Below are 64,325 nucleotides of genomic sequence, written 5' to 3'. Positions count from 1 at the left end.
CACGAAGCAAGCACCAGTTAGCCGTGAGCCAGACACATCTCCCGGCTAGCAAACAAAATACTACAATACCTCTTTCGCCATCTGGCTTGGATTCTCTGTCGACACGGCGCCCCGCCGCACCACCACGTCTGGTCTGCCGACGAATACTCCATCCGCTGTGCCTTCAACCGGCCTCCGTCTGAGCAGACCCCCCTAACACCCCCGGGCTACTAACTTTAAACGCTGTATCGCCCGCGTGCTAACGTAGTGGCGGTTTCCCTACCATCTACTGCTGACCCCTCGGACACTATGATCACTTGGCTGCATAGCTGATTACTTTATGCCTCGCTGTATGTCTCTCTCAAATATCAATATGCCTTGTACACTGTTGTTCAGGTTAGTTATCATTGTTTTAGTTTACAATAGATCCCCTAGTTCCACTCCTCATACCTCTGATACCCCCTTTGTCCCACCTCCCACACATGCGGTGACCTCACCCATTATAACCAGCATGTCCAGAGATACAACCTCTCTTATCATCACCCAGTGCCTGGGCTTACCTCCGCTGTACCCGCACACCACCATACCCCTGTCTGCACATTATGCCCTGAATATATTCTACCACGCCCATAAATCTGCTCCTTTTATTCCTTGTCCCCAACGCTCTAGGCGACCAGTTTTAATAGCCTTTAGCCGCACCCTCATCCTACTGCTCCTCTGTTCCTCGGGCGATGTGGACTGGTAAACCCAGGCCCTGCATGTCCCCAGGCACCCTCATTTGTTGACTTCTGTGATTGAAAAAGCCTTGGTTTCATGCATGTCAACATCAGAAGCCTCCTCCCTAAGTTTGTTTTACTCACTGCTTTAGCACACTCTGCCAACCCTGATGTCCTTGCAGTGTCTGAATCCTGGCTTAGGAAGGCCACCAAAAATTCTGAGAATTCCATACCCAACTATAACATTTTCTGTCAAGATAGAACTGCCAAAGGGGGAGGAGTTGCAATCTACTGCAGAGATAGCCTGCAAAGTTCTGTCATACTTTCCATGTCTATGCCCAAACAGTTCGAACTTCTAATTTTAAAAATGAATCTCTCCAGAAATAAGTCTCTCACTGTTGCCGCCTGCTACCGACCCCCCTCAGCTCCTAGCTGTGCCCTGGACACCACCTCTGAATTGATCGCCCCCCATCTAGCTTCAGAGTTTGTTCTGTTAGGCGACCTAAACTGGGATATGCTTAACACCCCGGCAGTCCTACAATCTAAGCTAGATGCCCTCAATCTCACACAAATCATCAAGGACCCCACCAGGTACAACCCTAAATCTGTAAACATGGGCACCCTAATAGACATTATCCTGACCAACTTGCCCTCCAAATATACCTCTGCTGTCTTCAATCAGGATCTCCACGATCACTGCCTCATGCACTGAGGCTAGGTAACATGGTCACCCCCGATAAATCCATGATAATCGAAAACTTCAACAAGTATTTCTCAACGGCTGGCCATGCCTTCCTCCAGGCTACTCCAACCTCGGCCAACAGTCCCCCCCCCCCGCAGCTACTCGCCCAAGCCTCCCCAGCTTCTCCTTTACCCAAATCCAGATAGCAGATGTTCTGAAAGAGCTGCAAAACCTGGACCCATACAAATCAGCTGGGCTTGACAATCTGGACCCTCTATTTCGGAAACTGTCCGCCGCCATCGCAACCCCTATTACCAGCCTGTTCAACCTCTCCTTCATATCATCTGAGATCCCCAAGGATTGGCGAGCTGCCGCTCATCCGCCTCTTCAAAGGGGGAGACACCCTGGACCCAAACTGTTACAGACCTATATCCATCCTGCCCTGCCTATCTAAGGTCTTCGAAAGCCAAGTCAACAAATAGATCACTGACCATCTCGAATTCCACCATACCTTCTCCGCTGTGCAATCCGGTTTTCGAGGCGGTCACGGGTGCACCTCAGCCACGCTCAAGGTACTAAACGATATCATAACTGCCATCGATAAAAGACAGTACTGTGCAGCCGTCTTCATCGACCTGGCCAAGGATTTCGATTCTGTCAATCACCATATTCATATCGGCAGACTCAGCAGCCTCGGTTTTTCTAATAACTGCCTTGCCTGGTTCACCAACTACTTTGCAGACAGAGTTCAGTGTGTCAAATCGGAGAGCATGTTGTCCGGTCCTCTAGCAGTCTCTATGGGGATACCACAGGGTTCAATTCTCGGGCCGACTCTTTTCTCTGTATATATCAATGATGTTGCTCTTGCTGAGGGCGATTCCCTGATCCACCTCTACGCAGACGACACCATTCTGTATACTTGTGGCCCTTCCTTGGACACTGTGCTATCTAACCTCCAAACGAGCTTCAATGCCATACAACACTCCTTCCGTGGCCTCCAACTGCTCTTAAACACTAGTAAAACCAAATGCATGCTTTTCAACCGTTCGCTGCCTGCATCCGCACGCCCGACTAGCATCACCACCCTGGATGGTTCCAACCTAGAATATGTGGACATCTATAAGTACCTAGGTGTCTGGCTAGACTGCAAACTCTCCTGCCAGACTCATATCAAACATTTCCAATCCAAAATCAAATCTAGAGTTGGCTTTCTATTTCGCAACAGCCTCCTTCACTCACGCCACTAGCTTCCAATACTCTACTCAGCAACCTGGATGCAGTTTATCACAGTGCCATCCGTTTTGTTACTAAAGCACCTTATACCACCCACCACTGAGACCTGTATGTTCTAGTCGGCGGGCCCTCGCTACATATTCGTCGCCAGACCCACTGGCTCCAGGTCATCTACAAGTCAATGCTTTGTAAAGCTCCGCATTATCTCAGTTCACTGGTCAATGGCAACACCCACTCGTAGCATGCGCTCCAGCAGTTGTATCTCACTGATCATCCCTAAAGCCAAAACCTAATTTAGCCGCCTTTCCTTCCAGTTCTCTGCTGCCTGTGACTGGAACGAATTGCAAAAATCGCTGAAGTTGGAGACTTTTATTTCCCTCACCAACTTCAAACATCTGCTGTCTGAGCAGCTAACCGATCGCTGCAGCTGTACATAGTCCGTCGGTATATAGCCCACCTAATTTACCTACCTCACCCCCATACTGTTTTTATTTTATTTACCTTTCTGCTCTTTTGCACACATGTATCTCTCCCTGCACATGTTCATCTGATCATTTATCACTCCAGTGTTAATCTGCTAAATTGTAATTATTCACTCCTATGGCCTATTTATTGCCTACCTCCTCATGCCTTTTGCACACAATATATATATATTAAAAAAAATCTCTACTATGTTATTGACTTGTTAATTGTTTACTCCATGTGTAACTCTGTGTTGTCTGTTCACACTGATATGCTTTATCTTGGCCAGGTCGCAGTTGCAAATGAGAACTTTTCTCAACTAGCCTACCTGGTTAAATAAAGGTGAAATAAAATAAAAAATATATACAAGTGTATACAGTGCCTTGCGAAAGTATATTTTTCAGTTTTTGATTTGTTAAAAAAGTTTGAAATAACCAATAAATGTCGTTCCACTTCATGATTGTGTCCCACTTGTTGTTGATTCTTCACAAAAAAAATACAGTTTTATATCTTTATGTTTGAAGCCTGAAATGTGGCAAAAGGTTGCAAAGTTCAAGGGGGCCGAATACTTTCGCAAGGCACTGTATATATATATATATATACTTATAGATGAAGCGAGGGAATAACTTTAGAGTTAAAAAAAAAGTTGCATATTGTTAACCTACATCGCAGCCACTACCAGCTAGCCTACTCCAGCAGTACTGTACCATTTCAATCATTTTAGTCTATAAGATTCTTGCTACGTAGCTTAACTTTCTGAACATTCGAGACGTGTAGTCCACGTCATTCCAATCTCCTTTGCATTAGCGTAGCCTCTTCTGTACCCTGTCAACTATGGGACCATGGATCACCACAGATAACACTGCTACTCCTACTGCTCTCTCTTCTGTCCGCCCACGTGTTCTCGCACACCCCGAGAGCTTTGACAGGCACACAGACACAATTAGTGTCACAATATTGCAGGCAGATTGCTAGCTAGTTTACTCTATAAAAGTATGCTCAACTACCGTGGTCTTCCGTGCAATAAGAGCTAAAGATATGGGAAGTAGCCATAAACTGATCATAACCAAAATGTTATAACGTTTGTGTGTGACTCTAAACTCAATTCTGGGATTGGTTATTAGTATATTCAATGTGTAGCCAATGTGTACTGGTTTCAATGCATATGAGTTTTGTTAATTGAGTGTGCCCCACCAATATTTTAATGTAAAAGTTGCCACTGCATGGTCATAACCATATCCTGTCAAGTCCATCTCCCTTATATATTAAGATAGAATATGTAATGGTTCTGGTTTGGTTTAGTTTAGCAGATACATTATCAAAACATTACACATGATTATTATCATCATCAACATCATCATCATCATCATTATCATCAATAGACCTAGGAGAAGCAGCATGGGATTCACCACTTTTCAACACAGGTTTGTGACTGTTTATTTTGCCTACCTACAGGGCTCATATATATAAACTGTACCTTATCCACCGGGACAAAGATATCAGGGTGGGTGAATGACATCAATGACCAATGCCACTGTCAACTAACCGCTGGTGCTACCGGTAAGTCTGATAATAATTTTAACAGATTTGATTAATCTGCTGATTAGTTGTCCCTCACAGATGAAATTGGGGAGGGGACAGTGGACCGGTCTCAGTCCGTCCATTACATGATGACCAAACTGACTCCAATGGTGCCCATATTGATTTTGTCTATGCTCACCAGACACGCAGGTTAAAATACCAAAACCAACTGTGAACTCAACCAACTATACTGAACAAAAATATGAATGCAACATGTAAAGTGTTAGTCCCATGTTTCATGAGCTGAACTAAAATATCCCAGAAATGTTCCATTTTCACAAAAAGCGTATTTCTCTCAAATGTTGTGAACAAATTTGTTAACATCCCTGTTAGTAAGCATTTCTCCTTTGCCAAGGTTATCCATACATGTGACAGGTGTGGCATATCAACAAGCTGATTAAACGGCATGATAATTACACAGGTGCACCTTGTGCTTGGTACAATAAAAGGCCACTCTAAAATGTGCAGCTTTGTCACACAATACAATGCCACAGATGCCCTAAGTTTTGAGGGTGTGCAATTGGCATTCTGACCAGAGCTGTTGCCAGAGAATTGAATGTTAATTTCCCTACCATAAGCTGCCTCCAATGTCATTTTAGAGAATTTGGCAGTACTTCCAACCAGCAACACAACCACAGACCATGTGTTTGGCGTCGTATGGGCGAATAGTTTGCTGATGGCAATGTTGTGAACAGAGTGCTCGATGATGGCGGCGGGGTTATGGTAAGGGCAGGCATAAGCTATGGACAATGAGCACATTTGCATTTTATTGATGACAATTGGAATGCATATAGAAACCATGACAAGATCCCGAGGTTCATTGTCATGCCATTCAACCGCCGCTATCACCTGACGTTGCAGCATGATAATGCACGGCCCCATGTTGCAAGGATCTGTACACAATTCTTGGAAGCCTAAATGTCCCAGTTCATCCATGGCCTGCATACTTATCAGACATGTCACCCATTAAGCATGTTTGGGATGCTCTCGATTCATGTGTACGACAGCGTGTTCTAGTTCCTGCCAATATCCAGCAACTTAGCACAGCCATTGAAGAGGAGTGGGACAACCTTTCACAGGCCACAATCAACAGCCTGATCAACTCTATGTGAAGGAGATGTGTCGTGCTGCATGAGGTGGTCACACCCGATACTGACTGGTTTTCTGATCCATGCCCCTACAGATGCACATCTGTATTCCCAGTCATGTGAAATCTATAGTTTCGGTCCAAATGAATTTGTTTCAGTTGACTGATTTCCTCATATGAACTGTAACTCAGTAAAATCTTTGAAATTGTTGCATTTACATTCTTGTTCAGTGTAAATTAATTTTGGGAGAGGTCGAAACAAATATGAAACATTGGCAGATGAACATTGAGTTGTTATTTTACCTGAAATCCATATGGTTCTTTTTTAGCTGGGTCTTTGTAGAATGTTGACCCATTTTGAGACACACAAAGTTGTGTGTTCTCTACTCTGACAAATAATCCACAGATAAAGGGGGAAACCTACAGTAGTTATTTTTTTGTTCGTTTTCTTTGATTAATCTCTCGTCATTCATTCTTCTTCTTCTCTGGATTGTACTGTATATGGCGGTTGGCAACCAACTTTAAGGTGCATTACCGCCACCAGATGAACTGGAGTGCATGAGTTGGAACCGGTTCAGGGAACAGAACCGAAAACCACAAAATAACAATATTTTAAAAGGAACAGAACCAGAACCGAGAACACAAGTGATCTATATGGTTCCAGAACAGAACTGTTATTTTAAAAGCATGAGAAAATTGTTTTTCCAGTCCCACAAAAAACACAGCAAACCCTCACTTTGTCACTCAGAAACTTATTCCAGTGTCTGCCTGCCTGCCAGTTGAATATCTTGGCCAGTGTGTGCTTGTGTATACGCTTCCTGCCCCTCCCCTCCCTCCGAAGCATAGTCTACTCTAGCTACTGATGTTACGAGCTTCGTTCAGAAGTTAGGGAGAGAGATTTTTAATTAGAGAAGAATTGATTCACTTTTTCAATGTTAAGGATACTATAGTTATCACGTTTCATATTGGATTTATTAACTACAAAAAAGTAAGATGTAGTTGTATTTTAATTCTGGTGCCACCCTGCACACACGAGCTTGTTAGCTAGCTAACTTAGCAAGCTCTGGTCTAGATCTCAAACTCTAGGTGGCATTATGTGTACTTTAATGGAACTGAGAGTTATGATCAAGGCCTAGCTTTAGTCCAATGTTAGTTAAGCCAACTCTGAAGTTAAAAGACAATCAAAGTTCCTTCATAGAAGCCGCTCCTCCAAAGGTATACTTCTGAGGTCCTAATTCAGATAATGCATGTCATAACAACAAAATGCCCAACGCTTCATTCTCAGGGCTCTCATCATCCACAAAATTTCAGTCGCATCTCACACTCTACACTACACTTGTCTGTCCAATGAATGTATATGGCTTGCCCGCTTCATAGCAAGCTGCTCTATCCATTGGTGAAGTAATTTAATGTTGAGCAAAATGTTTAAAAATATTATTTCAGAGGTTTATAAAGGAACAGAGAGGAAAAATATAAACCGTTACTGTTTTTAGGTTCGAACCGGTTCAGAACTAAACTTTTTTTGGGTCGGAACAGCTGAAAGGAACTAAAAAAAATAATGGTACTGTTCTGAATTAAACTCTCTCTGTGTTTCATAATTTCCCTTAAATTCACAAGAAGCTGAAAGTATCTCACCAGAGTAAGCATCCACGCAAGCGTAACAATGCCCCTCTGTCTCTGTATGTGTCGGCCATCTATCTGATGCTGTCTGGTGAAACAGAGTGTGACAGTGTTGCCGCCCATTGTATTGAAAGCAAGGGAAGCCAGAGAGTATTTGGCCCCCCTTAGTAAAAAAAGTATAAAATAATAGCCAATCAGCGTTTGAGCTAAACTGAAACATTAGCTTGATTGACCATGCTGTATGCTTTGTGGACTTCACCAGACAGCTATTGCTGTCCGGTTTGTGATGAAACTAATGTGTTGTTGAATTTATTCTGCCACTGTGTCTTCTTATATATCATGGTAGCAAGGCATATGAAATAACAGGTTATAGAGCAAACACCAATTATCACAACACAAAGGTTGTAATAGGGCTTTTTTCCAGCTTGGCTTCCCCAGTGGTTTTACCCACGCACCACTACTGGGGACTTGCAGCGTGTCAAGTGTCTAAAATAGAACCAGGTTAGAACCAAGTTCTATTTTAACATCTGGCTATGCAGACGCCGTTGACGCACACGAGCAGATAAAATGATTTTATAACATGTACTGTATGTTTATTTTTCAATGCTCTTGCCCTCAACGCGTCTTGCCATAGAGATCCAGCATTTACAAATATATACCAATTTGCCCAAGGTGGGAGCTATAGTATTGAAATTAAATTTGTGATTCACACCTAGAGAGGAGGAGGTGAAGCGAGAGGGATAACTGGACCCAAAATCTGTCTTCTCCAGCAGGTGGCGATTTTTCTTTGGTGCATTACATGGAGTATAGGGTGTGGATTTGCTAAGAGACGGAATAATTTGTGGGGGATGACATGTTTACTGTTGCCTTCTTAATTTACGTGTTATTCTGTCTCTCTTTTCCACAGGACCTGGGTTCAATGTGTTTGTTTATTTCCAATTTGCTGAAGTCTTTATTCTGCTGGCAATCTGTCTGGGATCATACTGTTTCTACAAGAAGAAGACTTGTCCTCAAGAGCAAGGTCAGTAACCATATATTGAACCTTTCAATTAAGGCCTAGCTTTGAAAAAAAATGTGTCTAATTTTATTCTGCTTAATTCTCTCTCTCTCTCTCTCTCTCTCTCTCTCTCTCTCTCTCGGAATATGAAGTCTCTCAGGTGGGACTCAGAGGAGGTTGTTGATGTCCTAAGAGTTGCTATGGGGATCAACCAGGCTTTGAGATTACCTTATGAAATAATGACTAATGGTGATATAATAATGCTTATCACTCTTTTAATCTTGAAACTCAAAGCACAGTAATGTATTAAAAGCAAAGAAATACCATTCTATTGTTTTGACATTTATTTTCTTATTTTCATTATGTTCCTTCAGACCTGCCCTTAACAAAATGAATAGTGAATGATCTATGTGATGGTGTTTATTTAATCGATTTTAACTCTTGAATTGAAGTGTTTTAGTGCTGTTGCTGTTGCTTTTGTTCATACTGTTACATTTAAAAATATCATTTTTTTCATATTCTAATGTTACCTTCTTAAGCACAAACAAATAATTATTTTACCAATAGCATACATCACATGTATTTATTAGACTTTTAGAATGTTGACATCTGAAAGACTCATCATTGGCTTGCAGGGGATCCCTCTAGGCTTTTCTAGTGTTAAGTATCATTTAAAATGTTATAGGAGTGTATATTAAGGTGTATTGATTGCATAAATTTTTTTGATGCTTGTGGTATACAGTAACAGAAATGTTCCAGAGTTGAAAGGCTTTTTAATTGGGGAACTGTAAGACATATTTTCATTGTTATTTCATTGTTATCATGTTTGATGTATTGGTGTGATTTTAATGCATAAAAGTAAAACCAAAAAACTTTTAAAACATTGGAAATCTTGTCACGGTCGTCATGGGAAGTCAACCAAAGCACAGTGTGGTGAGCGTACATTTTATTTTTTATTTGAATAATGTCGCCAACAAAACAATAAACAATACAAAACGACCGTGAAGCTTAACAGGGCATTAGTGTCAGTAACAAAAATAACTACCCACAATCAAAGAAGGGAAAAATGCCTACATAAGTATGATTCCCAATCAGAGACAACGATAGACAGCTGTCCCTGATTGAGAACCATACCCGGCCAGAACATAGAAACAAAGAAACATAGAATGCCCACCCCACATCACACCCTGACCTAACCAAATAGAGAAATAAAACGGCTCGCTAAGGTCAGGGCGTGACAAATCTACTACTTTTGAAACATGCTGGACCTAATTTCTCATTATCAATTATTTTTGAAATATTCTGGACCTCATTTTCTCATTATCTACTACTTTTTGTTTGAAGCACAACAAACTAAGTGACAATGTGCAGGGTTTTCGGACTTTTTTTCTATCGGCCCACTGAAAAATGTTATCACACGTACTGTAACACTTTCCTTCATGAAGAGGCAATGCTGAGTTGTCGTCAGAATAACATCACAATGTCATAGACCACATCTCACATCACCAGGTCTGTGGTCTGATGTGATTAGTGCCTGGCAGAGAGTGATTATAGATAATAAACTGGAATGGAGAGAAAATGTAAGTACCTGCTATACTTGTGCTTTTCTATTTACCAATTTCTTTGTTCTATGTTTGTGCTTTTCTAGAACCCAATTTCTGTGTTCATGCAAGTGACTGATTGAATGAATCCTCACTTATCAGTATCTGCAATTTGGCAGTATGTCCGGACCTTGTTTTGAGAATGAAATATATCTCGGTTTCAAGGCCTCAGCTTCGAGAGATATAGCCGTTTATAAGACAACTGCTGGGACTATCCTAGCATAGCTCCTGACAGACATTCACTATGGTGCATTAAGTTTGTTGGAACCTCTCCAGCATGCTGACAATATTATCTAGCTTTTGTGACACAGGGACTATGGTGGTCTGATTGAATCATGATTTAAGATTGACTTTGAGTGCTCCTGCATAAGAGTTTCTACGAGATAACCTTTTCAAGAAAGCACAAAGCCCTTTGCTCTTTCATTGTATTAATTCATTTACTTCTAATACATATTTATATGGTATTGGCTTTCAAAAATTACAAATATATATAATTTAGCAAAGGCATTAATATATTTTCAAAGTATAACAAAACAAATTGCATTTGAATATTTTTACTCATGAAAAATAAATAGCATGAACCTGTAACCCTTTCTTAAAATGAAAGTCTCCCTCACAAATAAAATCAAATTGTATTCGTCACATGCTTCGTAAAAACAACAGGTGTAGAGTAATGGTGAAATGCATACGGACCCTTCCCAACAATGCAGAGAGAAACAAAATATAGAAATAGTAGAAAGTAAAGTAGCGAATACCACTTCCCTGGCACGACCTCGGGACCTTTTCCTCACCAACACACTTGACTGTACTCCCTCAAGCGTATTAGCCAATCGTGCCACCACAAAAGCTAGCTAATGAGCCTACGCAAGCAGGAAACTTAATGCTGAGGAGTATGTTCCACACATCCCCATGCGTTGCACTGGCACCACACTACCACATCTCTTACCTATAGGTCGTCTCATCGTTGTCGGTGATCAGGCCACCGTACCACAAACTTAATGATGGTGTTGGAGTTGTGGGCTCCCACGCACGGCCCTTGTGTTGAGGGTCAGCGTGGGGTATGTGTTGTTGCCTATCCTCACCACCTGGGAAGGCCCGTCAGGAAGTCCAGGATCCAGTTGCAGAGGGAGGTGTTCAGTGCAAGGGTCCTTAGTTTAGTGATGAGCTTGGAGGGCACTATGGTGTTGAATGCTGAGCTGTAGTCAATGAGTAACATTCTCACATAGGTGTTCCTTTTGTCCAAGTGGGAAAGGGCAGTGTGGAGTGCAATAGAGATTGCGTCATCTGTGGATCTGTTGTGGTGGTATGCGACTTGGAGTGCGTCCAGGGTGCCTGGGATAATGGTGTTGATGTTAACCATGGCCAGTGTTACAGGGTGATAATCATTTAGACAGGTTACCTTGGCGTTCTTGGACACAGGGACTATGGTGGTCTGATTGAATCATGTAGGTATTAAAGACTGGGTCAGGGAGAGGTTGAAAATGTCAGTGAAGACACTTGCGAGCTGTTCAGTGCATGCTCTTAGTATGCATCCTTGTATTCAGTCTGGCCCTGAATGTTAAACTTCTTAGGGATAGGGGGCATATTATTAGTAGATTTGGATAGAAAACACTCCGAAGTTTCTAAAACTCTTTGAATAATGTCTATGAGTATAACAGAACTGATTTGGCAGGCGAAACCCCCGAGCACAATCCACCCAGGGACATTTTTTTTAGGTCAATCTGTTTTTCATTAGTTTCTATGGTAATCCCTTTTTAACCTGTTACATCTATGGGGGCGCTATTTCATTTTTGGATAAAAAGACGTGCCCGTTTTAACCTCTTGAAACTCTAGGGGCGCAATTTCATTTTTGGATGAAAAACGTTCCCGTTTTAAACAAGATATTTTGTCACAAAAAGATGCTCGACTATGCATATAATTGATAGCTTTGGAAACACTCTGAATTTTCCAGAACTGCAAAGATATTCTCTGTGGGTGCCCTAGAACGGGAGCTACAGGCAAAACCAAGATGAAACGGCAACCAGGAAACCAGCAGGATTTTTGAGGCTCCGTTTTCCATTGTCTCCTTATATGGCTGTGAATGCGAGAGGAATGAGCCTGCCCTTTCTGTCGTTTCCCCAAGGTGTCTGCAGCATTGTGATGTATTTGTAGGCATATCATTGGAAGATTGACCATAAGAGACTACATTTTCCAGGTGTCCGCCCGGTTTCCTCTGTCGAAATGGATCTGTTGTGGTGGTATGCGAGCCTCAAAAATCCTGCTCATTTCCTGGATGCCATCTCATCTTGGTTTTGCCTGAAGCTCACGTTCTAGGGCACGCACAGAAAATATCTTTGCAGTTCTGGAAACGTCAGAGTGTTTTCTTTCCAAAGCTACCAATTATATGCCTAGTCGAGCATCTTTTTGTGAAAAAATATCTTGTTTAAAACGGGAACGTTTTTCATCCAAAAATGAAATTGCGCCCTAGAGTTTCAACAGGTTAAACGGCTGGAAAAACTGTCGGATGGAAACAATTGGTGGAATATAGGTGAATACAATATGTTGAGACACAGCACATGTGGCAACACTGAAAAATCCATGTTAATTTAGGTTTACAAGTGCCTAGAGAAGGTTACACCCCCTTGGATTTCTGCACATTTTATTACAAAGTGAGATTAAAATGGATTTGATTGAAATATTTTGTCAATGATCTAAACAAAAACGTAATGTCAAAGTGAAAGATTTAAAAACATTTCTTTAAGGAATCCACCCCCAGAAATAAAAAGCATGAAACTCCTGTCAATTTGGTGAAAGCCTCTGTTCTATCAGTGGGTAAAATACCAAATGTCCCCATGATTTAACTTCTAAGTGGTCCGTCTGTGAAAGTCAGGAAATTGTGTAGCACGTCATAGCTACAGTTGAAGTCAGAAGTTTACATAGACTTAGGTTGGACTCATTAAAACTTGTTTTTCAACCACTCCACACATTTCTTGTTAACAAACTATAGTTTTGGCAAGTCGGTTAGGACATTTCCTTTGTGTATGACACAAGTAATTTTTCCAACAATTGTTTACAGATCGATTATTTCACTTATAATTCACAGTATCACAATTCCAGTGGGTCAGAAGATGACATACCGTAAGTTGACTGTGCCTTTAAACAGCTTGGAAAATTCCAGAAAATTATGTCATGGCTTTAGAAGCTTCTAATTGACATCATTTGAGTCAATTGGATGTGTACCTGTGGATGTATTTCAAGGCCTACCTTCAACCTCAGTGCCTCTTTGCTTGACATCATGGGAAAATCAGAAGAAATCAGCCAAGACAAGAAAAAAATGTAGACCTCCACAAGTCTGGTTCATCCTTGGGAGCAATTTCCAAATGCCTGAAGGTACCACGTTCATCTGTACAAACAATAGTACGTAATTATAAACCTCATGGGACCACGCAGCCATCATACCACTCAGGAAGGAGACGGGTTCTGTCTCCTAGAGTGAGCTGGGTGCACAATTATGCAGGTACTTTCCCGAAATGGATGACACAAACAACTGGATTGCCCTGCCACCAGTCCACTCACCGATATCTGAACAAGCGAGCCTCATTGAAATTGCAAAAAGTAGTTCTTTGAAAATGGAATTTAATCAGAAACCCAGACTTCTGGATAGGGCTGCATTCTGCCTGTAACGGCTCTCATTTCAAGAATGGAGAGTGGACTAAGGTGCAGCGTGGTAGGCGTACATCGTAACTTTATTGATGACACCAAACAAAAATAACACAGTAAAAAAAGCAAAAGTGCTCTAGAGGAGATCTGCATGGAGGAATGGGCCAAAATACCAGCAACAGTGTGTGAAAACCTTGTGAAGACTTACAGAAAACGTTTGACTTCTGTCATTGCCAACAAAGGTTATATAACAAAGTATTCAGATAAACTTTTGTTATTGACCAAATACTTATTTTCCACCAAAATTTACAAATAAATTCATTAAAAATCCTATAATGTGATTTTCTGGATTTTTGTCTCTCATTTTGTCTGTCATAGTTGAAGTGTACCTATGATGAAAATTAATGGCCTCTCTCATCTTCTTATTTGGGAGAACTTGCACAATTGGTGGCTGACTAAATACTTTTTTTGCCCCACTGTAGTGTTTGTGTGGCAGGCTTACAATAATGGCAAAAAACAACATTTAAGAGTGCGCTGACCCTGGTGCTAGAGGGGGTACGCAGCTGGAGGTTGAATGTTTGAAGCGATACAGGACTATAAAAAGTTTGGGAACCACTGTTATAAACAATAACTACCTGACCACACAGTTGTGCAAAGTGCTGAACAAATGAGACAAGTAATGTGTTGGCTAGGTCATTCATTGTTATACAATATTCAGGACTCGCTAAAAGATATACACCAACAGAAAATAACATAAAGTTGTCATACACAGGAGACTGCAACCCATCCTTGAGAACAAGTGGACCTGTGTAGAGTATAAACAGCTCTGTCGCTTTCCATCTTATCCTTGTCCACATACTGACAGATTCCATAGGGATGTATCTCCTTAAAACGACAAGCTTTTCTAAAATAGAGGAAGCTACATGGGAATGCTATTCATTGACTACAGCTCAGCATTCAACACAATAGTGCCCTCAAAGCTCATCAATAAGCTGAGGACCCTGGGACTGAACACCTCCCTCTGCAACTGGATCCTAGACTTCCTGAATGGCTGCCCCCAGGTGGAAAGGGTAGGTAACAACACATCTGCCATGCTGATCCTCAACACAGGGGCCCCTCAGGGGTGCGTTCTCAGTCCCCTCCTGTACTCCCTGTTCACCCATGACTGCCTTGCCAAGCACGACTACAACACCATCATTGCGTTTGCCGATGACACAACAGTGGTAGGCCTGATCACTGACAACAATGGGACAGCCTTTAGGGAGGAGGTCAGAGACCTGACAGTGTGGTGCCAGGATAACAACCTCTCCAAGTCTAGGTCAAAAAGGCTTCTTAACAGCTTCCCCACCCCACATTTTTACACTGCTGCTACTCTCTGTGTATTATCCATGCACCGTCACTTTATCTCTACCTACATGTACATATTACCTCAATTACCTTGATGAACCGGTGCCCCCGCACATTGACTCTGTACCGGAACCCCCTGTATATAGCCTCGCACCTGTTAATTTATTGTTGCTACTTAATTATTTGTTATATTTCAACAACAAAAAATATTTCTTAAAACTGCATTGTTGGTTAAGGGCTTATAAGTAAACATTTCACTGTAAGGTCTACACTGGTTGTATTCGGTGCATTTGACAAATAACATGATTTAATTTGACAGGAAGAAATACGGACCACTACTGCCCATCCACAGATCCAACAGATCCAAAACAAACTAAATGCATTTAGTCATGAGGGAAGCATGTCACCACATCAATATTAGTATGCAAAAGAGGAGACTGGTTATGGTGGTGCTCTTCATCCACTAATTGATTAAAGTACTCTTTGGTTTTAGGCCTAAGATTAACCTCAGGAAAAGTCACACGGTTGCCTTTATCGACACCCTTTTGGTAGCACTTGTCACAGCCACTATATCCAGTGTGGGAATTCACACTTTAAAAAATGCTCTAGCTGGGGCATCACATATTACAGAAGTTACATTTAAGAAAAAATGTATTCCCCAGAAAAGAAAAACCCCTATTTACGCTTTTTATTCAGTGACCAGCTTGCTTTTACGTACTCATTCAAAGAAGTTAGTTTTGAGGACCCACAAAACAAAGCAATAATCACAGGCCTTTTGGCGTGTCCTTGGATAAACCCAGTGGTGGGCCCTCAGGGCCAGCAAGGCCTTCTCTGCTGGCCTAAACATCATCAGAATATCATTTTAAAAAATATATATTTTCCCACAAATATGTATTAAATTATTCCCCAGAGTAAGAGTTATACTCTTTATTTCATAGCTTTCCTCTTGGTTGCACTGCTTCCAACCCCAGGTTGAGATTTGGAGGGCTGGTCTTTATGTTATTCAGCCATCATGTGTTGCCAGGGGTCTAAAATCTGCCCTCGGGCCTTCAGAATCAACAGTGCGGGCGCTTGTAGCTTAAAGTGAATGGAAATGAAAATTTAGTGTCAACCAATCAGCTTTAGAGTTGGCTATTGTACGCCTGCTGGCTGGCTCCAGTGTTACACAGGAGTCAGCAAGCAGGCGTAGTGCGTGCACGTCTTTTGATTGGATTACCAATACTGATAGGCAGGTCCTATATGGGCAGGTCTATGCAGAACCTCAGAACTAGTAAACTGAAATTGATAAACAAATTAATTTGCGTACTACAAAGCTGTTTTTTCAACCCATAATGGCGGAAGGAGGAGAAGATATCGATTTGGATGCGGATATAATTATAACGCCATTCTCAAGACAAACTTTCAAGAAAAGTTAGACATTGTAAGGAGAGGTCGCCCGACGCCGACGCTACAAAGCCTGTCACAGGCGGGAAAGGGGTTTGTTCGCCACTTTCAAAGTTCCAACTACGAGCGCTATCAATGGCTCACAGGCTCCGAGAAGCACTGCAAACTGTACTGCTGGGAATGCCTATTATTTGCCAGTGATCGATTTGGTGTTTGGAGCCACACTGGCTTTGCAAACTTGAGTTGTCTAACCAAGGCAGCAACGAGACATCACAGTACGGCTGGGCACTTACAAGCAAGGGTGCTTTTAAAAACTTTTGAGGACACCCGAGTGGATCTACAGCTCAACGAACAAGCACGCAGGGCAACGGGAGCTGCACAATGAAAAGGTATTGTACTCTTCCCCTGCAAATCACTGAATGAGAATGTCAATTTCAATTTCTCACTTTTGTACCAAGTTTTTGTGCCCAGTAAATATTGTCCATCTTTGGGAAGAAAACGGTGGTAAATTTGAAAAATGATCAACATGGCAGACAAACCAGTAGAATGGTCTCCCTCACTTCTCTCACTGTCTGACAAATTGTCAATACCTGACCCTTCCCAATCCGCCACAACTACATCAGACATGTCCATATTTCCACGCTAGGGTCTTGACCTGGGCCATCAACTTCTGGAACACCTTCCAGAACCTCTCTCTGAACTGACAGAATGAATGGATTCACCCTCTTTGCTTCTTTTCATCTATAAGTATATATATGTATATATATATGTATATATATACAGTGCCTTGCGAAAGTATTCGGCCCCCTTGAACTTTGCAACCTTTTGCCACATTTCAGGCTTCAAACATAAAGATATAAAACTGTATTTTTTTTGTGAAGAATCAACAACAAGTGGGACACAATCATGAAGTGGAACGACATTTATTGGATATTTCAAACTTTTTTAACAAATCAAAAACTGAAAAATTGGGCGTGCAGCATTATTCAGCCCCTTTACTTTCAGTGCGGCAAACTCTCTCCAGAAGTTCAGTGAGGATCTCTGAATGATCCAATGTTGACCTAAATGACTAATGATGATAAATACAATTGGGCGAGTATCTGCGGGAGGGGGGGCGGGAGCTGTTGGCCGGGGTTGGAGGAACCAGGAGGAAGGCATGGCCAGCCGTTGGGAAATGCTTATTTTAATTTTCGATTTTCATGGATTTATCAGTGTTGACCGTGTTACCTAGCCTCAGTGCAGTGGGCAGCTGGGAGGAGGTGCTCTTGTTCTCCATGGACTTTACAGTGTCCCAAAACTTTTTGGAGTTAGAGCTAAAGGTTGTGAATTTCTGCTTGAAAAAGCTAGCCTTTGCTTTCCTAACTGTGTATATAGATTCCTAACTTCCCTGAAAAGTTGCATATCACGGAGGCTGTTTGATGCTAATGCAATACGCCACAGGATGTTTTTGTGCTGGTAAAGGGCAGACAGGTCTGGAGTGAACCAATGGCTATATCTGTTCCTAGTTCAACATTCTTTGAATGGGGCATGCTCATTTAAGATGGTGAGGAAAGCACTTTTTAAGAACAACCAGGCATCCTCTACTGACGGAATGCGGTCAATATCCTTCCAGGATACCCGGGCCAGGTCAATTAGAAAGGCCTGCTCGCTGAAGTGTTTTAGGGAGCGTTTGACAGTGATGAGGGGTGGTCACTTGACCACAGACCCATTACGGATGCAGGCAATGAGGCAGTGATCGCTGAGATCCTGGTTGAAGACAGCAGAGGTGTGTTTGGAGGGCAGGTTGGTTAGGATGATATCTATGAGGGTGCCTGTGTTTACGGATGTGTGGTTGTACCTGGTAGGTTCATTGATAATTTGTGTGAGATTTAAGGAATCTAGCTTAGATTGTAGGATGGTCGCGGTGAAAAGCATGTCCCAGTTTAGGTCACCTAACAGTACAAGCTCTGAAGATAGATGGGGGGCAATCAATTCAAATATGGTGTCCAGGGCACAACTGGGGGCAACTGACTTGTTTCTGGATAGCCTGAAGAGTTCTGTCATACTATCTCTGCTCCGTCCCCCTTGGCAGTTCTATCTTGTCAGAAAATGTTATATGGATGGAAATGTCAGGGTTTTTGGTGGCCTCCTAAGCCAAGATTCAGACACGGCTAGGACATCTGGGTTGGCAGAGTGTGCTAAAGCAGTGAATAAAACAAACTTAGGCTTCTAATGTTAACATGCATGAAACTAAGGCTTTTATGGTTACAGAAGTCAACAAATGAGAGCACCTGGGGAATGGGAGTGGAGCTAGGCACTGCAGGGCCTGGATTAACCGCTACGTCACCAGAGGAACAGAGGAGGAGTAGGATAGGGGTACGGCTAAAGACTATAAGAACTGGTCGTCTGGTGCGTTCGGAACAGAATTTTGGATGAAAAGCGTGCCCAAAATAAACAGCCTGCTACTCAGGCCAAGAAGCTAGGATATGCATATAATTAGTATACAGTGGGGCAAAAAAGTATTTAGTCAACCACCAATTGTGCAAGTTCTCCCACTGAAAAAGATGAGAGAGGCCTGTAATTTTCATCATAGGTACACTTCAACTACGACAGAAAAATGAGAAGAAAAAAATCCAGAAAAACACATTGTAGGATTGTTAATGAATTTATTTGCAAATTATGGTGGAAAATAAGTATTTGGTCAATAACAAAAGTTTATCTCAATACTTTGTTATATAACCTTTGTTGGCAATGACAGAGGTCAAACGTTTTCTGTAAGTGTTCACAAGGTTTTCACACACTGTTGCTGGTATTTTGGCCCATTCCTCCATGCAGATCCCCTCTAGAGCAGTGATGTTTTGGGGCTGTTGCTGGGCAACATGGACTTTCAACTCCCTCCAAAGATTTTCTATGGGTTGAGATCTGGAGACTAGCTAGGCCACTCCAGGACCTTGAAATGCTTCTTACGAAGCCACTCCTTCCTTGCCCGGGCGGTGTGTTTGGGATCATTGTCATGCTGAAAGACCCAGCCACGTTTCATCTTCAATGCCTTGCTGATGGAAGGAGGTTTTCACTCAAAATCTCACGATACATGGCCCCATTCATCATTTCCTTTACACGGATCAGTCGTCCTGGTCCCTTTGTAGAAAAACAGCCCCAAAGCATGATGTTTCCACCCCCATGCTTCACAGTAGGTATGGGGTTGTTTGGATGCAACTCTGCATTCTTTGTTCTCCAAACATGACGAGTTGAGATTTTAACAAAAAGTTCTATTTTGGTTTTATCTGACCATATGACATCCTCCCAATCTTCTTCTGGATCATCCAAATGCTCTCTAGCAAACTTCAGACGGGCCTGGACATGTACTGGCTTAAGCAGGGGGACACGTCTGGCACTGCAGGATTTGAGTCCCTGGCGGCGTAGTGTGTCACTGATGGTAGGCTTTGTTACTTTGGTCCCAGCTCTCTGCAGGTCATTCACTAGGTCCCCCTGTGTGGTTCTGGAATTTTTGCTCACCGTTCTTATGATCATTTTGACCCCACGGAGTGAGATCTTGCGTGGAGCCCCAGATCGAGGGAGATTATCAGTGGTCTTGTATGTCTTCCATTTCCTAATAATTGCTCCCACACTTGATTTCTTCAAACCAAGCTGCTTACCTATTGCAGATTCAGTCTTCCTTGCCTGGTGCAGGTCTACAATTTTGTTTCTGGTGTCCTTTGACAGCTCTTTGGTCTTGGCCATAGTGGAGTTTGGAGTGTGACTGTTTAAGGTTGTGGACAGGTGTCTTTTATACTGATAACAAGTTCAAACAGGTGCCATTAATACAGGTAACGAGTGGTGGACAAAGGAGCCTCTTAAAGAAGAAGTTACAGGTCTGTGAGAGCCAGAAATCTTGCTTGTTTGTAGGTGACCAAATACTTATTTTCCACCATAATTTGCAAATTAATTAATTAAAAATCCTACAATGTGATTTTCTGGATTTTTTTTCCAATTTTGTCTGTCATAGTTGAAGTGTACCTATGTTGAAAATTACAGGCCTCTCTCATCTTTTTAAGTGGGATAACTTGCACAATTGGTGGCTGACTTAATACTTTTTTTGCCCCACTGTATGTGGATAGACAACACTCTAAAGTTTCCAAAACCTTTAAAATAATGTCTGTGATTAAAACAGAACTGATATGGCAGGCGAAAACCTGAGGAAAATCCATCCAGGAAGTACTATTATTTTGAAAGGCTGTTTTTCCATTTAAAGCCGATCCACCATACAAAGACTTAGGACCCAGTTCACATTCTCTATGGCTTCTTCTACATGTGGCCAGTCTTTAGGCATTGTCTCAGGCTTTTATTCAGAAAAATTAGAGAGATACAGCACTTTCTATGAGAGGACAGATTAAATTTCCAGCCATGAGCCCAGCGCGTGATCGGGAGCGAGCATTTTTTGTTTACCTTTTCTATTGACGAAGCTTTTGTACGGTTGAAATATTATTGATTATTTATGACACAAAGAACCTGAGGATTGATTTTAAACATCGTTTGAAATGTTTCTACGGAACTTTTATTGTACTTTTTAAAACTTTTCGTCTGGATGTTGTGAGTGCGCATTGTGAAGCATTGAGGTTTTTGGACATAAAGTGGGACATTATCGAACAAAACAAAACAAACATTTATTGTCTACCATGGATGTCAGGATTTCGCCAGGGTTGTTCCGGTTTTTGGTCACTAGATGCCCCCATTGTGCTTTTTGACCTTTTGTTTTCCCTTGATCCCCATTATTATTTGCACCCGTGCCTCGTTTCCCCTGATTGTATTTAAACCCTTAGTTTTCCTCAGTTCTTTGCTCTCTGATTGTATGTTAGCACCCAGCCCTAGTATTCTGTGAACTCTTGTTGATCCCGATGGACTCTCTTGTGGAATTCTGTTTTTTGTTCTTGTTTATTTATTTTTGAGTATCTTTTGAGGCTTTTTATGCTATACCTACCACCTTGTGGATTTACCTTTTTGTCTTGGAGGATTACCTTTGTTCTTGTGGAATTCCTTTTGAGGTTGTGGAGTTACATGTTTTCCTGAAGGACTTTTTACTTTATTAAATACACTGTCTCAAGTACTGCTGTGTCTGCCTCATCTTCTGGGTTCTGCCGACTATTCGTGGCTCAGTTGGTTAAGTGACTGTTTCTCACCCTGGAGACCTGGGTTCGTAACCGGGTCCTGACAATGGAGACCTGGGAGTGCCACCAGATGAAGATCATCAAAGGTACGTGATTCATGTTAACGCTATTTCTGACTTTTGTCACACCTCTCCTTGGTTGGAAAATGGCTGCATGGTTTTCTGTGGCTAGGCATTGACCTAACATAATCGCATGGTGTGCTTTTGACATAAAGCCTTTTTGAAATCTGACAGAGGTTTCATTAAGGAGAAGTTTATCTTTAATCGTATGTTAAACACTTGTATCTTTCATCAATGTTTATGATTATTTCTGTAATTTGATGTGGCTCTCTACACTTTCACCGGGTGTTTGTTTGAGAAAATCATTACATACCTTAAGGGAACATTTTGACATTCGCCATATGGTTAGTGAGAAAGTCCACATTGTAAATGTACGGTCCCTTACTAGACGTCCGACAACTTTTCTCAAATTCGTGGACAGCGTCGGGCCGTGCAGCAGGGCCGGATCTTCCAGGAAGTCATCAAACAAACTCTCTCGGACATTCGGTATCCGTTTTATAAAATGTCACATTTTGGTCATTTTTCCAGTCTCCCGGTAAATCCCACAAGAGGGCGAATGGAATCATATTGCAAATGTACAAAACATCACCAATCACGACATGGCCTTATCTCCTAAACGGAAAAGATTTTGAAGACGAAACTTGGTGAGCATAGGTTTGGCATATTGGGCAGTTGGCCCTGAACAAGATGGCGTCTCGGCCTCAACGGTTTTTGAGTTATGGCCATTTTTCTGGGATTAAAGGTCAAATTAAAATAGAGCAATAATTTTCCGCTTCACGTCAAAGTAAATGAACCTACGGTGTCAATAAAAAAAGAACCAGCCATTTATCTATCGTCATTTAAGAGAAATCATACAATGTCAAATTGGTGATGTTTTTTTAAGTTACAGATCCAGTTGCAGCGTGTTCATATGAATCTTTTTAAAGTGTGCTTCGAAGCTCTGCGAGATTTCTGTGATTTTCTGCAATTTTCTGAAATAACACACACTCACTAAACAAGTCAGTTCTTAACCTGTTGCGGATCCGGGATTCTATTTATAGCCTCAAGCTCATTAGCATAACTCATAACTCATAGCTCATTAGCATAACGCAACGTTAACTATTCATGAAAATCGCAAATGAAATGAAATAAATATATTTGCTCTCAAGCTTAGACTTTTGTTAACACTGTCATTTCAGATTTTCAAAATATGCTTTTCAACCATAGCTAAACAAGCATTTGTGTAAGAGTATTGATTGCTAACATGGCTATAAGCCTAGAATTCAGCCAGCAACATTTTCACAAAAACAAGAAAATAATTCAAATAAAATCATTTACCTTTGAAGAACTTCAGATGTTTTCAATGAGGAGACTCTCAGTTAGATAGCAAATTTTCAGTTTTTCAAAAAAATATTATTTGTGTAGGACAAATCACTCCGTTTTGTTCACGTTTGGCTATGAAAAAAACCTGTATACAGTTATAGCCTCAAGCTCATTAGCATAATGTAACGTTAACGATTTCTGAAAATCGCAAATAAAATGAAAATGCGCCTACTCTCAAGCTTAGCCTTTTCTTAACAACACTGTCATCTCAGATTTTCAAAATATGCTTTTGAACCATAGCAATTCACTAATTTGTGTAAGAGTATGCTAAGCTAGCTTAGCATTTTGAGTAGCATTTAGCACGCAACATTTTCACAAAAACCAGATAACCAAATAAATTAAATCATTTACCTTTGAAGAGCTTTGGATGTTTTCAATGAGGAGACTCTCAGTTACATAGCAAATGTGCAGTTTTTCCTGAAAGCGTCTTTGTGTAGGAGAAATCGCTCCGTTTTGTACATCACATTTGGCTACCGAAACGAACCAAAAATTCAGTCACCTACAACGTCAAACTTTTTCCGAATTAACTCCATAATATCGACCGAAACATGGCAAACGTTGTTTGGAATCAATCCTCAAGGTGTTTTTTCACATATCTCTTCATTGATATATCGTTCGTGGAAGCCTGCTTTCTTCGCTGAATTCCATGGAAAAATACTTGCAGCTGAGTTTTGCGCAACAATTTCGGCGCAGGACACCGGGCGGACACCTGGTAAATGTGGTCTCTTATGGTCAATCTTCCAATGATATGCCTACAAATACGTCACAATGCTGCAGACACCTTGGGGAAACGACAGAAAGGGCTGACTCACTCCTCTCGCATTCACAGCCATATAAGGAGACAATGGAAAACGGAGCCTCAAAAATCCTGCTCATTTCCTGGATGCCGTCTCATCTTGGTTTTGCCTGTAGCTCACGTTCTAGGGCACGCACAGAGAATATCTTTGCAGTTCTGGACACGTCAGAGTGTTTTCTTTCCAAAGCTACCAATTATATGCATAGTCGAGCATCTTTTTGTGACAAAATATTGCGCTTAAAACGGGCACATCTTTTTATCCAAAAATGATATAGCGCCCCTAGAGTTTCAAGAGGTTAACGTAAAGACTTAACTCAAAATGCTATAAGTGCCTACCCCAAGGAGGATATTGGTTCACTTTCAGCTTCCTGTGTAAACCGGAAGTGCCTTAAAATGGTGTCATAGGTGATGTTTTGAAGGGTTAAAAAGGTCTGATCTTTTCAAAACTTCATATGTGTTATTAGGCAACCCTCATGAACTGTAAATCAGTAATTTCTCCCAACAGATGTCAAAGAAAAGCTCTCTCTCTCTCTCACACACACACACACACACACACAGCAAGGATGGAGTGACAAAGTGTGGTGCTTAAAGACACTCAGAGCCTGCAATAGCATTACTATAATCTCTAGGCTGTGCCGAGTTCAACGAGATGCCCCGCTTGACCGTAGCTCGCTCGGTCTAAGCGCAGCGACCATGAGAAAAAGTAAGCCCATAATAAAGCTTGGCCCTAATTTTCATTTGCTTTTGGGTGACAGTGGGAGAACCTTTAAGGTGAGAAGCACAATTTGACCTCAGGAACGTTCCTGTGGTCCTCCCTATCTGTGCAAGCCTAACCTTGTCTCTATGGCATTAACCCTTAACAGTTAAGAGAGGGTGTTTACATCAAACTGTTTTCAATGACTTCTCTCCCCATAGGAATACATTGCCTGCACCGCTAAATTCAACCTGAAGCCTATGTGGGTTATGAATGTCTTATGAACCTGTCTTCGATGACAATCCATCAGGCCACTATGAGGTCTACATGTGTTGATTCTAAGCTTCCTGGAGCAACCGGAAGTGGTTAACATCACCCTAAAAGTGTTTTTCCATACCTAACTTGATGTTTGATAGAAATAGTGAAATCAACCCTGTGTAAATCAGTCAGTTCTTAACATATAGACGTAAAACTCAGGATTCTGTAAAAGCATACCCCAATGAGGGTATGTGTTTACTTTTAGCTTCCTGTGCCAACCGGAAGTGCCATAATTGGTGTCTTAGGGGCTGTTTCGAAGGGTTAAAACAGTCAGATCTTTCCAAAACTTCATATGTGCTATTAGGCAACCCTCATGAACTGTAAATCAGTCATTTCTCACGTAAAATTTCAAAGAAACTCACACACACACACACACACACACACACACACACACACACACACACACACACACACACACACACACACACACACACACACACACACACACACACACACACACAGCTTGGACAGAGGGACATAGTGTGGTGTGTAGAGACGAACAGTGCCTGCAATAGTTACCTTTGTTCGAACAATTAAAGAACCGTCAGACCTAGAGTTCTGAAACTTTAAAAACCTGTTCTAGAGCTCAGGTTGGTAGTGTGTGGTGAGTTGTGTGGCTCTAGAAGGTTCTCAGACCGAGAAACCGCCTCATACATTTTCAATTACTTCAAATCATTTTGACCATTACGAAAATGACAACGTTTAGAAAAGTCCCAGAGTTGCAGGACTAGATGCATTGAAACCGGCTTGGCCCATAGACGGACCCCAACATTTCTGTCCAATAGCTCATTCAAGGACTACGTAGCAAGGCATGGAAAAAAGTGGATTTTCAGCACCAATTAAGGTCTTGCTCGGGCACCGAATGACCTATTTAGCCAAAACTTGGGATTCGGGGTCGCCTCAGCTAGGCCTACACATAATGTCAGAACTGGACCCGCAGCTAGAAGGTAACTGCGTGCTTTACATTTATATTATGGTTTGAACAGATGGCTCTGTGAATTTTGGGCATGCTCTGAAATATGTGATAGTTGGCTTCTAAACGTGTTGGAAAAAGTGGGTGTGGTGTCAGTTCAGATCAAATCAAGTCAAATTTTATTTGTCACATACACATGGTTAGCAGATGTTAATGTGAGTGTAGTGAAATGCTTGTGCTTCTAGTTCCGACAATGCAGTAATAACCAACAAGTAATCTAACTAACAATTCCTAATCTACTGTCTTAAACACAGTGTAAGGGGATAAAGAATATGTACATAAGGATATATGAATGAGTGATGGTACACAGCAGCATAGGCAAGATACAGTAGATGGTATCGAGTACAGTATATACATGTGAGATGAGTATGTAAACAAAGTGGCATAGTTAAAGTGGCTAGTGATACATGTATTACATAAGGATGCAGTCGATGATATAGAGTACAGTATATACGTATGCATATGAGATGAATAATGTAGGGTAAGTAACATTATATAAGGTAGCATTGTTTAAAGTGGCTAGTGATATATTTACATTTCCCATCAATTCCCATTATTAAAGTGGCTGGAGTTGAGTCAGTGTCAGTGTGTAGGCAGCAGCCACTCAATGTTAGTGGTAGCTGTTTAACAGTCTGATGGCCTTGAGATAGAAGCTGTTTTTCAGTCTCTCGGTCCCAGCTTTGATGCACCTGTACTGACCTCGCCTTCTGGATGATAGCGGGGTGAACAGGCAGTGGCTCGGGTGGTAGATGTCCTTGATGATCTTTATGGCCTTCCTGTAACATCGGGTGGTGTAGGTGTCCTGGAGGGCAGGTAGTTTGCCCCCGATGATGCGTTGTGCAGACCTCACTACCCTCTGGAGAGCCTTACGGTTGAGGGCGGAGCAGTTGCCGTACCAGGCGGTGATACAGCCCGCCAGGATGCTCTCGATTGTGCATCTGTAGAAGTTTGTGTGCTTTTGGTGACAAGCCGAATTTCTTCAGCCTCCTGAGGTTGAAGAGGCGCTGCTGTGCCTTCTTCACGATGCTGTCTGTGTGAGTGGACCAATTCAGTTTGTCTGTGATGTGTATGCCGAGGAACTTAAAACTTGCTACTCTCTCCACTACTGTTCCATCGATGTGGATAGGGGGGTGTTCCCTCTGCTGTTTCCTGAAGTCCACAATCATCTCCTTAGTTTTGTTGACGTTGAGTGTGAGGTTATTTTCCTGACACCACACTGAACTCAGTTTGTATCAGTTTGGTGTCAGAATGACATCTAATTGACTGATGGATGGTGACTTGCTGGCTGACTTTTGTCCATTTGCAATATGTTTAAACAGTGAGGTACCATCACCAAAATGACAATCTGAAATCAACACCAATGAGCAATGGAGAGGAACGAGAAACACTGCCTGGCCAGTGAATTTCGCATTCCTGCAGTATTTTTGAGCATGACAAATTCGTGATGGTAAATGCCCATTGAAACATATTGCAAATGCACAGCGCATTTGCAATATGATTCAACAGTGAAAAACATCAAATGGACATGATGAAATCAACACAACGAGTGATGGAGAGGAACCACTATCACTGCCCGGCCATCCGGAGTTCATCAGGCCAGTCAATTGAGCATTTCTGCAGTATTTTTGAGCATGTCAAATTCTTGATGATACATGGCAAATGGACATAAATCCTGATTTGGCACTTTCAAATCTTTCATATTGCATTTGATCATTTCTTATGGCATTTGGCCAAAAAACGTGACTTGACTTCCTATGAAATCATATTGGAAATGGACAAAACATATGTCTTATGCAGAGCTAAGAGTCTGAGTTCAGTCCAACTACACATACCTCACACAGCACCTGTGACAGTAGGTCTTGCTATATGTATTTTTCTGCTGATAAAATGAGGACTCAGTACCCTATAGACCTATGGATGATTTATCCATTGTCCATTATATTGTAGGATAGTTGTTGATATATAAAGATAACCTATTAAAACATGAATTATGTCTGATATTGGATACTTTTCTTTTAGTGTTGGAGAATCTCTTGAGAATGACCAAATTAAATATGAATGAATGTGAAGAACATCACACGTCCACTGTCTTCCTCAAATGACCTTTCTGTGGTAGATCCAAGAGGTCAGACCAATGGGCATTCATGTCATCACACTTTGTGGACCAGACACATCAATGTGATTACTGAGGGACATTGCACCATATCACCAAGTAAAACTAATTATGTTGTCTATCGCTAGCAGCACCATATCACCAAGTAAAACTGGGTATGTTGTCTATCGCTAGCAGCACCATATCACGAAGTAAAACGGATTATGTTATCTATCGCTAGCACCACCATATCACCAAGTACAACTCTGAGCATGTGTAAATATACTTGGTGAATGAAGGTGATTCTGATTCTGATCATAATGGTTTGTAACTGACACAGGCCACCTACAATGCTGAGCTCAAATAAACACAGCAAAATAAAGGACGCACAATAGTACTATAAAAACATATAACATCTGATCAAGTTGTTTCTATAGACTGTGTGCAAAATATGTTTTCCCCTTTCAGTTGTGTAGGTGCCTCTATTTTTCAGAGCAGTATGACATTGCATGCCAATCAATCACATTTATTTATAAAGCACTTTTTACATCAGCAGATGTCACAAAGTGCTATACAGAAACCCAGCCTAAAACCCCAAACAGCAAGCAATGCAGAGGCAGAAGCCAGACACCATGGGATGTAGAAGTGCGATGTGATCCATGTTAAGAACCTCCCCTCCTGACAGAGGCAACACCATCACTTGGTTTCCTGAATCAACAACCTCACTACTTGTTTGACAACTAGGTTAATCAAAAGGCAATGCATTTCTGGCTTTAAGGATCAGTTACTGTGACTATTTTATGTTTTAATATAACTGGACTTAGAAGATTGTTGTGTGAAGAGACATGGAGGCGGTGTTTGGACTAGTGTTGGTGATGTTAACAGGAGTGTCTCATGGTAAGATGCTTCTCATCCTCTTATTCTGCATCAGCTACATGGTTTCTATTGTCTACATTGTTTTGTAAAGATGTGAATGGTTTTTGAGTCAAATGCACATACAGCATCATGCATTAGATGAGTGCCACTATTGCCACAAATTATTTAAAGAGACGTCAATTTTGGGGGCATTATGTCTTTCATTGAGATCCCAATGACAAGATTGTGATTATCATTAGTTCTCTCTGTCTCTGTCTATCTGTCTCTGTCTCTGTCTCTGCCCTCTCTCTCTCTCTCTCTCTCTTCTCTCTCCTCAGCCACAGACATGGTGACCACCTGTAATGCTACTCATAACTCATCCCAGTGTTCCGTGGTTCTGAATGGAACTCTGAATCTCCAGCTGATGACCAATGCGAGTGGATGTGAATTGTTGTTTAAAAAGAACCTCATCGATGGTCCCACACTGATATTCTCACTGAAAAGAAACAAGGTGACCTTTAGGGGAACGAGTGAAAAAAGATCAAAGTTCTTTATCAACAATGGGACCTTAAGGTTAACCAATGTGGAGAGGACTGATTCTGGGCAATACCTTGCGGAGATCTACAATTCCAATGGGTTACTTCTGGGAACCAGACGAGTACAACTGGACATTGAAGGCAAGTAACATCATAACACAAGCTATTTTCATCTATATTTTATCCTCCCCTATCTACTAAAATGACCAAATACAAAACAAATGTAATAAGGTGCAGCAGATCAAAGTAGCCATGATACTGCCAGATAAACCATCAATAACTCCATTATGCAGAGGTCACAAGTACTACTTCTTAGACCTAGTAACAATTTCCTTAAACGGCTGGAAATTGCAACAAATTGAGTAACATAGTTGAATTACAACATGCTGAGACAGCACATGTGGCAACACTGAAAAATCCACATTCATGTTGGCTTACAAGTGCCTATAGAATGTCTAAACCCCCTTGGATTTCTGCACATTTTATTGTTTACAAAGTGGAATTAAAATGGATTGCATAGTATTTTTGTTTTGTTTACCAATGATCTAAACATAATACTCTAATGTCAAAGTGGACAACAAATTCAAACATTTTCTTTAATGAATCCACCCCCAGAAATAAAACTCATGAAACTCCTGTCAATTTGGTGAAAGCCTCTGTTTTATCAGTGGGTAAAATAACAAATGTCCCCATGATATAAATTCTAAGTGGTCCGTCTGTGAAAGTCAGGTAAGTGTTTAGAAACACGTCATAGCTACATCATTCTCGTCACTGGAGATTGGGGATAACAAACTATCACATTTCGTAACGCTTTTAAAACAATTACCAGAAAACCAGATCGCATGACAAAGTATATATTTTGTTTAGATGTGCCCAATCTAAACAGTGTCCCAAATGATTCAACTCGGTTTCTCCTTCAAGTATCATGTCGCAGTGAATCCTGTGTGTCTGGAAAACAGAGATATTACAGAAAGGAGGTGATAGGAAACCCATTGTGCAATGAATGGAGAAACGTCCCACCCAACTGACTGTCAACCCATCGCATTCACGTTGTCAAGCTGTGTCATGCGGATGCTAAACTAATCGTCACTCAATCCCTTCTCAAAGTTAGGGTATGAGTTGAGAACTGCCTATTTTCCTCGAAAGTATGTAATGTCCAAAACTATACGATATTACAGAGAACAAGTTAATTATCTCAAATGACTCCCATTCACTCCTTGGAGAAAGCTCTCAGAATCACCCAGAATGCACAGCACGGTCCATACACAATGAGCGTTAATACGAGTCTAATGGAGTTTCCCATCTCCTCAAAATTGGGACAGAAACATGCTCTGCTCTCACTCTGGGCAGAGATGAGCAGCAAGTTGAATTCAGTGAGAGAGTCCTAAATTGATAGTGCAGTTTGTTTGGCCGATGCTACAGTAGCTAGCTACTTCACATGCTGATATAGAGTAAGATGGTGCAGACAGACATGGCAGCTCTGCTTCTAAGGAACTTTGCAGTATTTCATTTTTTTGGTGTGTTATTTCTTTCATTATTTGCCCAGAATTTGTTTTTGTGTTATTACATACTGCCAGAAATAACTTTTGGATATCAGAGTTGCGGTAACTCAACAGCATTACAACCAGGAATACGACTTTCCCGAATTGGATCCTTTGTTCCCCCCAGGACAATTGAACTTATCCCCGAGGCTTCTCCAAAGACGCCGCCAGTGGAGAAGAGGTATTCAGAGTGGACTTATAATCCGATTCAGGAGGCGTGCACACCATCCACCACTTCTGAGTATATCACTTGCTAATGTTCTGTCTCTGGCTGAAGATCTCTTTCCAGAGAGACATCAGGGACTGTAACATAATATATTTCACGGAATCATGGCTCTCTCAGGATATACTGTCCCCATCCATAGAGCCAGCTGGGTTCTCAGTTCATCACGCAGACAGGAATAAAGAACTCCCCATGGTAGAAGAAAGGCAGTGGTGTATGTTTCATGATTATCTACTTGTGGTGTGATTGTGATAACAGACAGAAACTCAAGTCCTTTTGTTCACCCAACCTAGAATAGCTCACAATCAAATGCCGAACGTTTTACCTCCAATGAGAATATTCTTCGGTTAAGGTCACAGCCATTTATATTCCCCCTCAAGCTGATACCACGATGGCCCTCTAGGAACTACATTGGACCTTTTACAAACTGGTAACCACAACTCCTGTGGCTGCATTTATTGTAGTTGGGGATTTTAACAAAGCAAAGCAGATAGCTACTTTACATGCTGATATTGACTTTATTATTGTGTGCAACTATGTTTTTTTCTAGCCAGCCAGCCAAGAAATAGAGTGCATTGCATTGTGGGCTTTGTTGTAGATTTGAGTTGCAACAGATTTCCCAAATTATTTCCACATGTTTCTACCAACATTGACATAAGAATTTGTTCACCTACACAACATACAGTTGAAGTCTGAAGTTTACATACACTTAGGTTGGAGTCATTAAAACTCATTTTTCAACCACTCCACTAATTTCTTGTTAACAAACCATAGTTTTGGCAAGTCGGTTAGGACATCTACTTTGTGCATGACACAAGTAATTTTTCCAACAATTGTTAACATAAAGATTATTTCAGAAGTTTACATACACTAAGTTGACTGTGCCTTTAAACAACTTGGAAAATTCCAGAATTTATGTCATTGCTTCAGAAGCTTCTGATAATGTAATTGACATCATTTGAGTCTATTGGAGGTGCACCTGTGGATATATTTCAAGGCCTACCAAAATCAGTGCCTCTTTGCTTGACATCATGGGAAAATCAAAAGAAATCAGCCAAGACCTCAGAAAAATCAATTGAGACCTCCACAAGTCTGGTTCATCCTTGGGAGCAATTTCAAAATTGCCTGAAGGTACCACTTTCATCTGTACAAACAATAGTAATCAAGTATAAACACCATGGGACCACGCAGCCGTCATACCGCTCAGGAAGGAGACACATTCTGTCTCCTAGAGATGAACAAACTTTGGTGCGAAAAGTGCAAATCAATTCCAGAACAAAATCAAAGGACCTTGTGAAGATGTTGGAGGAAACAGGTACAAAAGTATCGATATCCACAGTAAAACGAGTCCTATGTCGACATAACATGAAAGGCCGCTCAGCATGGAAGAAGCCACTGCTCCAAAACCGCCATAAAAAAGCCAGACTACTGATTGTAACTGCATATGGGGATAAAGATCGTACTTTTTGGAGAAATGTCCGCTGGTCTGATGAAACAAAAATAGAACTGTTTGGCCATAATGAACACTGCTATGTTTGGAGGAAGAAGGGGGATGCTTGCAAGCCAAAGAGCACCATCCCAACCGTGAATCACTGGGTGGCAGCATCATGTTGTGGGGGTGCTTTGCTGCAGAAGGGACTGGTGCACTTCACAAAATGTATGTCATGATGAGGAAGTGAAATTATGTGGATATATTGAAACATCTCAAAACATCAGTCAGGAAGTTAAAGCTTGGTCGCAAATGCGTCTTCCAAATGGACGATGACCCCAAGCATACTTCTAAAGTTGTGGCAAAATGGCTTAAGGACAACAAAGTCAAGGTATTGGAGTGGCCATCACAAAGCCCTGACCTCAATCCTATAGAAAATGTGTGGGCAGAACTGAAAAAGCATGTGTGAGCAAGGATGCATACAAACCTGACTCAGTTACATCAGCTCTATCAAGAGGAATGAGCCAAAATTCACCCAACTTATTGTGGGAAGCTTGTGGAAGGCTTCCCGAAACATTTGACCCAAGTAAAACAATTTAAAGGCAACGTTACCAAATACTAATTGAGTGTATGTAAACTTCTGACCCACTGGGAATGTGATGAAAGAAATTAAAGCTGAAATAAATCATTATCTCTGCTGTTTTTCTGACATTTCACATTCTTAAAATAAAGTGGTGATCCTAACTGACCTAAGACAGGGAATTTTTTTATCAGGATAAAATGTCCGGAATTGTGAAACTGAGTTTAAATGTATTTGGCTAAGGTGTATGTAAACTTCCCACTTCAACTGAATATATTTATTAACACTATTTAACACGGTTAATCCCACAATTAGTGATTTGGGGTGGATGATTCCTTTAACAAAAAATAAACACCAATATACAGTACCTTGATTAGATATGTATTCACTCCCTGAGTCAATACATGTTATAAACATGCAGTGATGACAGCTGTGATTCTTCTTGAGTAAGTCTCTAAGAGCTTTGCACACCTGTATTGTGCAATATTTTCCCATTATTCTTTTCAAAAGGTGTCTGGGATCATAGCTGGAAAGCAATTTTCAAACAGATTTAAGTCACAAATTTAATAACTTGGCCACTCAGGAACATTCACTGTCTCCTTGGTAAGCAACTCCAGTGTAGATTTGGCTTGGTGTTGTATGTTATTGTCCCGCTGAAATGTGAATTCCTCCCCGAGTGTGTGGTGTAAAGCAGCCTGAAGCAGGTTTTCCTCAAGGATCTTACCTCTGCTTTGCTCCATCTCACTTCTTTTCACCCTGAAAAACTCCCCAGTCTTTGCCGAAAATAAGTAGGCAGTTACTCAGTGATATGTTGTGTTGGATCGGCACCAAACATAAAGGCTTTGCATTTAGGCTAAAAATGGTATTCCTTTGTCATGTCTTTTTCAGTATTACATTAGTGCCTTGTTGGAACATTTTAATTCTGAATATTTGTATTGTTCTTTTTACTCTGTCATTTAGGTCATTATTGTGGAGTCACTACAATATTGTTGATCTAGCCTCAGTTTTCTACCATAACAGCTTTTCAACTCAGTAGCTGTTTTCAAATCACCAATGACCTCATTGTGACATTCAAAAGGGGTAGTATTTCAAAAATCATGTCAAAACATATTGTTTCAGTCCATATAATTTATGTGATTTGTTAAGCCACATTTGACTTCTGAACTAACTTAGGCTTGTCTAAACAAAAGGGATGAACACTTATTCCATGACTATTGTAGTTACATTTTTATTAATATGAAAAACAATTATGTAAAATGTTCTTTCCACTTTGACATTATGGATCATTTTGTGTAGATCAATGTAAAACAAATTAAAATTAAATAATTTAAAATCCACTAACAAAATGTGGAAAAAAAGGGGCCTTAGACTTCTATAGACTCCGTATGTATAATGGGCTTAAAAGCCATGGAATCATTGAATGCAAACAGCCAGTAGGAGTTTAAGAAAAATTTAGACCTTCAGTTTAGGATGCTATACTTGTATTCTCAAAAAGGAAGTGGTCAGTATGCTATATGTGCTTCTGTGTTACCACCTTCTGTAGATGAGTGCTGTTGTTGTGCTCTGTGGGTGTTGTTGTCTGGTAACGGTGGCCTGAATTCAGTCAGGGGGTCCTCATCAGCTATAAACAGGGCTGCCCATATGGGCCTGTTTCAAAAATAGAAATGGAAACTGTACCAACTGTCTCTGTTTCCAAATGTCAATATGTATAGGCCAATTCATTATGGCCTCATCACAGATTGTAAGTTACATTAACTCCTAGTAACTGGTCAAGAGGACAACATTATTGACAGTAGGAAAAGAGTGGCTATCAGCTGATCATCGTGAATGATGATGTAATTCTGCTAGCTAGTGTCGTGTCTTTGGAATCATTAAAGTGAAGACTGTTATTTTATCAAATCAATTCTCTGTATTATTACGTGATTAAACTAATCATGTATATGTAATTAACCAGGAAGTCGGTGCACCAAGGAAAATCTTCAGATTACAAAATTATAATTTTCCTAATATAACACTTCAGATAATTTAATATCTGATCAATTAGTCTTGTCACGTTCTGATCTTAGTTCCTTTGTTTTGTCTTTGTTTTAGTATGGTCAGGGCGTGAGTTGGGGTGGGCAGTCTGTTTGTTTTCCTATGTTGTATTTTGCGTTTGGCCTGGTATGGTTCTCAATCAGAGGCAGGTGTCGTTAGTTGTCTCTGATTGAGAATCATACTTAGGTACTCTTTTCCCACCAGTATTTCATGGGTGATTGTTTTCTGTGTCTGTGTTCTACATGGAACTGTTTCGGTTTTCGTTTCTGTCTTTCTATTTGTTATTTTGTACTTTCGTGTTCAGTGATTTTGTTAATTAAAACATGACGAACACGTACCACGCTGCATATTGATCTGATCTCTCATACTCCTCGTCAGAGGAGGATGAATCCCGTTACACTTCTAATTAATTAATGATTCTTTACCACACATTAGTCTCATTCAAAACATTGTAAATTGTTGGTTATCTGCACGAACCCAGCCTTTACTTTTAATCCTCCAAACACCAACTGTCTTAATAATTGATTTACTAATTAACTTAATAATCACAGAAATTAATAAACAAACACAGTAGATATGGTTACAGAGAAATGATAGGGGAGGTTCCCTAGTGGGCTAAGCCGATATGACGGCTTGGTGGACAAAGGGAAGTGGGTGTGGACTGAAAACAGCCGGTACGTGGTATGGTTAGGAATTCAACAACAATTGCAACCTTAGCTTAAACTGAGGTTTTTGTGATCTGAAGAGGATATCCTCAGGGGTGGGGGTGGGGGGTTAGAAAAGGGCTGTTCCATGACACCAGATCATGTCTGTGCTCATGGGGCGGACCAATGACTTAGTTAAACTTTAAAGGGAATACAATTCTTTCACACTAAAGATTTAAGATCACATTACATAATTTCACAAATTACTTCATCTTTACTCATTCATTTAATACTAGACTTAGATGCAAACCCCATTATTGAGAAATGTACACTTTCAGAGATATAGCTATGTGTGTTTCCTGTCCTCTCTGAGGTCACCAAATGAAACACACTCATCATACCCGTCCCTTAAGTAGCCACAGACCATTCCCAACTTCTCACAAGTGGACATTTTGTATCAAATTCTAATTTTGGGGATGAAAGAGTTCGCCATGTGAAATCCTTTATTCTCTCTGTGTCTCTTCTGCATGGCCAGGGGGAGAGTCTACACCAGGAATTTACGACCTGAGATAACAGAACTTGGGTGTAGGAGAGAGAGAGGGGGATGCCACGATCTATACCCAGAAAGGGCCACGTCATGACACCAGCTAATTGGCTATGGTGTCTCATTTTTAGTTGATTTTAGTTTTTTCTGCTGCTGCTGCTGAAATCTGCCTCATACAAACAAGCAGTCCAATGGCCACCTTCGCTGCCCCTAACAGAACCTCCAACAAAGAGCTACACATTACCGGTCCAACTCAAACATAGCCTTCCAGTATGCACACTCTCCTCCCAGTGTCCGTAGTCAGAGTCCACTGCATGCAGAAGTCAGACAAGTGAAAATGTGGGGCTGGAGTGTGGGTGAGGGGCTGAAGTGCAGGGGAGGGGACCTTTTCCAAGATTCAAGTTTATGAAATGAGCCAGTTTGATGTGCACTTTGTTACATTTAAAAGTAAAACATTTGAAAAGAAAGAGTGTTATGTACTTGAGTGAAGACCCAAAAGCGGTTTTAACAGAAAACAGAGTTCTTTAATGAAAAACAGGAATGGCATAAATCCTCTTCCAACGTTGACAATGGAACAAAAAAAAGAACGTAGTATAGTGCAGGATGCACCTGCCAGGCAGACTCCGACAGGATAGGACAAGGTGGAAGCAAACGAGACGACAGCTTGCTTCTGGCATCAAAAACACAAACAAGAATCAGACACTGAAAGTAGCAGGAACAGAGAGAGAAATAGAGACCTAATCAGAGGGGGAAGAGAGAACAGGTGTGAAAGAGTGAATGAGCTAGTTAGGGGAGATGTAGAACAGCTGAAGAATGAGAGACAGAGAAGGTAACCTAAAAAGACCAGCAGAGAGAGACAGAGTGAAGAGAAAGGACAGGAACAGACATAACAAGACATGACAAAGAGACTGAAAATATTTCTTTCAATGACTATTACATTTGACAAAATGCCACTATGCTGCTAGGGCACTTTTTTTATAAGAGGGCACAGCCCTATTTGTTCACGTACCTGGATATACATCTACACTGAGAGTACAAACACTAGGAACACCTATTTCCATGACAAAGACTGACCAGGTGAATCCAGGTGAAGCTACAGTCCCTTATTGATGTCACTTGTTAAGCCCACTTCAATCAGTGTAGATGAAGGTGAGGAGACAGGTTAAAGAAGGATTGTCTTGAGACAATTGAGACATGGATTGTGTATGTGTGCCATTCAGAGGGTGAACAGACAAGACAAAACATTTAAGTGTCTTTGGTATGGTATTAGGTGCCAGGCGCACCAATTTGTGTCAAGAACTGCAATCCTGCTAGGTTTTTCAGGCTCAACAGTTTAGTGTTTATCAAGAATGGTCCACCACTCAAAGGATATCCAGCCAACTTTTCACAACTGTGGGAAACATTGGAGTCAACATGGGCCAGCATCCCTGTGGAACACTTTCGACACCGTATAGAGTCCATGCCCCGACAAATTGAGGCTCTTCTGAGGGCAGAAGGGGGGTTGCAACTCAATATTGGGAAGGTGTTCTTAATGTTTTGTACAGTCAGTATGTTGTGTTGTGTTTATTACTATTCATTAATATGCTCATCACCTCTCCACCATGTTAACGCTCCTCTATGTAGGACCAGGTTTACCCATGGTGCTCATCTTGGGGTCAGGTTCAGCTGTTGGTCTCCTCCTAGCAGTGACGCTGGTAGCCTGCTGTATTCAGAGGAGAAGGAGAAGTCCAGCACCACAGGTTAGAACACAGCAAGCACCCCACCTATAATGTTACCATAGTTACTATCAATGAGGCCACAGTAGAGCACATATGTGTGTCACCACTACTTAGGATCTGACTTACTGTGTCATCACACCACTGATTTACCTCATCTCACATTTCAGATGCAGAACTAAGGACCTCAGCCTTCAGAATGAGGAAAGCGGTGACCAAACCTGTGATTCTTGCTAACAGAGGGGAGATAGAGGTTTAGGACTCATTAGTAGGCTTCCAGAGAGTAGTTATTGATAAGTAACTAGAATGGAGACAAAATACTCATTCCTTTTTCAAAACAGCCTAAACAATTTCCTTCGTTTTCTGTGTGTGCATTAATTAACTTCTAATAAATATTTTTATGGTAGTAGCTTATTTTTTATTCATCGTTTTTCTGTTTTGTTGGCAGCTATGAATCAGCACTGGTATTAAATTACATTAATACTTTTTCTGAGGATATTGAAACAAGACTTTTTCTCATGACAGTTATTATAGCCTAAAAATCACCCTTGTTTTGCAGTTCTCTTTTCAGAGAAGCTAAATAATGTTAATGTTAATTTTAATTTTTTGATCAGCTTAACATTTGCACATACACTGCTGCCATCTAGTGGCCAAAACCTAATTTGCGCCTGGGCTGGAATAATACATGATGGCCTTTCTCTTGCATTTCAAAGATGATGGTACAAAAAAATACAGATTTTACCAGATATTTCACCAGATCTAATGTGTTATTCTCCTACATTAATTTAACATTTCCACAAACTTCCAAATGTTTCCTTTCAAATGGTATCAATAATATGCATGTCCTTGCGCCAGGTCCTGAGCCATAAGCAGTTAGATTTGGGTATAGGTTGTCAGGATTTGGCCAGGGTTGTTCCAGTTGTTTGTCAGTAGATGTCCCCATTGTGCTTTTTGTCCCTGTGTTTTTCCCTTGACCCCCATTATTGTTTGCAGTTTCCCCTGATTGTATTTAAACCCTTTGTTTCCCTCAGTTCTGTGCTCTGTGTTTGTATGTTAGCACCCTGCCCTAGTGTTCTGTGTGCTCTTGTCGACGGGTAACGTTCTTGTGGTATTCTGTTTTTTGTTTTAGTTTAGTTTTGGTGAGTTTCTTTTTAGATCTTTTTGTGTTTTTCCTTCCACCTTTTGGATTTGCCATTTTTATTTTTAGGATTTTTTCTTCATTAAATACACCGTCTTAAATACTGCTGTGTCTGCCTCATCTTCTGGGTTCTGCTGTCTATTCGTGGCTCAGTTGGGTAAGTGACTGTTTCTCACTCCGGAGACCCAGGTTCGAAACCGGGTCCTGACATAGGTGACATTTTAAATAAAGGGGCGGATCCTTAATTCAATGTCCATTTCTCATTTTTGCTTTATTTCTCTCTTCATACATTTAGAGGATTGTAATAGTTATAAATGTATGTTATTGTCATGTTCAAGCCTCAAAATCAGATAATTAGATTATAAACAATTGTACCATTGCATTGTTTAATACTCATTTTTGATTGGCTTGAATTGCATTCTAGAGCGTGCATTATTTCCCTATATCGCACGGTATAATTGCTTGGTGTAATTCAATGACTTTGAAGCTCATTCTTACATGTTTTATTTTTTAGCTGCTTTTGAAAGCAAACATAAAATTGAAAACATTTAATGGTATCGTTGAATTCGACTTTCATAATAGTAAGCAAGAATGATGGTTTGGTTAGCTGAGCTAGCAATTTTTTATATTTTTTATTACCAAGACAACTACTGTACTGTAGCTATTTAGCTAGCTATACTTGCTAGCTACTTCAGTGGCTTTTGGGACTTTTCTATTGGCAAATGAATACATTCTAGAGGCAAATATGTTAATTTATAGCCATGGTATGAAAGGAATAATCAATTCAGGGCTCTGTGCGTTCTCCGGAAAATAATGCAACTCCACGATGCGTTAGCAGACCTTCCACATCGTGCACTATATTCCAAAGAATACAATTCAGGCATGTTAACCTCCTCCGCTGATGCTAGAGAGAGTGGATGTCAGTGTTATGGAGCTCTGGGAGGTACTGTCTATCTCCAGCTGACTGATACCAGGGGATATACATTCTTATTATAAAATACCCCAATGATAAAGCTACAGACACAGTCAACATTTTAAATTATTTAGTGAGAATGCATGACTCCATTAAAGCTAGATCAGAGTTCTTCATGAACGAGACATTTAGGATGACTAACACAGGACGGATTCTGATGAATACCTCTTAGAAACATTTCATTCTAATGGAAGTTCATTGGCCACCAGAAGACTACACCTGTTCATTGAAGGTAAAGGGCTATCTCAACAACAACAAAAATACATATGACTATTAGCTTCCAAAGAAATATACAGTCATTTGATACATAATGTAGATATTTGTTTTGTCTGTTTGCTGAAGTTGCCTTATTCCCCACAGCTCCAGTGTTATTCCCATGGAGAGATGAGTGTGTCCTGCTCCTCTGCGGGGGACGGTAGTGTAACAGTACAGCTGAACTCTGGATGGACAGATACTGAGAGACACTGAGACCTCTCCTGGTGAAGAGACAAACACCGTCACTCTGAAGAAAGGCCTGTCAGGAGATCTCACCTGTACCGTCAGAAACAACATCAACAGGTGTCCAGGTAAGCTACTGTATGGTCACATTTTCATTCTTATATCTGTGCCATTATTTGTTTTGCTTTAGCAGACACATCATGCAAAAAAATTCATGATCATATTAATAATGATGATGATGACGATTGATGGCATCATAATCTTAATTGTCATCATGACCTCTAGGGTCATTCCACAAAATAAGTTCCTTTACGTCCCTTTGATATTTTTTTTATATAGACAACATGGAGAACTAAATATATCTGATTTTTGACAAATTTGATTAATTAGCTGAGCACTTCATTTAAGTTTTATTCTGTCTCTCGTCTGTCCCCCAGGACCAGGACCCACTCCAAAAGGCTTTCGGAGCCATCATCGACTCAGTGGGTTTTGTCCAACATGTCTCTGGACCTTCTCACTGTCACAGTCATAATCTGGACCTAGTTTTGTCCCATGGAATAAATGTTGTGGATCTTAATGTTTTTCCTCATAATCCTGGACTATCGGACCACCATTTTATTACGTTAGCAATTGCAACAAATAATCTGCTCAGACCCCAACCAAGGAACATCAAAAGTCGTGCTATAAATTCACAGACAACACAAAGATTCCTTGATGTCCTTCCAGACTCCCTCTGTTTAGCCAAGGACGCCAGAGGACAAAAATCAGTTAACCACCTAACTGAGGAACTGAATTTAACCTTGCGCAATACCCTAGATGCAGTTGCACCCCCTAAACACTAAAAACATTTCTCATAACAAACGAGCTTCCTGGTACACAGAAAATACCCGAGCTCTGAAGCAAGCTTCCAGAAAATTGGAATGGAAATGGCGCCACACCAAAATGGAAGTGTTCTGACTAGCTTGGAAAGACAGTACCGTGCAGTATCGAAGAGCCCTTAATGCTGCTCGATCATCCTATTTTTCCAACTTAATTGACGAAAATAAGAACAATCCGAAATTCCTTTTTGATACTGTCGCAAAGCTAACTAAAAAGCAGCATTCCCCAAGAGAGGATGACTTTCACTTTAGCAGTGATAAATTCATGAACTTCTTTGAGGAAAAAATCATGATTATTAGAAAGCAAATTACGAACTCCTCTTTAAATCTGCGTATCCCTTCAAAGCTCAGTTGTCCTGAGTCTGCACAACTCTGCCAGGACATAGGATCAAGAGAGACACTCTATATATCTATATATCTCTTGACACAATGATGAAAATGATCATGGCCTCTAAACCTTCAAGCTGCATACTGGACCCTATTCCAACTAAACTACTGAAAGAGCTGCTTCCTGAGCTTGGCCCTCCTATGTTGAACATAATAAACAACTATTTTTCCACCAGATGTGTACCAAACTCACTAAAAGTTGCAGTAATAAAGCCTCTCTTGAAAAAACCAAACCTTGACCCAGAAAATATAAAAAACAATCGGCCTATATCAAATCTTCCATTCCTCTCAAATTGTTTTAGAAAAGGCTTCCTGAAGACAAACAATGTATACAAAATCCTTCAGTCTGGTTTTAGACCCCATCATAGCACTGAGACTGCACTTGTGAAGGTGGTTAATGACCTTTTAATCGCATCAGACCGAGGCTCTGCATCTGACCTGGTGCTCCTAGATCTTAGTGCTGCTTTTGATACCATCGATCACCACATTCTTTTGGAGAGATTGGAAACCAAATTGGTCTACACGGACAAGTTCTGGCCTGGTTTAGATCTTATCTGTCAAAGATATCAGTTTGTCTCTGTGAATGGTTTGTCCTCTGACAAATCAACTGTACATTTCGGTGTTCCTCAAGGTTCCGTTTTAGGACCACTATTGTTTTCACTATATAATTTACCTCTTGGGGATGTCATTTGAAAACATAATGTTAACTTTCACTGCTATGTGGATGACACACAGCTGTACATTTCAATGACACACGTGAAGCCCCAAAATTGCCCTCGCTAGAAGCCTGTGTTTCAGACATAAGGAAGTGGATGGCTGCAAACTTTCTACTTTTAAACTGGGACAAAACAGATATGCTTATTCTAGGTCCCAAGAAACAAAGATCTTCTGTTGAATCTGACAATTAATCTTAATGGATGTACAGTCGTCTCAAATAACACTGTGAAGGACCTCGATGTTACTCTGGACCATGATCTCTCTTTTGACGAACATATCAAGACTGTTTCAAGGACAGCTTTTTTCCATCTACGTAACATTGCAAAAATCAGAAACCTTCTGTCCAAAAATGATGCAGAAAAATTAATCCATGCTTTTGTTACTTCTAGGTTAGACTACTGCAATGCTCTCCTTTCCGGCTACCCGGATAAAGCACTAAATGAACTTCAGTTAGTGCTAATAACGGCTGCTAGAATCCTGACTAGAACCAAAAATAAATCTTATTTTTCCAGTGCTAGCCTCCCTACACTGGCTTTCTTTCAAGGCAAGGGCTGATTTCAAGGTTTTACTGCTAACCTACAAAGTGTTACATGGGCTTGCTCCTACCTACCTCTCTGATTTGGTCCTGCCGTACATACCTACACGTACGCTACAGTCACAAGACGCAGGCCTCCTAATTGTCCCTAGAATTTCTAAGCAAACAGCTGGAGGCAGGGCTTTCTCCTATAGAGCTCCATTTTTATGGAATGGTCTGCCTACCCATGTGAGAGAGGTAAACTCGGTCTCAACCTTTAAGTCTTTACTGAAGACTCATCTCTTCAGTGGGTCATATGATTGAGTGTAGTCTGGCCCAGGAGTGTGAAGGTGAACGGAAAGGCTCTGGAGCTAAGAACCACCCTTGCTGTCTCTGCCTGGCCGGTTCCCCTCTTTCCACTTGGATTCTCTGCCTCTAACCCTATTACAGGGGCTGAGTCACTGGCTTGCTGGTGCTCTTTCATGTCGTTCCTGGGAGGGGTGCGTCACTTGAGTGGGTTGAGTCACTGATGTGATCTTTCTGTCTGGGTTGGCGCCCCCTTTGGGTTGTGCCCTGGTGGAGATCTTTGTGGGCTATACTCGGCCTTGTCTCAGGATGGTTAGTTGAAGATATCCCTCTAGTGGTGTGGGGGCTGTGCTTTGACAAAGTGGGTGGGGTTATATCCTTCCTGTTTGGCCCTGTCCGAGGGGTATCATCGGATGGGGCCACAGTGTCTCCTGACCCCTCCTGTCTCAGCCTCCAATATTTATGCTGCAGTAGTTTATGTGTTGGGGGCTAGGGTCAGTTTGTTATATCTGGAGTACTTCTCCTGTCCTATCTGGTGTCCTGTGTGAATTATTGGTATTATTTTTCTTTATTTTGAATTTTTCCCCGTTTTCTCCCCAATTTCGTGGTGTCCAATTGTTTAGTAGCTACTATCTTGTCTCATCGCTACAACTACCGTACGGGCTCGGGAGAGACGAAGGTTGAAAGTCAAGTGTCCTCCGATACACAACCAAGCCGCACTGCTTCTTAACACAGCGGTCATCCAACCCGGAAGTCAGCCGCACCAATGTGTCGGAGGAAACACCGTGCACCTGGCAACCTTCCCTAACCCGTACGACGCTAGGCCAATTGTGCTTCGCCCAACAGATCTCCTGGTCGCGGCCGGTTACGACAGAGCCTGGCCGCAAACCCAGAGTCTCTGGTGGCACAGCTGGCGCTGCAATACAGCGCCCTTAACCACTGCGTCACTCGGGAGGCCCATCCTGTGTGAATTTAAGTATGTTCTCTCTTTCTTTCTCTCTCTCAGAGGACCTGAGCCCTAGGACCATGCATCAGGACGACCTGGCATGATGACTCCATGCTGTACCCAGTCCACCTGGCCCTGCTGCTGCTCCAGTTTCAACTGTTCTGCCTGTGATTATTATTATTTGATCATGCTGGTCATTTATGAACATTTGAACATCTTGGCCATGTTACATTATAATCTCCACCCGGCTCAGCCAGAAGAGGACTGGACACCCCACATAGCCTGGTTCCTCTCTAGGTTTCTTCCTAGGTTTTGGCCTTTCTAGGGAGTTTTTCCTAGCCACCGTGCTTCTACACCTGCATAGCTTGCTGTTTGGGGTTTTAGGCTGGGTTTCTGTAAAGCACTTTGAGATATCAGCTGATGTACGAAGGGCTATATAAATACATTTGATTTGATATGTGTTGGCCACTGTGGATTCACTATACAGTACAATTCCAAAACTCAGATTCCAAACTAAATCAACCTGCCACATCGTGTGACTAGGATGTTTATTAAGAAAAACACGCTATAGATTGATTGTGTATTTCAGGAATGAAAAAGGAAGTGTTTGAACACAGTCTTGATCTCACTTCTTTATTTCACAGACAAATGCATGAATATGTTATAAACAATAAGGCATTAAATAAGACAGAACAAAGAAGTAAGATACACCACACACACGTGAACAAGAGATCTTGAGACTAGATTTGCATGAGGGCTAAAAGAGGAAATGTGATACAGAAGACATTTTCACACTACATTTAGTCTGTGAGAACTTTGTATTTCTGCAACAAAGACCGAGCCCTGTGGTAGGTCCATGTGAATTCTATACTGTATGTTATTGAGTAAATACTATGCCCTTTATACAGCTGTGTCTGTTAGTGTTTCTCTGACACTAACTCGATCTCATGTGCTAGTTTAACTGTTGCAAGAAAGGTTGAAAAACAATGTTACACCACACAGGCCATGTCTTTAATGTGAACCTCCTAATGGTGGCCTTGTGTGGGGAAATGTTTTACCATAGAAAATCAAGGTGAGAGTGTGTATTAATAGACCTTTTGTTTGTGAACTGAATTAACGTTGAGGGCCACAGAAAATGTTACGGCAGGTCCGATATGTTCCCCTGGATGCTATTGTTAATGAAGGGATGATGCCTCTATATGTTTGCCTTCCATTCTTTATATGCTCTGTAGACACCTCTTCTGTCATTTCACTGCTATCATTGTGGGGCCAGCGACCTTTCAGTTACTGGGCCAACGCTCTGACCTCAAGGCTACCTGGTGTCAGAGAAGGCTACTTTGTTTTAATGCATACATATGATGTAATGTATTATAACTGATTCCAATCATGCATAGATGATGTCATGAATCATAGATAACGCCAATGAAAATATTGTACCATGTTTGATTAGGATTGTTTTGCAGTATCTAAAAACTCTATTTGGTCCACAATGTGTTATTGTTTTGTATTGCAAATGATTGTATCATTGTGGAGTGACACTTTAATACATTTGTCTAACTCTTACTTTACATTAATGTGGCATGGCCATGGACAAACACAGAGAGGTGTTGATAATACACCACAAACAGACTGGACCATCTGTTTGCCACTTCAGAGCAATACCATAATGACTATCATAAATACTGTATCATAAAAAGTATGTATACCACCAGAAACAAGATAGTACTGTCAGCTGCATTTGTGATCTGAACATGTATTTATTTAGGTGATAAAGCAGTGAAAGTTAACATTATGTTTTCGAATGACATCCCCAAGAGGTAAAATATATAGTGAAAACAATAGTGGTCCTAAAACGGAACCTTGAGGAACACCGAAATTTACAGTTGATTTGTCAGAGGACAAACCATTCACAGAGACAAACTGATATCTTTCCGTCAGATAAGATCTTAACCAGGCCAGAACTTGTCCGTGTAGACCAATTTGGGTTTCCAACTCTACAAAAGAATGTGGTGATCGATGGTATCAAAAGCAGCACTAAGTTCTGGGAGCACGAGGACAGATGCAGAGCCTCGGTCTGATGCCATTAAAAGGTAATTTACCACATTCACAAGTGCAGTCTCTATGATGGGGTCTAAAACCAGACTGAAGCATTTCGTATACATTGTTTGTCTTCAGGAAGACAGTGAGTTGCTGCGCAACAGCCTTCTCTAAAAGTTTTGAGAGGAATGGAAGATTCGATATAGGCCGATAGTTTTTTATATTTTCTGGGTCAAGGTTTGGCTTTTTCAAGAGAGGCTTTATTACTGCCACTTTTAGTGAGTTTGGTACACATCCGGTGGATAGAGAGCCGTTTATTATGTTCAACATAGGAGGGCCAAGCGCAGGAAGCAGCTCTTTCAGTAGTTTAGTTGGAATAGGGTCCAGTATGCAGCTTGAAGGTTTAGAGGCCATGATTATTTTCATCATTGTGTCAAGAGATATAGTACTAAAACACATGAGCGTATCTCTTGATCCTAGGTCCTGGCAGAGTTGTGCAGACTCAGGACAACTGAGCTTAGAAGGAATACGCAGATTTAAAGAGGAGTCCGTAATTTGCTTTCTAATAATCATGATCTTTTCCTCAAAGAAGTTCATGAATTTATCACTGCTAAAGTGAAAGACATCCTCTCTTGGGGAATGCTGCTTTTTAGTTAGCTTTGCGACAGTATAAAAAAGGAATTTCGGATTGTTCTTATTTTCCTCAATTAAGTTAGAAAAATAGGATGATCGAGCAGCAGTAAGGGCTCTTCGGTACCAAGCTAGTCGGAAGACTACCAGTTTGGTGTGGCGCCATATCCGTTCCAATTTTTTGGAAGCTTGCTTCAGAGCTCGGGTATTTTCTGTGTACCAGGGAGCTAGTTTCTTATGAGAAATGTTTTTAGTTTTTAGGGGTGCAACTGCATCTAGGGTATTGCGCAAGGTTAAATTGAGTTCCTCAGTTAGGTGGTTAACTGATTTTTGTCCTCTGGCGTCCTTGCGTACACAGAGGGAATCTGTTGTCTGTGAATTTATAGCATGTCTTCTGATGTTCCTTGGTTGGGGTCTGAGCAGTTTATTTGTTGCAATTGCAAACGTAATAAAATGGTGGTCCGACAGTCCAGGATTGTGAGGAAAAACATTAAGATCCACATTTATTCCATGGGACAAAACTAGGTCCAGAGTATGACTGTGACAGTGAGTGGGTCCAGAGACATGTTGGACAAAACCCACTGAGTCGATGATGGCTCCGAAAGCCTTTTGGAGTGGGTCTGTGGACTTTTCCATGTGAATATTAAAGTCACCAAAGATTAGAATATGATCTGCTATGACTACAAGGTCCGATAGGAATTCAGGGAACTCAATGAGGAACGCTGTATATGGCCCAGGAGGCCTGTAAACAGTCCTTTTTTGTCCTTTTTTTGTAAATTGAAATTTGCTATCGTAAATGTTAGCAACACCTCTGCCTTTGCGGGATGCACACGGGATATGGTCACTAGTGTGGCCAGGAGGTGAGGCCTCATTTAACACAGTAAATACATCAGGCTTAAGCCATGTTTCAGTCAGGCCAATCACATCAAGATTATGATCAGTGATTAGTTCATTGGCTATAATTGCCTTTGAAGTAAGGGATCTAACATTAAGTTGCCCTATTTTGAGATGTGAGGTATCATGATCTCTTTCAATAATGGCAGGAATGGAGGAGGTCTTTATCCTAGTGAGATTGCTAAGGCGAACACCGCCATGTTTAGTTTTGCCCAACCTAGGTTGAGGCACAGACACGGTCTCAATGGTGATAGCTGAGCTGACTACACTGACTGTGCTCGTGGCAGACTCCACGATGCTGGCAGGCTTTTTCATTGTGGAGCTAGAGGAGGTAGAGCCCTGTCTATGTTGGTAGATAAGATGAGAGCACCCCTCCAGCTAGGATGGAGTCCGTCACTCCTCAGCAGGTCAGGCTTGGTCCTGTTTGTGGGTGAGTCCCAGAAAGAGGGCCAATTATCTACAAATTCTATCTTTTGGGAGGGGACGAAAACAGTTTTCAACCAGAAATTGAGTTTTGAGACTCTGCTGTAGAGCTCATCACTCCCACTAACTGGGTGGGGGCCAGAGACAATTACTTGATGCCGACACATCTTTCTAGCTGATTTACACGCAGAAGCTATGTTGCGCTTGGTGATCTCTGACTGTTTCATCCTAACATCATTGGTGCCGACGTGGATAACAATATCTCTATACTCTCTACACTCGCCAGTTTTAGCTTTAGCCAGCACCATCTTCAGATTAGCCTTAACGTCGGTAGCCCTGCCCCCTGGTAAACAGTGCATGATCGCTGGATGATTCGTTTTTAGTCTAATACTGCGGGTAATGGAGTCGCCAATGACTAGAGTTTTCAATTTGTCAGAGCTAATGGTGGGAAGCTTCGGCGTCTCAGACCCCGTAACGGGAGGAGTAGAGACAAGAGAAGGCTTGGCCTCTGACTCCCACTCGCTGCTTAATGGGGAAAACTGGTTGAAAGTTTCTGTCGGCTGAATGAGCGACACCGGTTGAGCATTCCTACAGCATTTCCTTCCAGAAACCGTGAGAAAGTTTTCCGTCTGCGGGGACTGTGCCAAGTGATTTATACTAACGTTACTATCTGTACTTACTGGTGGCACAGACGCTGTTTCATCCTTTCCTACACTGATATTACCCTTGCCTAACGATTGCGTATGAAGCTGGGCTTGTAGCACAGCTATCCTCGCCGTAAGGCGTATACAGTTCGTATACAGTATACAGTTCTCCTGTATATTATGAGTACAGCGACTGCAATTAGAAGGCATCATGTTAATGTTACTACTTAGCTTCGGCTGTTGGAGGTCCTGACGAACCGTGTCCAGATAAAGCGTCCAGAGTGAAAAAGTTGAGGGAAAAAAACAAAAATATAAACGGTAATTAAAAAGTAAAAACCGTAAAGTTGTCAGGTAGCAAAATAGGTTGGCAACAAAACGCACAGCAACACGTAAACAAGTCTGCAAGTTGTGACCGGAAATGACGTCAAAAGAACGTGAAAACAAGGGAGCGTGTTTATCCATATCAGTGGTTCGCCATTGTGAAGACAACATGCTTGAAGTGTTTGGGCTCCTGGTGATGTTAACTGGACTCTCGAATGGTAAGAGGCTACAGATGTTTGTCTATGGAGATCATGCATGTTCTAACAATAAGGCAGTGTTATAAAGGGTAAATGAATAATTACAGCAGAGTTCAATACCGCGTTATAATGAGGTGAAAAGAAACAGACACAAAGCAAGGTTAAATTATTTACTTGTCAAATTAGATATTTTTTTACCCCTTATTTTACCAGGTAAGTTGACTGAGAACACATGCTCATTTACAGCAACAGCCTGGGGAATAGTTACAGGGAAGAAGAGGGGGGATGAATGAGCCAATTGGAAACTGTGGATGATTTGGTGGCCATGATGGTATAAGGGCCAGATTTAGAATTTAGCCAGGACACCGGGGTTAACACCCCTACTCTTACGATGAGGGCCATGGGATCTTCAGTGATCACAAAGAGTCAGGACACTCGTTTAATGTCCCATCTGAAAGACAGCAATGTCCCCAATCACTGCCCTGGTGCACATAAAGAATTAGACCAGAGGAAAAGATGCCTCCTACTGGCCCTCCAACACCATTTCCAGCAGCATCTGGTCTCCCATCCAGGACTAACCTTGCTAAGCTTCAGAGGCAAGCCAACAGTGGGTTGCAGGGTGATATGTTGCTGGGACATTCATAATGTCACAAAATGAAAATATATTCAAGTTTCAGATGAAGAATAACAGTAATCACTATCAACAAAAGTGTGATGCTCGACAGAACATAGCTTGTCACAGAGCTCTGGGAGAAACTGTCTTTCTTCAGCTGATGAATAATGCCACAGCGTCTGAACTCAAATTCAGAAAAGATCCCACTGGTGCAAGTTAGGACATATTAAAAATGAAAAACAACACAGTGAGATTCCATGACTCCATTAAAGCTAGATCAGAGTTCTTTATCAACAACGGGACATTTAGGACATCTAACACAGAAAAGAGTGATTCTGGTGAATATCTCTTAGAAATCTACGACTCTTTTGAGCACCGGAGGAGTACAACTGAGCTAAAAAGTTAATATCTCTTTGCCAAGTAAGAATCTTCCAAAGAAGCTAAAGGCATCTTGAATGTTGACATGCACTTGTGATCAAATGTTTTTTGGGGTGCAAAATGCTCCTTTGACTGCTTACATACATTAAACTTAGGTATAGGCATTCCACTGGCGGGACATCTTCTGGTGAAACTGGAGGGCGCACAATTAAAATAAATAATCATTAATATTATGGATATTAAACATGTAGGTACATATAAGTGTCTTATATGGGCTGAATGCTTAAATTCTTGTTCATCTAACCGCACTGTCCGATTTACATTTATATGCTGAGATAGAATCTGAAAATCTACCCTTAAACTTTGTTTCAACAAGTCAAAATACATTTCTATATACTCCTCAGATATCCTAAAATGTAATCAAACTATAAAATTTCTTACGGAAAGAAGTTCAATAGGAATCCGATTTAAGCAGGTGCGTCCTGTCTTCATGGCGCGCGCAAACACGAATTTCCAAGACTGTGTCCCTGTACTAAAACTGATATTTCTTATTCGTTTTTGACGTTACAAGCCTGAAACCTTGTACATAGACTGCTGCTCCCGTGTGGAAGCCATCGGAATTGCATCCAGGGAGCTCATTTTCAATATGACCGTACTATTGCATTTCTAAGAGGATGGTCTCTCTCAAAAAAACAAAGTTCTGGTTGTTTTTTCTTTGGATTTTCTCCTACTATATATATTGTGTTATTCTCCTACATTATTTTAACATTTCAACAAACATCAAAGTAGTAACAGTTGTCATTCACTGCAGAGGTCTGTGATGGAGAAGATGTCCCTGTGGTGTACAATTCTGTGAAACACAATCCTTACTGTAATAGTCAATGGCAGAATGGGTCAAACAGTTTTATAAAGCAAATCTTTTTTGCATCCAATAGCAAACCCAATTTAGCAAGGTTTGAGCCCCCAGAAAGTGGTATATTAACCCAGTCAATTGTGAAGTCATGTTATTGTGTCGAGCCACCAGCTTCAACCTAAAAGGAATCAGTTGCAGCCGATTGAAGACACCAGAGTCACAAACCACTATTAGCGAAACATTGGACTTTGATCTGCTGGTCTTCTCTGTTTCACTTCTTATTTCTCTCACCTCTGTCAATGCCAGCGGAAAGAGGGGATTGAGCTGCAGCCTCTACAAGAAACGGTAAGTCTCTAGCACAAACATGGGGTCTATTCAAGATTCAAAATGGCACATTTTACTCTGTACAGTAGTGTCAATGAACTTTAGTGGGATTTATTAAAGTCCTTTGGGGTCATTTGGACCCCACACAAAAATACCTACTTCTACCTACAGTAATTTGATAAATAGGTATTTTATTTTTTATTATGTCTCCAGAGAAACCTACATACAAGTTATCCATACCACCAGAGGGTGGAGGGGGACCTGCATCAGTTATCTTGACCAGATAGAGAGATCACCTGCAGAGAACAGTCCCATAAACTCCCCATGTACTCCCCTATGATTGTACTTTTCTGTACCACATATCGTATAACTGTACAATACCAAAACTGCCACCGCCATTCTTGGTTTTAGGGATGGAGTCATGTGTCCTCCAGATGTGACGCCTGGCCTTCTGGCCAAATTGTTCATTCCTGGTTTCATCAGACCAGAGAAATGTCTGAGAGTCTTTAGATAGCTTTTGGCAAACTCCAAGCGGGCTGTCATTTGCCTTTTACTGAAGAGTGGCTTCCGTCTGGACACTATCATAAAGGTCTCCACAGAGGAACTCTAGAGCTGTCACAGTGACCATCGGGTTTCTTGGTCACCTCTCTGACCAAGGCCCTTCTCCCCCGATTTCTCAGTTTGGCCGGGTGGCCAGCTCTAGGAAGAGTCTTGGTTCCAAGCTTCTTCCATTTAAGAATCATGGAGGCCACTGTGTTCTTGGGGACCTTAAATGCTGAATTATGTTTCTGGTACCCTTCCACAGATCTGTGCCTCAACATAATCCTGTCTCTGAGTTCTATGGACAGTTCCTTGGACCTCATGGCTTGTTTTTGTCTCTGACATGCAGTGTCAACTGTGGGACCTTATATAGAGAGGTGTGTGCCTTTCCAAATCATGTCCAATCAATTGAATTTAACACAAGAAGACTCCAATCAGGTATACAAACATCTCAAGGATGATAAATGGAAACAGGATGCACCTGAGCTCAATTTCGAGTCTCATAGCAAAGGGTCTGAATACTTATGTAAATAAGGTATTTCAGTTTTTCATGTTTAATAAATCTTTAAACAATTCTAACAATCTGTTTTCGCTTTCTCATTATGGGAATTGTTTGTAGATTAGTGAGGCATTTTTGTTATTTAATCCATTTTAGAATAAGGCTGCAACAAAATGTGGAAGAAGTAAAGTGTTCTGAATACTTTCCGAAGGCAATATATATGTTAGTTGCAGTCAAAACAGCTCATAAAAGTCTGTCCATTTTTTTGAAGACCTTGTAGATCCGTAATCCAGAAACCAGCTACCCTCTGATTGTACAGATTGCTGTGTTGGTATATTTTCTGATTCTTTGAAATTATACCATGGGAAGTGTTCTATGAGTGAAATGTGTAAAGGTATTTGGTTTGAAGTGCCTTTGAGGGTTTGTTCATGCTTTATGAAGGGTTGCACTTCTCAGGCTCTGCACACTCCTGGATTGCATCCTACCTGGCGGGTTGCTCCTACCAGGTGGTGTGGGGAGGATCTGTGTCTGCACCACATGCTCTCACTGCTGGTGTCCCCCAGGGCTCGGTTCTAGGTCCACTCCTCTTTTCTATATACACCAAGTCACTCAGATCTGTCATCACTGCTATGCGGATAACCCTCAACTACTCTTCTCCACTTCCCCTTCTGACACCGAGATGGCGACACTTATCTCTGCATGCCTGGAAGACATCTCAGCTTGTATGTCGGCCCACCATCTTAAGCTCAACCTGGTCAAAACAGAGCTGCTCTTCCCACTCCAAGACCTCTCCATCACGGTTGACAACTCCAAGGTGTCCCCCTCCCAGAATGCAATGAACCTTTCAGGATCAATGGATGAAGTCAAGGGGTGTGAATACTTTTCTGAATGCACTGTATGTTAACTGCACCATCCAACATGAGTGGGTGAATGAGGCGATTAACACCCTGTGTTTTCAGTAGTGGTGCATGTGTAAAATCACTGAGGAAGCCAAGCCAGTAAAACAGCCATATTACAACCTACAGTATGTTGTGATAATTGCGTTGTTTGCTCTATAACCCATTCGCACATACTCCACTGTCATACATAAAAAGGCTGGGAGCAAGACAGGTTGAATAATGTAGCAATATTTCTCTATTCCAACCAGTTGTAGTGGTCCATGGACACTTAAGGAACAGTCATATCGAGATTGCTTCATTTGGTCATCTCATGAAGGACAGGAAACACACATTACTGTGTCTTTGGTTGCATACACTTCTCAATTATGGGGTTTGCATCTGAATGTTGTATAACATATATGACTAAATAGGAAACTATTTGTGTCAAGATGTTATGTGATGTTAGCCTTGATCACGACTCGTGACAGTACCCCCCTCCTGACGCGCGGCTCCCGCAGCGCGCCAACACCGGCCTCGTTGTCACCACGGAGGACGAGGTGCAGGGCGATCCGGATGGAGGCGATGGAAATCCCTCAACATGGATGGATCCAAGATGTCCTCCACCGGTACCCAGCACCTCTCCTCCGGACCATACCCCTCTCAGTCCACGAGGTACTGCAGGCCCCTCACCCGGCGTCTTGAGTCCAGAATGGCTTGGATCGTGTACGCCGGGGACCCCTCGATGTCCAGAGGGTGGGGAGGGACCTCCGGCACCTCACTGTCCTGCAGGGGACCAGCTACCACCGGCCTGAGGAGAGACACATGAAACGAGGGGTTAATACGATAATAGGAAGGGAGTTGTAATCGATAACACACCTCGTTTATTCTCCTCAGGACTTTAAAGGGCCCTACACACTGCGGACCCAGCTTCCGGCAGGGCAAGAGGAGAGGTAGGTTTCGGGTCGAGAGCCAGACCCTGTCACCCGGTACAAACACGGGGGCCTCACTGCGGTGGCGGTCAGCACTCCTCTTCTGCCGTCCACTCGCTTGTCGTAGAGATTCCTGGACGGCCCTCCAGGTCTCCTTGGGGTGATAACCGGAGGTCAGGCTGACAGAGACCCCCAAACGTTCCATGAACGCTCTCCATACCCGAGACGTGAATTGGGGGCCCCGATCAGAAACGATGTCCTCCGGCACCCCGTAGTGCCGAAAGACATGGGTGAATAATGCCTCCGCAGTCTGTAGGGCTGTAGGTATACCGGGCAACGGGAGGAGACGGCAGGACTTAGAGAACCGGTCCACAATCAATAGAACCGTGGTGTTCCCCTGAGACGGCGGAAGATCGGTCAGGAAATCTATGGACAGATGTGACCATGGCCGCTGTGGAACGGGGAGGGGTTGTAACTTCCCTCTAGGAAGGTGCCTAGGAGCCTTACTCTGAGCGCACACTGAACAGGAGGAGACATAACCCTTAACGTCCTTAGCCAACGTAGGCCACCAATACCTCCCCTGAAGGCTCCCCACTGTCCTCGTCACCCCAGGGTGACCCGAGGAGGGTAGGACGTGAGCCCACCGAATCAGTTTGTCCCGAACACCAAGCGGCACGTACCTTCGCCCCGCTGGACACTGAGGAGGCGTGGGTTCAGCCCGTAACGCCCGCTCGATGTCCGAGTCCACCTCCCATACCACTGGTGCTACCAGCTTTGAGGCGGGAAGGATGGGAGTAGGTTCGGTGGACCCCTCCTCCGTGTCGTAGAGGCGGGACAGTGCGTCAGCCTTTACGTTCTGGGAGCCCGGTCTATAAGACAAAGTAAACCGGAACCGGGTGAAGAATATGGCCCACCTTGCCTGACGTGGGTTAAGGCTCCTAGCTGCCCGAATGTACTCCAGATTCTGGTGGTCGGTCCAGATGAGAAAGGGGTGCTTAGCCCCCTCAAGCCAGTGTCTCCACACCTTCAGAGCTCTAACCACCGCTAGTAACTCCCGGTCCCCCACATCATAGTTACGCTCCGCTGGGCTGGAGAAGAAAGCGCAGGGGCGGAGTTTTGGTGGCGTACCCGAGCGCTGTGATAGCACGGCACCCACCCCAGCCTCGGACGCGTCCACCTCCACTATGAATGCTAGAGAGGGGTCCGGATGTGCCAACACGGGCGCATCAGTGAACAGCGCCTTCAACTTGTTGAATGCTCCGTCCGCCTCTGCTGACCACTGCAACCGCACCGGGCCCCCCTTCAGCAGTGAGGTGATGGGAGCCGCTATCTGGCCAAAACCCCGGATAAACCTCCGGTAGTAGTTGGCAAAACCCAAAAACTGCTGCACCTCCTTTACCGTGGTCGGAGTCAGCCAATTACGCATGGCCCTAATGCGGTCGCCCTCCATCACTACCCCCGAGGTGGAAATGCGATATCCCAGAAAAGAGACGGCTCGTTTAGAGAACACGCATTTCTCAGCCTTGACGTATAGGTCATGCTCCAGCAGTCTACCAAGCACCTTGCGCACCAGAGACACATGCGCGGTGTGAGTGGCCGAGTAGATGAGAATGTCATCGATGTAAACAACCACTCTCTGCCCGCACAGGTCCCTGAGAATCTCGTCTACAAAGGATTGGAAAACGGCTGGAGCATTCTTTAACCCATACGGCATGACGAGGTACTCATAGTGGCCTGATGTGGTACTAAATGCGGTTTTCCACTCGTCTCCCTTCCGAATACGCACCAGACTATACGCGCTCCTGAGATCCAGTTTTGTGAAGAACTGCGCTCCGTGGAACGATTCCACCGCCGTAGCGATGAGAGGTAGCGGGTAACTATACCCCACTGTGATGGCGTTTAGACCTCCATAATCGATACACGGACGCAAGCCTCCCTCCTTTTTCCTCACAAAAAACAAACTCGAGGAGACGGGTGAAATGGAGGGCCGAATGTACCCCTGTCCCAGCAACTCCGTGACATATGTCTCCATTGCCAACGTCTCCTCCTGGGACAGCGGGTACACGTGACTCTTGGGAAGCGCAGCGTCTACCTGGAGATCTATCCTACAATCCCTTCCCGGTCGATAAGGTGGTAATTTAGTCGCTTTCACTTTACTGAAAGCGATTGCCAAATCGGCATACTCGGGGGGAATGCACACCGTGGAACCCTGGTCTGAACTCTCCACCCACGTGGCACCGATGGAAACTCCCAAACACCTTCCAGAACACTCCTCTGACCACCCCTGGAGAACCCCTTGTCTCCACGAAATTTTAGGATTGTGCCGGGCCAGCCAGGGAGTCCCCAGCACCACTGGAAACGCAGGCGAATCAATAATAAAGAAACTGATACGCTCCCTATGATTCCCCTGCGTCACCATGTCCAGCGGGACCGTTGTCTCCCTGACCATCCCTGACCCTAATGGCCGGCTATCTAGGGAGTGCACGGGGAAAGGAGAATCTATCGGCACCAGCGGAACCCCTAACTTAAGGGCGAGTCCGCGATCCATAAAGTTCCCAGCTGCGCCTGAATCGACTAGCGCCCTATGCTGGGAAGAGGGAAAAAAGTGAAGGAAAAAAGTTAAGACAAACATGTGGCCAACAAGGGGTTCTGGGTGAGTTTGATGCTGATTCACCTGGGGTGACCGAGAAGCGTTCCGCCTGCCATCTCTACTCCCAGACGGACCCCCCCAGCACCGATCAGACGTGTGTCCTCTCCGACCACAGCTGGTGCAGAGGGAGCCTCCTCCTCCGGTACCCCTTGGCGCAGCCCCTCCCAACTCCATCGGAATGGGAGCGGAGGGGCTGGGTGGTGGAGCGCACAGGACCCTCTCTGAACGCCCGCGAGCAGCCAGCAGATTATCCAGTCGAATGGACATGTCAATCAGCTGATCCAGTGACAGAGTGGTGTCCCGACACGCTAACTCCCGGCGGACGTCCTCTCGGAGACTACACCGGTAGTGGTTGATAAGGGCCCTGTCGTTCCACCCGGATCCTGCTGCCAAGGTCCGGAACTCCAGCGCGTAATCCCGGGCGCTCCTCTTCTCCTGCCTGAGATGAAATAGTCGTTCTCCCACCGCTCGGCCGTCTAGAGGGTGATCAAACACGGCACGGAAACGGTGGGAAAACTCTGGGTAGTGCTCCCGCGCTGAGTCTGGGCCATTCCAGACTGCGTTCGCCCACTCCAGAGCACGACCCGTGAGGCAGGAGATGAGGACACTCACCCTCTCCGTTCCCGAGGGAGTGGGTCTGATGGTGGCCAGGTATAGCTCCAGCTGAAGCAGAAACCCCTGGCAACCCGCCGCCACTCCATCATAAGCCCTCGGTAGCGTCAGACGGAGGGTGTTGGAGTCGGGAGATGGGGAGTCCGGAACAGTGGGTGCCGAAGGTGGAGAGAGGAGACCACTCCTCTCCCATCGGTCCATTCTCTCCATCACTTGATCCATCGCGGATCCGATCCGATGGAGAACGGTGGTGTGGTGGAGAACCCGTTCCTCCATCGATGGGAGAGGGTTGGCTGCTGCTCCTGCTGACTCCATTCAATTTTTAGGTGCGGGATTCTGTAATGCTCCGGGTGTCGTGGGTGTGGAGTCAAAAGCAGGAGACAGAGAGTTCAATGCTGTGCGTCTTTAATAGCACCAACGCACCACAGGGTGCTCACAATAGGTACGTTCCCAAACACAGGGAATCAAAATGTACAACGAAAAAACACGACCAAGTACTAACACGTACCTCTACAACAGAGCCGAAGTTTACATTGAAATAATCCCGCACAACAACCAGGCGGGCCGGCTGTCTAATAAAGACAAACTAATTAAACATAAACAGGTGCTACCACTAAACATACAAGGAGGGGGAGGAAAGACAATCAGTGGCAGCTAATAGGCCGGTGACGACGACTGCCGAGCGCCACCCGCCCGGGAAAGGGAACCACCCTCTGTCGGACTCGTGACAGATTTGATAATACAACCGTCTTCACATTTAATGATAGTCAATGCTACATCAAATCAACAATGCTATATATGCTTAGTGTAATACACTGTAAACAAACTTGAAGATACCAAAAACCATTTAGTCAAATCAATGTTGCAAAATATCAAATCAAATTGTATTTGTCACATGCGCCAAGGTGTAGACCTTACAGTGAAATGCTGACTTACAAGTCCTTAACCAACAATACTTTCAGAAGTTAAGAAAAAAAATTAAGTGTGAAGTAAAAAATAAATAAGTAAAAAAATAGAAAATAGAAAATTAAAGTAACAAATAATTAAACAGCAACAGTAAAATAATATACAGGCGGTAGCGGTACAGAGTCAATGTGCAGGGACACTGGTTTGTTGAGGTAATTAAGGTAATATGTACAAGTAGGTTGACGCTACCCATCCCAATAGCGGGATAATTGTCATCAGCAACCGCTGAATAGCATAGCACCACAGTCAAATATCAAATAATATTACGAAAAATATTAATATTCATTAAATCACAAGTGCAGTATTAATCCACCTGTCGTCTCAGATTTAGAAATTATGCTTTACAGCAAAAGCAATCCAAGCGTTTGTGTAAGTTTATCGATAGCATAACATAACATTATGTACACTAAGCATTAAGTAGCTAGGTCAGGAAAATCAGCAAAGCAATCAAAAAAATTATTTACCTTTGATGATCTTCGGATGTTTTCACTCACGAGACTCCCAGTTACACAACAAATGTTCCTTTTCTTTCCATAAAGATTATTTTTATATCCAAAATACCTCATTTTGTTTGTCGCATTATGTTCAGAAGTCCACAGGAAAGAGCGGTCATGACAACGCAGACGTATATTCCAAATAATATCCATAATGTCCACAGAAACATGCCAAATTTATTTTATAATCAGTCCTCAGTTTGTTTTTAAAATATAAATTCGATAATATATCAACCAGGTCTGTAGCTTTGTCAATTGGACCGGGAGGAAAAATGGCCGCTTTACTCTGTAGCACAAAACTCACTCTGTGAACCCCCACCTATCCACTTACGCAATGTGATCTTTCATGCTAATTTTCAAAATAAAAGCCTGAAACTATGTCTAAAGACTGTTGACACCTCAGGGAAGCCATAGAAAAAGGAATCTAGTTGATATCCCTTTAAATGGAGGAAAGGCATGCATAGGAACAGAGAGGTTTCAAAGTAAGAGGCACTTCCTGATTGGATTTTCCTCAGGCTTTCGCCTGCAATATCAGTTCTGTTATACTCACAGACAATATTTTTACAGTTTTGGATTTAGCGTGTTTTCTATTCTAATCTGACAATTATATGCATATTCTAGTTTCTGGGGCTGAGAAATAGGCAGTTTCAAATGCATATGTTTTTTAGCCAAAAAAAGAAAATACTGCCCCCTAGACGCAAAAGGTTAAAGTGACTATGCATAGATAATTAACAGAGAGTAGCAGCAACGTAAAAGAGGGGTCTGGGTAGCCTTTTGATTAGATGTTCAGGAGTCTTATGGTTTGGGGTAGAAGCTGTTAAGAAGCCTTTTGGACCTCAACTTGGCGCTCCGGTACCGCTTGCCCTGCGGTAGCAGAGAGAAATGTCCGTGACTAGGGTGGCTGGAGTCTTTGACAATTTTTAGGGTCTTCCTCTGACACCGCCTGGTATATAGGTCCTGCATGGCAGGAAGCTTGGCCCCAGTGATATACTGGGCCATACGTACTACCCTCTGTAGTGCCTTGTGGTAGGAGGCTGAGCAGTTGCCATACCAGGCAATGATGCAACCTGCCAGGATGCTCTTGATGGCGCAGATGTAGAACCTTTTGAAGATCTGAGGACCAATGCCAAATCTTTTCAGTCTCCTGAGGGAGAATAGGTTTTGTCGTGCCCTCTTCATGACTGTCTTGGTGTGTTTGGACCATGATAGTTTTTTGGTGATGTAGACACCAAGGAACTTGAAGCTCTCAACCTGTTCCACTACAGCCCCGTCGATGAGAATGGGGGCGTGCTCGGTCCTCCTTCTTCTGTAGTACACAATCATCTCCTTTGTCTTGATCACGTTGAGGGAGAGATTGTTGTCCTGGCATCACCGACCAGGTCTCTGACTTCCTCCCTATATGTTGTCTCGTCGTTGTCGGGGATGAGGCTGATTTGTGTGTGTGTGTGTGTGTGTGTGTGTGTGTGTGTGTGTGTGTGTGTGTGTGTGTGTGTGTGTGTGTGTGTGTGTGTGTGTGTGTGTGTGTGTGTGTGTGTGTGTGTGTGTGTGCTTGTGTGTGCGTGTGTGTGCGTGTGTGTGTGTGTGTGTATGTGTGTGTATGTGTGTGTGTGTGTGTATGTGTGTGTGTGTGTGTGTGTGTGTGTGTGTGTGTGTGTGTGTGTGTGTGTGTGTGTGTGTGTGTGTGCGCGCGCTCGTGCAAGTAAAAACATTTGTTTTACTCACTACTTGTAGACTAGTTGAATGCCAATGCCAACCTCCTCTCTTTCATGTTGGCAAAACAGTTTATGGCTCTGGCATACAGTACAACTTTCGTTTTTTTTGTCATATGCTACCTAGCTAAAATGCTTGTTAGCCTAACTTCCTCACATGGGAGACAATAAACCAGCTAAGTTAGCTAGCTAGTTAACTTGCGCCTACTAGACTCAAAGTAGAGTCGAAATTCAACGGCTCAGGCACAAGACGTGTGTGGCAGAGTCTACAGTCAATCACGGATTTCAAAAAGAAAACCAGTTCCATCGTGGACTCCCATGTCTTGCTCCCAGACAAACTAAACAACTTCTTTGCTCGCTTTGAGGACAATACAGTGCCACTGACACGGCCCGCTACCAAAACCTGTGGGCTCTCCATCACCGCAGCCAACGTGAGCAAAACATTTAAACGTGTTAACCTTCTCAATGCTGCCGGCCCAGACGGCATTCCTATCTGCGTCCTCAGAGCACGCGCAGACCAGCTGGCTGGTGTGTTTACAGACATATTCAATCAATCCCTATCCCAGTCTGCTGTTCCCACATGCTTCAAGAGGGACACCATTGTTCCTGTTCCCAAGAACGCTAAGGTGACTGAGCTAAATGACCCCTTAGCACTCACTTCAGTCATCATGAAGTGCTTTGAGAGACTAGTCAAGGATCATATCACCTCCACCCTACCTGACACCATAGACCCACTCCAATTTGCTTACCGCCCAAATAGGTCCACAGACGACGCAATCGCAATCACACTGCAAACTACGCTAACCCATCCGGACAAGAGGAATACCTATGTAAGAATTCTGTTCATAGATTTCATCTCAGCATTTAACACCATAGTACCCTCCAAACTCGTCATTAAGCTCGAGACCCTGGGTCTCGAACCCGCCCTGTGCAACTGGGTACTGGACTTTTTGACGGGCTGCCCCCAGGTGGCGAGGGTAGGAAACAACATCTCCACCCCGCTGATCCTCAACACTGGGGCCCCACAAGGATGTGTTCTCAGCCCTCTCCTGTACTCCCTGTTCACCCATGGCTGCGTGGCCATGCACGCCTCCAACTCAATCGTCAAGTTTGAAGACGACACTACAGTGGTAGGCTTGATTACCAACAACAACGAGACGGCCTGCATGGAGGAGGTGAGGACCCTTGGAGTGTGGTGTCAGGAAAATAACTTCACACTCAACGTCAGCAAAACAAAGGAGATGATCATGGACTTCAGGAAACAGCAGAGGGAGCACCTCCCTATCCACATCGATGGGACAGTAGTGGAGAAGATGGAAAGTTTTAAGTTCCTCTGCGTACACATCAACAACAATCTGAAATGGTCCACCCTACAGACAGCGTGGTGAAGAAGACGCAATAGAAATTTGGCTTGTCACCAAAAACACTCACAAACTTTTACAGACGCACAATTGAAAGCATCCTGTCGGGCTGTATCAATGCCTGGTACGGCAACTGCTACACCCACAACCGTAGGGCTCTCCAAAGGGTAGTGAGTTCTGCACAACGCCTTCCCCGGTGTTAAACTACCTGCCCTCCAGGATACCTACACCACCCGATGTCACAGGAAGGCCATAAAGATCATCAAGGACAACAACCACCCGAGCCACTGCCTGTTCACCCCGCTATCATCCAGAAGGCGAGGTCAGTACAGGTGCATCAAAGCTGGGACCGAGAGACTGAAAGCAGTTTCTATCTCAAGGCCATCAGACTGTTAAAACCTGTTATGGCTGCGATCCCCGTACAGGGATCAACATCAGGGGACATTTCAGAGTGACAACTAAAAATACAACTTCGTAACATTAAACATTCTTGAAATTGCAAGTGTCTTACACCCTTCAAAAGATTAGAATCTTGGTAATCAAACTACGTTTTCCAATTTAAAATAGCTATTACCAGAGAACAAATCCCATGCTTTTGTTTGAGAAGAGCAATCAACAACAGAAACATTTTCCGCCATGACAGTTATTACACATTCACATCTGAAGGTAAAATTATGACTTACATTCTGATATCTTGCTCTTATTTCTCTTCCTGAGGATCCCAGTGATCAAATGAAGTGCCGTTTTCTTTGATAAAATTCATTTTTATTGCCTAAATCGAAACATTTCGTAAACCGTGAATTCCATCTCTATCATTTTTTACGGAGCATTCGACGTGATTACCCCCGTAAACAATTGTTTATCTAGTCATGGTTGGTTTCAGTACATTGATCTGGATGTTTGCATCACAGCCAAACGTCATTGTTTTTTTTTTGCGGGGAGTATTGACCGAAGTGAACTGATTTGAAGACAAAGAGCAATGACTGCCTTACGCACCAATAATTTTAGCGAAGCTTCATTGATTGACTATATTTCTGCCCAATGACCACTGATCTTCTTGAAATCTAGCTGGGTAGATAACCAATGAGCTGAGGTAAACGCCAGTATGTAATGGTTTTGGGTTGGACCACAATTCCTTGTTTGTAATCGCACGCGCAGGGAACTCCATTCTCGCCTTGATGATCAGAGGAGTTGCTGTAAGGCATTTTACGCGCAGCTGTATTTCGGAAAGTTGTAGTTTCAATGATTTCATTGAAAATATCATGGCGAATAAATCAGGTAAAGCGAAGTCAAAGTCTAAAGTGAAAGTGAAAAAGTGAAAGTGAGACCGATTTTTTTGTTTGAGGAATCTTGGAGTGTTATGATTCAAACGAACTGAGGAGCTGCAGGATGTACTTCTGGACGGGTAAGTGCTAATGCCGTTTTATGAAATATATATTTTTTTATATATTATATATAAAAAAGTATGTAAAAAATTTTTGCAATGAAATGTGTGGTTTGTTTGTGTGTGTGTGTGTTGGTTTGTTTGGGTGTATGTGTGTGTGTGTGTGTGTGTGTGTGTATATATATATACAACAATGGTTGAATGGAACAGCACTTCACTTTAGTGACTGTTCCCTCTGCTCTATACAATACATATCTGTTTATTTTATGTGATGATAAAAGGCTCATACAATACACATATTACACATGTTTTCTTTCACAGTGATAGCGACTCCGACTGGGAGCCCCTGGTGCCAAGCTGCCCGCTCTACCTGTGCCCCCAGTGGTGTTCATATGCCACAGTTCATTACTGCAGGCATGACTGTGCCTCAGGGCCAAAAGGGCACAGCATGGAGGCGTCGTTGTGTTCTGTGTTGCATGAAATGGACCACTTGTTCAGTTTGCCTCTGCTTTACATCAGAAAGAGACTGCTATGGGACATGGCACAGGCAGCAAAATATTATGATGAGGACTTCCAAGGGGTGTACTGTTTTTAAAAAAATATTTATTTTCTAATATTTTTTTAAACAATTTTGTGTGTGTGTTAGAATTGCTTTTTGATATGTTGTATATAGTTATTTGCACTGCTGTATATAGTTATAGGTCATTTCACCAATTCGGCCACTTGGGTACATTTGGGCAACTTGTGTGGGACACCTGGGTGACTTCATGCTAAATGTCATGAAGCTCACCCATTCCTGAAGTTATCAGTCTGAAACACACCTACA

General features: G+C 42.5%; 1 protein-coding gene and 2 long non-coding RNA genes across 4 annotated transcripts in view; all 3 read left to right on the top strand.

The window, feature by feature from the left end:
• The window catches only part of LOC135545747 (uncharacterized), a 19,419-nt gene extending 10,181 nt beyond the window's left edge, over positions 1-9,238 (top strand). The window contains exons 3-5 of one of the 2 annotated variants that reach the window (XR_010456505.1): positions 4,528-4,623; positions 8,268-8,381; positions 8,510-9,238. This is a non-coding gene — a long non-coding RNA (uncharacterized LOC135545747). The remainder of the gene's footprint in view (positions 1-4,527; positions 4,624-8,267; positions 8,382-8,509) is intronic. The other variant, XR_010456506.1, reaches the window with a different exon arrangement.
• A 19,207-nt stretch (positions 9,239-28,445) lies between these two features.
• On the top strand, positions 28,446-38,272 carry si:zfos-741a10.3 (uncharacterized protein LOC796591 homolog). Its single transcript, XM_064973577.1, has 4 exons — positions 28,446-28,662; positions 28,959-29,297; positions 37,775-37,890; positions 38,037-38,272. Exons 1-4 carry the CDS (start codon positions 28,611-28,613, stop codon positions 38,046-38,048), a joined length of 519 nt encoding a protein of 172 aa, XP_064829649.1. The 5' UTR covers positions 28,446-28,610; the 3' UTR covers positions 38,049-38,272.
• Positions 38,273-38,864: 592 nt separating this feature from the next.
• LOC135545745 (uncharacterized) lies at positions 38,865-45,361 on the top strand. The gene is made up of 2 exons (XR_010456504.1): positions 38,865-40,543; positions 40,853-45,361. It is a non-coding gene; the product is annotated as an uncharacterized LOC135545745 (long non-coding RNA).
• Positions 45,362-64,325: the final 18,964 nt, after the last annotated feature.

The sequence above is a fragment of the Oncorhynchus masou genome, chromosome 9 (assembly GCF_036934945.1).
Source record: "Oncorhynchus masou masou isolate Uvic2021 chromosome 9, UVic_Omas_1.1, whole genome shotgun sequence".
Taxonomy (NCBI): Eukaryota; Metazoa; Chordata; class Actinopteri; order Salmoniformes; family Salmonidae; genus Oncorhynchus; species Oncorhynchus masou.
The sequence above is the reverse complement of the archived record's forward strand: the minus strand, read 5'-3'. Positions and strand labels throughout refer to the sequence as shown.

Coding starts and splice junctions, on each gene's coding strand:
- si:zfos-741a10.3 (XM_064973577.1), top strand. CDS start 28,611: ATGGAGGCGGTGTTTGGACTAGTGTTGGTGATGTTAACAGGAGTGTCT. Junction 28,663..28,958: donor GTTAACAGGAGTGTCTCATG/GTAAGATGCTTC, acceptor CTCTCTCCTCAG/CCACAGACATGGTGACCACC. Junction 29,298..37,774: donor AGTACAACTGGACATTGAAG/GCAAGTAACATC, acceptor TCCTCTATGTAG/GACCAGGTTTACCCATGGTG.